Source organism: Scyliorhinus torazame, chromosome 27 (assembly GCF_047496885.1).
Source record: "Scyliorhinus torazame isolate Kashiwa2021f chromosome 27, sScyTor2.1, whole genome shotgun sequence".
In the NCBI taxonomy this organism is placed as follows: Eukaryota; Metazoa; Chordata; class Chondrichthyes; order Carcharhiniformes; family Scyliorhinidae; genus Scyliorhinus; species Scyliorhinus torazame.
The window spans coordinates 16,282,222-16,354,310 of record NC_092733.1 but is presented as its reverse complement, the minus strand read 5'-3'; the positions used below and the strand labels follow the sequence as shown (position 1 = coordinate 16,354,310).

The 72,089-nt window shown below is 51.7% G+C and overlaps 1 protein-coding gene across 1 annotated transcript; it reads left to right on the top strand.

Moving 5' to 3' along the window:
* The first annotated feature begins 20,828 nt into the window (after positions 1-20,828).
* Positions 20,829-70,524, top strand: farsa (phenylalanyl-tRNA synthetase subunit alpha). The gene is made up of 13 exons (XM_072491024.1): positions 20,829-20,998; positions 39,251-39,388; positions 39,559-39,657; positions 41,972-42,090; positions 45,129-45,221; positions 46,741-46,869; positions 49,328-49,443; positions 51,700-51,784; positions 52,986-53,085; positions 54,140-54,308; positions 55,648-55,725; positions 62,573-62,687; positions 69,630-70,524. The coding sequence occupies exons 1-13, from the start codon at positions 20,858-20,860 to the stop codon at positions 69,733-69,735; spliced, it is 1,488 nt and encodes a 495-aa protein (XP_072347125.1). The 5' UTR covers positions 20,829-20,857; the 3' UTR covers positions 69,736-70,524.
* Positions 70,525-72,089: the final 1,565 nt, after the last annotated feature.

Here is a 72,089-nt window from a genome sequence, read left to right as displayed (position 1 = left end):
CCTCGGAATTAGTGCCCTGATCATAACGAAGAAGTCTATCCGGGAGTAGGCTTTATGGACGTGGGAAAAAAAAGAAAATTCCCTGGCCCCCGGCCTGACAAACCTCCATGGATCCACTCCTCCCATCTGGTCCATAAACCCCCTCAGCACCTTGGCCGCCGCCGGCCTCTTACCCATCCTGGACCTGGAGCGGTCCAATGCTGGATCCAGTACCGTGTTGAAGTCCCCCGCATTATCAAGCTCCCTGCCTCCAGGTCCGGAATCCGGCCCAACATGCGCCGCATAAATCCGGCATTGTCCCAATTCGGGGCATATACATTCACTAATGCCACCCGCACCCCCTGTAGCTTACCAATCACCATCACATACCTACCTCCATTGTCTGCCACAATGTTCAGCGCCTCAAACGACACCCGCTTCCCCACAAAAATCGCCACCCCTCGATTCTTTGCGTCCAACCCCGAGTGGAAAACCTGCCCAACCCACCCCTTTCTCAGCCTAACCTGATCTGCCACCCTCAAATGCGTCTCCTGGAGCATAACCACATCTGCCTTCAGTCCCTTCAGGTGCGCGAACACATGGGCCCTCTTGACCGGCCCGTTCAGGCGTCTCACATTCCAAGTTATCAGCCAGATCAGGGGGCTCCCCCCCTTGCCAATTAGCCATCCCCTTTTCTAGACCAGCCACATGCCCGCGCCTCCCGCACTCTCCATTCCCCCCAGCGGCAGACCCCCGCCCCGACTCTCTCTCCGAGCTCCAGCTCACCTTTGGCCAATGCAGCAGCAACCCAGTCCCCCCCCCCCCCTCCCAGCTAGGTCCCCCCCTAGCTGCGTTGCTCCCCCCATAGCACTCCTGTAATTCAGCTGACTCCTGCTGACCCCAGCCACTCCCGCCACTCCATCGACCCCCCAGTGTGGTAGTCTCTCCCCCCTCCCCCCCTCCTGTCCATCAGTGGGCGCTCCTCTCCAACACCACCCTTCCTCCCCGGCCCTGCCCCCTTCCTTCCCTAACGCGGGAAAAAGCCCCCGCTTTCCATCAGACCGGCCCCGCCCTCTCTGGCGCATCTCCCTTTTGCGGCCTAATCCCAGCTCCCCCACCTCGGGCCTCCCATCTTCCCTCCCCGCAACGGGGCCCCGTCCTTCCAACCACCGACGCCCACACTCTCACAAAACCCCCCCTTCGAACCAATTCACCCTACCCCACCCAGCACCCAAGGAAACAGAACAGAACAGAACATCCCCCAAAGCACAGTAGCCTCAGTAGCCCCCCCCGCGACCTCCCCTCACAACCGACCCTCAGTCTGTGTCCAACTTTTCGGCCTGAATAAAGGTCCACGCCTCCTCCGGCGTCTCAAAGTAACTGTGCCGGTCCTTAAACATGACCCACAGTCGCGCCAGCTGCAGCATCCCGAATTTCACCCCCTTCCGATGCAGAACCGCCTTAGCCCGATTGTTCCCGGCCCTCTTCTTGGCCACCTCCGCGCTCCAGTCCTGGTACATACGGACCACTGCATTCTCCCACCTGCTGCTCGCTCCTCTTTTGCCCATCTTAGGACACACTCCCTGTCCACCAAGCGGTGGAACCGCACCAATACCGCCCACGGTGGCTCGTTAGACTCGGGCCTCCTCGCCAGGACTCGGTGGGTCCCATCCAGCTCCAGGGGCCTCGGGAAGGCACCCGCGCCCATCAACGTGTTCAGCATTGTGACCACATATGCTCCAGCATTCGACCCCTCTACTCCCTCCGGGAGACCCAGAATCCGCAGATTCTTCCTCCTCGACCGATTCTCCATGTCCTCGAACTTCTCCTGCCATTTCTTATGCAGCACCTCGTGCGCCTCCACCTTCACCGTCAGGCCCAATATCTCGTCCTCATTCTCCGAGGCCTTCTGCCACACCTCCCGGATCGCCGCCCCTTGGGCCTTCTGGGTCTCGACCAGCTTGTCGGTCGAAGCCTTCATCGGCTACAGCAGCTCTGCTTTCAATTCCGTGAAGCAGCGCTTGAGAAACTCCTGCTGTTCTTGCGCCCACGCTGCCTGGTCTCCACCCGCCGCCATCCTGGCTTTCCTCCCTCGCACTTTTTGCTGCACCAGAATTACTTTTTTCACCGCTCCACTCCTGATCCAATCCATACAGTGCCGGGGAAATCGTACTGTCACCTTCCCACACTGGGAACCGTCGAACAAATGCCGCTGGGGCCCCTCAAAAGAGCCCAAAAGTCCGTTTCTGGCGGGAGCTGCCGAACGTACAACTTAGCTCAGCATAGCCGCAACCAGAAGTCTATTCTGAGACTATTGTTGCTAGTTCTATCGACATTTTAGCCAGGGAATTAGCCTAAGCCTCTATCTTGTCAAGCCCTCTGAGAATTCTATACTTCTATGAGATCAATTCTCATTCTTCTAAAGGCTGGAGGACATTTTTGCCTTTGGTTTTGTCTCTTGGCTGAGGTGTCAGATAGAACAAGAACCTTGCGTGTATAACATCCACAGGAACATGATCAGACATTTCCACACATTTCAATCCACCTATTTCCTATCATGATTCCTTTCATGGGAGTGTACCCACGAGCACAGACTGGGTACCTTAGCGGAACCATAGAATTCCCCCAGCGCAGAAGGAGGCCATTCGGCCCATCAGGTTTGCACCTACCCTCTGAAAGAGCACCCTATCTAGGCTCCATCCCCATAACCGCACCTAACCTACACATCCTTGGATACTAAGGGGCAATTTAGCGTGGCCAATCCGCCCAAACCTGCACATCATTGGACACCAAGCGGCAATTTAGCCTGGCCGATCCACCTAACCTGCACATCTTCTACCTGTGGGAGGAAACCGAATCACCCGGCGGAAACCCACGCAGACACGGGGAGAACGTGCAAACTCCACACAGACAGTCACCCAAGGCCGGAATTGAATCCCGGTCCCTGGTGCTGTGAGGCAGCAGTGCTGACCACCGTGCCGCCAATGTATATTTGTTTTGCGCAAATCATTGACGGCGGAGTTTCTAAAAATATTGCATCACAGTTCAATGTGTGGATCCGAGGAAGGCAGAGGAGCAATGATCCCAGAACGGAAAGTCATTTCAAAGCAATCATCCCATTCCCACCTGGGACAAGAGGGCAGGGAATGGGTGCCAGAAGCAGCCCAAAGGATGGTCTTAAAGGATTCCACAGCAATATTCAAAGAGAAGATTGTTGTAATTCACCAGTCACAAATGGCAATATAAGAAATGCAAGACTTTCCTTTTCTTCATCCCATGTTGCTCACACAGTGAGTGAGTGCATAGACTACCTGAAGCATTGAATTTGCAAGTTCAACGTTTTCAAGATATTAAGGGAAAGAGTTAGGGTAAGTTGAGATAAATTATTGCTGCTGGTTCGAGAGGCTGGGACTCGGGGGCATGTAGCCAAAAATGTAGAGCCAGACATTTCAGGACTGAAATTGGGAAACACCTCGACAACAAAATTAGAAAATGCTGGTAGAAACCTAGCAGGTCTGGCAGTATCATAGATCATAGAATTTACAGTGCAGAAAGAGGCCTTTCGGCCCATCGAGTCTGAACCGGCTCTTTGGAAAGAGCACCCTACCCAAGCCCACACCTCCACCCTATCCCAGTAACCCCACCCGGCAATAAGGGCAATTTTGGACACTAAGGGCAATTTAGCATGGCCAATTCACCTAACCTGCACATCTTTGGACTGTGGGAGGAAACCGGAGCACCCGGAGGAGGAAACCCACGCACACACGGGAGAACGTGCAGACTCCGCACAGACAGTGACCCAAGCCGGGAATCGAACCTGGGACCCTGGAGCTGTGAAGCAATTGTGCTAACCACTATGCTACCGTGCTGCCCCAGTATCAGTGGAGAGAGAAACAGAGTTAGCATTTTGAGTCCGTATGGCCTTTCTTCAGAGCTGAAGAGAGGGAGAAATGTGATGGATTATGGACTGCAAAAAGTGGGTCGGAGCAGAGTAGAGGGTCAGTGGTCGGTGGGAGCAGTGAGAGATGGTGCAAGGGCATCAGTGTTGAGATGTCAGAGGGTCGTCTGACAGAGGATGCGTCAATGGCAGGAGAAGGTAGTGTGGTGATGTGCATCAATGTAAATACATGTAGGCTAGCTAGACACTAGAGGGAGCATCAGAAATATCACACACACACTCAATCAATAGATCAGTTAGATAGGACACGACCAATGGACATTCACGATACCCACAGAGGTGACACGACCACAAGAGGGCATTACACCAACCTATATATAAAGGACACCACATACATGATCAGCCTCAATCCAGTGCAGACAGTCAGTGAGTAGAGACACAGGGTTGATTCAATATCATTCCCACCACGTGGATTGCAGCAACTGGTTAGTCAGTTTGGGTAGCTATAGTAGGATTGGCAGTAGTGTCGAACCCGAGTAATAGAAGTGTAAATAGTTTAATAAACGTGTTGAAGTTATCTCCACGTCTGAACCTTCCTTTGTCAAGTTCACCACAAGAAAGTCGCTTATGTTACACCTGGAACATAACAAATCAGGTAGCAGTTGCATTAAAATACCAGAATGTGTTCATGTCGCGCAGCCTCAAAATGTTAACTCTGTTTCTCTCTCCGCCAATTCTGCCAGACTTGCTGAGCTTTTCCAGCACTATCTGTTTTTTGTTTCAGATTCCAGCATCCGCAGTCATTTGCTTTTATTGCCGTAGGAATTTGGAACTCACTTTTGCAAATGGAAATTCATGCCAGATCAATTTTTACTTCTACATTTGATACTGATACAGATTTTTAAACCTAAAGATATTAATGGATAAGGGGCTGTACATGGGGGTCCACAGATCAACAACAATCTAACAATCTAATGGGTGGCACGGTGGCACAGTGGTTAGCACTGTTGCTTCACAGCACCAAGGTCCCAGGTTTGATTCCCGACTTGGGGCAATGTCTGTGCGGAATGTGCACGTTCTCCCCGTGTCTGCGTGGGTTTCCTCCGGGTGCTCCCAAAATCCCAAAAGACGAGCTTGTCAGGTGAATTGGACATTCTGAATTCTCCCTCCGTGTACCCGAACAGGCGCCGGAGTGTGGCGACTAGGGGATTTTCACAGTAACCTCATTGCAGTGTAAATGTAAGCCTACTTGTGACACTGATAAAGATTATTATTATTAATTGAATGGGGCTGAACAGGCTCAAAGGGCTAACTGGCCTCCTTTTGCTCCTATGATGGTGCAACTGTGCCGAAATAGAACATAGAACATAATATTGTACTTAATTTGCAACACAGGATCTGGTGAATTCTTGACTGGCATTTAAATTCTGAAACACACAAAAGAGGAGTGGCCAGGCCTATCAATCATTTTAACTTGCACATGTGTATGGTGGAGCCATTTGTTCTATTTGCAATATATTTGACTAACCACTGGTGTATTAAAACTCTTCCTCAACGTGTCAGTGGGTTCTGAGAAGCATTCTTACGGAGTGTGGCTTCAGGTGACCTATCAGAGGTTCCCTGCTGCCCTAACAGAAGCAGCCCGAGGCTAATTATAGTTAAAAACAAAAAATACCGCAGATGCTGGAAATCTGAAATAAAAAGCAGAAAATGCCAGACGTTCTCAGCAGGTATCTGGAGAGAGAAACAGAGTTTTGTAAGATAAATTTAGAGTACCCAATTATTTTATTTTAATTAAGGGGCAATTTTATGTGGGCCAATCCACCTTCCCTGCAGTTCTTTTTGGGTTGTGGGGGTGAAACCCACGCAGACACGGGGAGAATGTGCAAACTCCACATGGACAGTGACCCGGGGCCGGGATCGAACCCGGGTCATCAGCGCCGTAGGCAGCAGTGCACTACGCCGCCGTGCCGCCCCAAGAGAGAAACAGATGTAACGTTGCATAAGACACAGGAGCAGAAGAAGGCCATTCAGCCCATTGACTCTGCTCCACCATTCGATGAGATCATGACCGATCTGATATTACCCTCAACTCCACTTTCCCGCCTTATCCCCATAACCCTTACTGATTAAAAATCTGTCTGTTTTTAAAACAGGTGGTGGCATTTCCGTTGCTACCCCCACGTAGGATACAGGATAGGGTGGTCTCTGGCACCTGGGTTGGGGAGGGGAAGGTGTTGGACGTCTACCAAGAACTACAGGAGGCGGAGGAAGCCCCAGTGGTGGAATGTAAGGGCAAGTGGGAGGAGGAGCGAGGCGGGGAGCTGGATGCGGGCCTCTGGGTTGATGCCCTAAGCAGGGTTAATTCCTCCACATCATGAGCCAGGCTTAGCTTAATTCAGTTTAAGGTGGTCCATCGGGCACACATGACGGCAACGAGAATGAGCAAGTTCTTTGGGGTTGAGGATAGATGTGCGAGATGTGCGGGAAGCCCAGCGAACCATGTCCATATGTTCTGGGCATGTCCAGCTCTCAAAGGATTCTGGCAGGGATTCGTTCAGGCAATGTCCAAGATCCTAAACACGCGGGTGGTGCCGGGTCCAGAGATAGTGATCTTTGGTGTGTCAGACGATCCGGGAGTGCAGGAAGCAAAAGAGGCTGAGAGTTTGGCCTTTGCCTCCCTGGTAGCCCGGAGACGGATCCTTTTAATGTGGAGAGACTTGAAACCCCCGAGTATGGAGACCTGGGTTGGTGACATGGCTGGGTTTCTAATAAAGTTTTCCTTGAGAGGGTCCATGATGGGGTTCTCTCGGAGGTGGCAGCCGTTCCTCGACTTTCTAGGAGAGCATTAAAATGTCAGCAGCAGCAGCAATCCGTGGGGAAGATGGGGAAATGATCACTTACTGCATATTCTTTTTCTTTTTATAATGTTAACGTTCACCTTGTTTTGTTAAATGTTGTTAATGGTTATGTAAAAATTTGTTTTGATAAAAACCTGAATAGAAATAATTTGGAAAAAAAAATCTGTATGTCTCAGCCTTGAACATATTTAACCCAGCCTCTACAGCTCTCTGCGGTAAATAATTCCCCCTCGTCAGTCTTAAATAAACAACCCCTTGAACTTTGGTCATGCCCTCTGATCCTAGATTCTCCCACCAGGGGAAACAAGCACTCAGCATTGAGCCGTCAAGCCCCCGGAGATCTCGATAAGGTGGCCTCTCAGTATTCTAAACTCCAATCAGTACAGGCCCAACCTACCCAACCTCTTGTCTTAAGAAAATCCCTCCATACCCGGAATTAACCGAGTGAACATATTGAAAATCCAATATGATCCTTCTTCAGTTTGACTCCAAACATTAACTCTATTTCTCGCTCTCCACAGGTGCTGCCAGCATTTCCAGCATTTTCCCTGGGGTTCATTTCTAGACGAGCAGAATGGAAAAGTAGTGAGATTATAGAAGCATGGTTACATCATATTTAAAATACTGGGCATATTCCTGGTATCAATGTTAAGACGTGAACTGAAGAGGGTGTAAAAAGGATTTTCAAGAACATGACAGGTGACCCTGGAGAGACTAAACAGATTGGGACACATTTTGCCAGAAAACTGGAGGCTTTAGATAAGCCTCTGATATTGCATTTGATAAGGTTCCCCATGGTAGGCTCATTCAGAAAGTTAGGGGGCATGGGATACAGGGAAATTTGGCTGTCTGGATGCAGAATTGGCTGGCCGAAAGAAGACAGCGAGTGGTAGTGGATGGAAAGTATTCCGCCTGGAGGTCGGTGACCAGTGGTGTCCCGCAAGGATCTGTTCTGGGACCTCTGCTCTTTGTGGTTTTTATAAATGACTTGGATGAGGAAGTGGAAGGGTGGGTTAGTAAGTTTGCCGATGACACAAAGGTTGGTGGAAGTTATAGATAGTGTTGAGGGTCGTTGCAGGTTACAAGACATTGACAGGATGCAGAGCTGGGCTGAGAAGTGGCAGATGGAGTTCAACCTTGATAAATGTGAAGTGATTCATTTTGGAAGGTCGAATTTGAATGCTGAATACAGGGTTAAAGGCAGGATTCTTGGAAATGTGGAGGAACAGAGGGATCTTGGGGTCCACGTACATAGATCCCTCAAAGTTGCCACCCAGGTTGATAGGGTTGTTAAGAAGGAGTATGGTGTGTTGGCTTTCATTAACAGGGGGATTGAGTTTAAGAGCCACGAGCTTTTGCTGCAGCTTTATAAAACTCTAGTTGGACCACACTTGGAATATTGTGTCCAGTTTTGGTCTCCTCATTATAGGAAGGATGTGGATACTTTGGAGAGGGTACAGAGGAGATTTACCAGAATGCTGCCTGGACTGGAAGGTATGTCTTATGAAGAAAGATTGAGGGAGCTAGGGCTTTTCTCACTGGAGTGAAGAAGGCAGAGAGGTGACTTGATAGAGGTGTACAAGGTGATGAGAGGCATGGATAGAGTGGATAGGCAGAGACGTTTCCCCAGGGTGGAAATGGCTGTCACGAGGGGACATAATTTTAAGGTGATTGGAGGAAGGTATAGGGGTGATGTCAGAGGTAGGTTCTTTACAGAGAGAGTGGTGGGTGCGTGGAATGCACTGCCAGCAGAGGTGGTGGAGTCAGAGTCATTAGGGACATTTAAGCGACTCTTAGACAGGCACATGGACAACAGTAAATTGAAGGGGTGTAAGTTAGGTTGATCTTAGATTAGGATCAATGGCCGGCACAACATCGTGGGCTGAAGGGCCTGTAATACTGTTCTATGTTTAGCCGGAGGTTTTAAAATCATGAAGGGGTGGATACAGGGAAAATGTTTCCATTCACGAGGGAGCTCAAAACCTCTCCTCAAGGTACCAGGCCCTAGGAGGGCACTGGCAATCATGGATTTCCATTTGATTGGTCCATGCTTGCACTTGGCAAAGCACTGCGGTGGTATGCCGTTGCCTTCTGCAGTCTGGCTGATCAGGAAACTCTCCTGCTCTCACCGCCTGACCTCAGGTGTTTTTGGAAAGACTGACAATCTGTTTGGCCACGTTATGAACACACCTTCCGTGTCCATCAAGTCCTGGAGTTGCACTGGAAGCTAGAACCTCTAGCCCAGAGGTTGGTACACTACTGCAAGACCTCAGTCCAAAGCCTTTTATGTAAGTATGAAAATGAAATGAAAATCACTTATTGCCACAAGTAGGCTTCAAATGAAGTTACTGTGAAAAGCCCCTAGTCGCCACATTCCGGCACCTGTTCGGGGAGGCTGATACAGGAACTGAACTGTGCTGCTGGCCTGCCTTGGTCTGCTTTCAAAGCCAGCTCTTTAGCCCTGTGTGCTAAACAGCCCCTTTAAGTATAAGTAATAAACTAATAGGGAATGCCGGAGGAACATTTTTATCCATATACTGATTAGAATGTGGAACTCGCGACAACATTGGATAATCAAGATAATTAGCATGGTATCTCTGCTGCCTCACGTCACCGAGGTCCCAGGTTCAATCCCTGCTCTGGGTCACTGTCCGTGTGGAGTTTGCACATTCTCCCCGTGTTTGCGTGGGTTTTGCCCCCACAACCCAAAGATGTGCAGCGTAGGTGGATTGGCCACGCTAAATTGCCCCTTAATTGGAAAAAATGAATTGGGTACTCTAAAATGTAAAAAAAAAAGATAATTAGCACGGATGCATTTAGAATCATCGAATCATAGGGCAGCACGGTGGCACAGTGGCTAGCACTGCAGTTTCACAGTGCTGAGGTCTCAGGTTCAATCCCGGCTCTGGGTCACTGTCCGGGTGGAGTTTCCACATTCTCCCCGTGTTTGCATGGGTTTCGCCCCCACAACCGAAAGATGTGCAGGGTAGGTGGATTGGACACTCTTAATTGAGAAAAATTAATTGGGTCCTGTAAATTTAAAAAAAAAGAATCATAGAATCACTACAGTGCAGAAGGAGGCCATGTAGCCCATCGAGTCTGCACTGACCCTCCGAAAGAGCACCCCCCTAAACCCACGCCACCCCCCCCCCCCCCATATCCCAGTAACCCCACTTAAGGGCCAATTGATCATGGCCAATCCACCTAACCTGCATTAACGGAAGCTAGATGTTATAACCTGCCTACTGACGATTGGCTGGGGACTAATGACTATCCCACAATCCTATGGGAGTATGAACTTCCCCAATGAGGGGGGCGGAGAAACTCCTACTATAAATAAGCTGGCCAGTCCAGGAACCAGGAGGAAGGAGAAGGTAGCAAGGGAAGTTACTGCTACTGTTATGTATATATTGTTATAGTAAATAAACGTTATTATTTTGTATCCTTAAAACTCGTGCTGGATTCTTCGGGGCCCTTACAAAACTGGCGACGAAGGTTAAAGTGAATAGTTGTCTACACTGCTGAAGCCACCTCCCTGGATTTTTTTTGGATGCAGGTTGGAAGTTGTTTTCTATTATACCATGCCTCTGTACGGACGTTTGGATGTTTTTGATGCTGCGCTGGAAAGCTGGAACCAGTACACGCAACGGATGCGTTACTATTTCCGGGCAAACAATATCACTGAAAACGAGCGCCAGGTGGTCATATTGCTCACCGCCTGCGGGCCGCATACGTTTGGGGTGATTAGGAGCCTTACGTACCCAGCTGCGCCGGACACCAAAACGTTTGACGAACTTGTGACTATAGTGGGGCAACACTTTAACCCAACCCCGTCCACGATAGTCCAGCGTTACCGGTTTAATACCGCTGAGAGGACCCCTGGAGAATCCCTTGCCGATTTTTTTTATCCAGGCTACGCGGGATTGCGGAATGCTGTGACTATGGTGAGACCTTGTCAGAAATGTTACGCGACCGTTTGGTTTGCGGTATTAACAATGCGGCCACCCAGAGAAAGTTGTTAGCGGAGCCAACATTGACTTTTCAACTGGCAATACAAATAGTCTCGTCCCGAGAGAGCGCAGAGCGAGGAGTACAGGAGCTACAGGGAATGGAAGTGCATGCCTTGGGGCGCAACCCTTTCCGCCCAAAAACGTCCCCCCGCACTTGGGCGAGGCAACGACCAGACCGACGCCAGTGGCCATCGGACATTCCTCCCCGAAGGGAGCCTTCTCTAGAGCCAATGGATGAGGAGCCATGTCCGTGTCAGACTTGTAGGCGCCAACCCCGTCACGGACGGCGGTCCTGGGGACGCCAGAGGCGCCGTCGTTCCGACCGAAACTGGGACCAGCCCAGGGGCCGTAACTGGGACCAGCCCAGAGGCCGTACCTTCCATGTGGATGAACCTGCGGCGACCACTCCTGAGGATGTGGAGACGGAGGATGACTGCCTGCAGCTGCATTGTGTGGCAGCTCCCCGTGTGGCCCCCATTAAGGTGACAGTACGGGTCAATGGCCACCCGCTGGAGATGGAGTTGGATACTGGCGCAGCGGTCTCCGTGATCGCCTAGAGGACATTCGACCGCATCAAGCAGGGTATACAGACCCTTACACTAACTGACTCACAGGCCAGGTTGGCCACCTACACGGGAGAACCACTGGACATTGCAGGAACTACAATGACCCCTGTTGTCTATGGACGCCAGGAGGGGCGTTTCCCACTTATCGTAGTGCGTGGCCATGGGCCCAGCCTGTTGGGTCGGGACTGGTTGCGCCATTTGCGGTTGCAATGGCAGCACATCCTCCAAACAGTTTCTGGAGGGTTGACTGAGGTGCTAGGACGATACCCAGAGGTATTCCAGCCTGGTCTGGGGAAAATAAAAGGGGCCGTAGCCCGTATCCAAGTTGAACCAGGAGCCATGCCGCGCTATTTCCGGGCGCGCCCAGTGCCTTACGCTTTGCTCGAGAAGGTAGAAGGGGAGCTCACTTGTTTGGAGAGTTTGGGTATTATCAGGCCCGTCCGTTTTGCTGACTGGGCAGCACCAATTGTACCAGTAATGAAGCCAGATGCCACAGTTCGCTTGTGTGGCGACTATAAACTTACAGTGAATACAGTTTCCCGACTCGACCGATACCCAATGCCTCGCATAGAGGATCTCTACGCGAAACTTGCAGGCGGACTCTCATTCACAAAATTAGATATGAGTCACGCCTACCTGCAGTTGGAGCTGGACCCTGCCTCCCGACCATATGTAACAATTAACACACACTGGGGCCTGTATGAATATACACGGTTGCCCTTTGGAGTATCCTCTGCCTGCGCAATTTTTCAACGTGTTATGGAGGGCATTTTGAGAGGTTTACCACGTGTGGCTGTCTACCTAGATGACGTGTTGATTACAGGGACGTCGGAGCAAGAGCATTTGGAAAATCTGGAGGCTGTCCTTAAACGCCTTTTCGGAGGCTGGAGTCCGTTTACATCACACAAAGTGCGTATTTCAGGCAAAAGAAGTAGTCTACCTAGGTTATCGGGTGGACCGCGAGGGTCTGCACCCCATCGCAGAGAAGGTGCGTGCAATTCAACATGCCCCCACCCCGACTGACACTTCGCATCTTCGTTCTTTTCTCGGTCTCGTAAACTATTACGGGAAGTTCCTCCCCAATCTGGCAGCTACACTGGCCCCCTTACACCTGCTGCTAAAGAAAAATCACACCTGGGTTTGGGGTCAGCCGCAAGAAACCGCTTTCCGGCGGGTAAAGCAACAATTGTCGTCGTCTGGGTTACTAACCCACTATGATCCGGGAAAGCCTTTGCTCGTCACATGTGATGCATCCCCGTATGGTATTGGGGCTGTCCTGTCCCACAAGATGGAGAACGGGGCCGAGCGACCGATAGCTTTCGCCTCCCGCACATTGATTGCAGCGGAGAAGAAGTACGCGCAGATCGAGAAGGAGGGCCTGGCAGTGGTTTTCGCGGTGAAACGCTTCCACCAGTATGTGTACGGCCGCCATTTCACTATCGTGACTGATCATAAGCCCCTGCTGGGACTCTTCAGAGAGGATAAGCCAATACCGCCCATTGCTTCTGCACGGATCCAGCGCTGGGCTTTGTTGCTTGCTGCATATGAGTATTCTCCATATGAGTATTCTCTGGAGCACAAACCAGGTACGCAGATAGCAAATGCCGACGCACTGAGCCGATTGCCTTTATCGACCGGCCCCATGTCGACCCCCACGACCGGTGAGGTGGTCGCAACCCTAAATTTTATGGACACCTTGCCTGTCACGGCATCACAGATCCGTGAGTGGACCCAGGCGGAGCCAGTCCTGTCAAAGGTTCGGCACATAGTCCTGTATGGTGGGCAGCATAGACAGCTCCCAGGCGAGTTGCGGGCATTTTCCTCCAAGCTGTCAGAGTTCAGCGTGGAAGACGGCATCCTCTTGTGGGGGACACGTGTGATTGTCCCGGAAAAAGGCCAGGAGCTGATATTATCAGACTTGCACAATGGGCATCCGGGCGTGACCAAGATGAAAATGTTGGCCTGGAGTTATGTCTGGTGGCCAGGCCTCGACACCGACATTGAGAAGGTGGCCCAAAACTGCTCCATTTGCCAGGAGCATCAGAAGCTTCCGCCGGCCGCGCCCCTACATCACTGGGAATGGCCAGGGTGGCCTTGGGCACGCTTACATACAGATTTTGCAGGCCCTTTTCAGGGATCCATGTTTCTTCTACTAATTGACGCCCAGTCCAAATGGCTGGAGGTGCATAAGATGCAGGGGACAACGTCCTGCGCAACAATTGAAAAAATGCGTTTATCATTTAGCACGCATGGCCTCCCCGAGGTGCTGGTCACGGATAATGGCACTCCATTCACGAGTGAGGAGTTTGCTAGGTTTACAAAGATGAACGGCATCTGCCATATCCGCACTGCCCCTTACCACCCGGCTTCAAATGGGTTGGCAGAGCGTGCAGTGCAAACATTCAAAAGAGGCCTAAAGAAGCAGTCTTCCGGATCAATGGACACGAGACTTGCTCGGTTTTTGTTTACGCACAGGACCACCCCCCATACAGTGACTGGGGTAGCTCCCGCAGAACTCCTAATGGGCCGGAGACTTTGCACCCGCCTTAATATGGTCTTCCCGGACATTGGCGCAAATGTACGCCGCACACAAGAACGGCAGGGACCGGGATTGTCTCGGCATCGTCCGATTCGGCAGTTTGCGCCCGGTGACCCAGTATTCGTGCGGAATTTTGCTGGTGGTGCCCAATGGGTTCCTGGTGCAATCTTTCGCCAAATGGGCCCTATATCGTACCAAGTGCAAGCCCAGGGTCGTCTCCAGCGAAAACATGTAGACCACGTCCGGTCCAGAAGATCATCCCCGCAAAAGATTCCCCGCCCCCGGTGCTCAGTTCAACAGCCGCAAAGACCAGAAACAAGGGAAGGTAGTCCTCCAAATCTTCCACTGGTGCCTCACTCGAAGCCTGCGCAGGTCATGACGGGACCGAATGGGGACAGAGACGCTGACATGACGGAGGCAGCAGACTCTGACTCCGAGATGGAGACACAGGATGAATCAGAGGGGGAATCCTCGGGTCCACAGGCCGTGGATGTACAACCGCGCCGTTCATCACGGAAGCGCCGGTCTCCGTCTCGTTATACGCCGCCTGATCCAGCGGCGAATGTGCAAATGGCGTCCGGCCTGCGGCCAAACTAGTTTGACGCCTTCCTTCGCCAGGTCCTACGGTGGATTCCTTGGACTTTGGGGGGGAGGGATGTTATAACCTGCCTACTGACGATTGGCTGGGGACTAATGACTATCCCACAATCCTATGGGAGTATGAACTTCCCCAATGAGGGGGGCGGAGAAACTCCTACTATAAATAAGCTGGCCAGTCCAGGAACCAGGAGGAAGGAGAAGGTAGCAAGGGAAGTTACTGCTACTGTTATGTATATATTGTTATAGTAAATAAACGTTATTATTTTGTATCCTTAAAACTCGTGCTGGATTCTTCGAGGCCCTTACAAAACTAGATAAGTACTTAAGGATTAAAGGAATAGAAAAAGGGCTAATAGGGTGAGAGGAAGTAGTGCGGGGAGAGGATTGTGTACAGCATGGAGCAGTTTGAATGGCCTGTTTCCATGCTGTATAAATTCAATGTAAATTTTTACGGTATCAGACCCCAAACCGGGTGAGACACCCCAACAATTTTTCAATCTGTAAACTGTGAGGAAAGGGTACTTAGTTCCAGGAGTGATTCCACTGACAAATAGGGATCATTGATACTTAAACAAACGTTATTATTAACACAGGCATAACCACATTAACATCATAGAAAATAGCTTTTTAGTTATTTAGTTTTTAAAAGTTAATAAATTCTTAAAATAAAAGGAAACCTTTTAACTACTAACTTATACCTTCTCTATCTCCAATTAAGCAAACCCCATTACAGTTCAAAAATCACTTGTAAATAAAGTTAGCAAACACAGGGATACTTGCTGCACTATTGTGCCGAGGTTTTCTTTCAGAAAAGTAAACAGAGAGACCTTTTCTTTTTTTGTTAAATAAATTTAGAGTACCCAATTCATTTATTCCAATTAAGGGGCAATTTAGTGTGTTCAATCCACCTACCTTGCACGTCTTTGGATTGTGGGGGCGAAACCCACGCAAACCGGGGAGAATGTGCAAACTCCACACGGACAGTGACCCAGAGCCGGGATCGAACCTGGGACCTCAGCGGTGTGAGAGTTCAGTGCTACCACTGCGCCACCGTGCTGCCCTAGAGAGGCCTTTTCTGACACAAACTGCAAATCCTTTTGTCTTTGTCAGACTTAAGAATTCCTACTGTCAAAACTGCTTGATACGGACCTGGCTCCTCCCATCAATTACATCATCTCTCTCCCACTCAGATTCCATGATCTGCTTACCTAAGTCTAAACACAATGCCTCAAATTATCTAATCTCCAGGGAATTTCTAGCAATCATATCAAAGTTCCATTAGGCATCTCTTTATACACAAGTGAATAGTTAAAACGAATGATTATCCCACTTTCACAACATCGTAATTGCACTATTTGCAGCCACATCGTCTGCCTGTATATTAAACCAGGATTTCAAAAACGTATTACTGCAACAGATACCTTAACCCAGACTTTTAATAACATTACTGCAAAAGATAGGGTGGCACAGTGGTTAGCACAGTTGCTTCAAAGCGGCAGGGATCCGGCTTGGGTCACTGACTATGCAGTGTCTGCACGTTCTCCCTGTGTCTGCGTGGGTTTCCTCTGGATGCTCCGGTTTCCTCCCACAAGTCCCCAAAGATGTGTTGTTAGGTGAATTGGACAATCTGAATTCTCCCTCTGTGTACCCGAACAGGAGCCGGAATGTGGTGACTAGGGGCTTTTCACGGTAAATTCATTGCATTGTTAATGTAAGCCTACTTGTGACAATAATAAAGATTATTATTATATATAAGACAACCTTTTTAAAAATTTCCTACATTCATCACAAAATACCATATTAATTGTCACCTTGTATCCAGCAACACATAGGGCGGGATTCTGTTACCATGCGCCGGGTCGGAGATTCCTCGATTGCGCTGATTTTTCACGCCACACCGGTCCGACGCCATCCTGCCGTTCTCCCACCCAGCGTGAACAGTGTAATCGTCAATGGTGCCGTGCCGCCCAGAGAATCGGCCGAGGGGGAAAGTCCTGCGATTCTCCAGTGTCCCGTTGATTCTGCGGCCCGGATGGAAGTCCCGACAGCGTGACACACGCCGGCGCCGTTCATACCTGCAAATAAAAATCGGGAGAGGAGGTGAGCGGCCAATGTATTGCGCTCGTGACACTCTCGGGGCGGACAAGGGTGGGGCTGCGGACGAGGGGGGGGCCTCTATGCTGGGATGGGGGGGGCGGGCCTCTACGTTGGCGTGGCAGGGCCTGCATCTTGTGGGAGGGGGGCCAGGCCTCCATGCTGGGGGGGGGGCGTGCCTCTACATTGGTGGGGCGGGGCCTCCATCTCATGGGGGGGGGGCGGGCCTCTATGCTGGGGGGGGGGGGGGGGCGCCGGGCCTCTACGTGGTGGGGCCTCCATCTTGTGGGAAGGCTGGGCCTCTATGCTGGGGGGCGGAGCCTCTACATTGGCAGGGCGGGGCCTCCATGTTCCCGGGGGGGGATGGGCAGCGTGTGGACGACATACCAGCCGCCATGCCAGTGCAAGGCGTTGCCAGAGCCACTGCCGCCAGAACTGCGGCCAGGCTAATGGGCACTGTCCCCGGGCACTGTCCGCCCTCACGGCCCCTGGACTTGCCCATGGGTGAGGACCCCCACAGGGGCAGACCTCCCATCAGCCACCACACATCGGTCCGCACCCTGCCAGGGGTGCCATCCCCTAGTGAGGGCATAGCCATCCAACGATGGCGCTACCACGAGGGACAGGCAGTACTGGGCGGAGGACGGAGGGTGTGGCCAGGGGTCTGGGTGCATGCGTGGATGTGGCACATTCAGCAAGCCGGGGCAGACATGTACCCCTGGGTTAGCCCTGCTGCCTCACGGCGCCGAGGTCCCAGGTTCGATCCCGGCTCTGGGTCACTGTCCGTGTGGAGTTTGCACATTCTCCCCGTGCTTGCGTGGGTTTCGCCCCCACAACCCAAAGATGTGCAGGGTAGGTGGATTGGCCATGCTAAATTGCCCCTTAATTAGAAAAAAAAATTGGGTACTCTAAATTTATAACAAAAAAAAAAGACATGTACCCCATGGCACCTGGCTGTGGAGGGGAGCACGCACCATCCTTAAACATTGTATAGCCCCACCCACTGCAGATCACAAGGTTTGGGCACCAGCCAGCGGCATTGGCCACCGTGGCGGGAGCCGCTGCCCTGCATGTGGCCCTGTTGGAGCATCGGCGCATGCGGCTCAGAGCGGCTGCGGCATTAGCGGCTGCAGCAGAAGGCCAGGCTGCAGCAGAGGGACAGGCTGCAGCAGAGGGACAGGCTGCAGCAGAGGGACAGGCTGCAGCAGAGGGACAGGCTGCAGCAGAGGGACAGGCTGCAGCAGAGGGACAGGCTGCAGCAGGCCTAGGTGGGACCCGCTCAGGCTGCAGAGTCGCCTGCCCGACCGGCGCAGGAGGAGGCCCAGGTGGACGTCAACCAGGTCAACGGCGGCTCTCAGGCGCATGCGCCAATGAGGGTCAAGTGGGGGGTTTGGCAACACTCCTGGGGGGGGGGGGGGGGGGGGGGTGTTGGTCACATGTGTGGCTGGTAGGGGTTGGGTGGTGCCAGGGGCACGTCTCGGTGTACTCACCCTGGCTGCCCTCGTCAGGTCGTGCATCTTCTTGCGGCACTGCTCGGCCGTCTGTGGGGGTTTGCCCCACCACGCTCACCGCAACGCCCATCTCACGCCAATTCCTCAGCACTGTGCTGGCAGGATGCCGGTGGCCACATCTAGTGCACAGGATCGCCCTCTGATCTTCCACTGCATCCAGCAGCGTCTCGAGGTAGTGGTCACAGAAAGTCGGGGCGGCACACATGTTTGGTGGCTCCCCCTCGCGGTGGATTTCTTTAGGTCCTTCCCCACCCGAATTGTGTGGTGTTTGAGGGCAAAAGGTGCACGAGTGCCCAGAGAATGTAATAGTCCTCTGGTGGAGCTGCTGTATGACTCATCGGGCGAGGGGTGCCAAGAGGAAGTGAGCACAGTTGGAGTAGGAACATTTTTGTGGTTGTAGCCATCTGGGATGGCCACTTCCCGATTACAAAATGGACACTTTGCAAAGATTGCAGGGAAAATGGACAATACTGAGAAAGCAAGCAGGTTCAGGGTTTGTCTGCATATTGCAGCCGCAGCTCCCAGACAAGACCAAAACTGCAAACCCATTAGCATACTAATGGCCCATCTCCGGGGACAAAAGAGTAACATTTGAGTAACCGATACTAAGGCAGACAGCCCAGCGCCAGAGGAGACCAGAACAAAGCAGGCCAACGGCCACCTAGGACACGCCCAGCCATCAGGGCACCCACCCCTTTATTGGAGGAAATCGATAGGAACGATCGAGAAACGGCCCAATTAATTGGGGCCAAGTTCAAGGCCCACCCAAAAGTGCGCAAAGCCCCTTTTGGGTATAAGAAGGATCCCCCAAGAGAGAATCGTTCTCTTGGCTCCGGCTCTCACCGAGGAGAGACCTGCCCAACAGCTGCACCAGAACAAGTAAGTCCAAGGTCAACGCACGCTACCAGACAGACGACCTTAGCTGTTATCCCGTACCAGTTCCACCCCAGCAGCCTCAGAGCTGAACAACGGCCATTGTTCCTCTGACTGAGTGGGCGCCCGAAGCTAAGTATAGGCTTTAGCAGTAGTGATAGTTTAGCCTGTAATATTTGTGCATGATTATATTTAACTGTGTGTGTAAATAAATAAGCATTTGACTTTGAACTAATTAACTGGTGTATCGAGTCTTTGATCAGTATTCGGTTTGAATCTTGTGGCGGTATCGAAAGATACCTGGCAACTCTAGAGCAAAACGTAATTAGAATTAAGGAAGGCGACCATATTGACCGCCATATTCAGAGCCAAATAAAGAGAAACACAATTAGCAACATGGTGCGACACAGGTGAAGATGGCGGAGGGCAAGGAGGCAGTGCTGTCCTCCCAGTGGTCGATGGAGCAGTTGGTGGAGTTTCTAAATGGCAAATTCCAGCTGTGGAGGAAAGAGGCCTTCAGGATTTGGGCAAGGTGGTGGAGTGGTTTGGGCAGCGACCGAGTAGGTGGAGCAGAGGCAGGAGGCTAATGGCCTGGCGATTCAGAAGGTGGAGGAGTCAGTGGTGGAGCAGGAGGATCAGCTGACCTCGCTGGAGGCAGAGATGGGGATGGGGATGGGCAGCCAGAAAAGGCTGAGAAAGAAGCTGGAGGACCTTGAGACGTGCTCCAGGAGGCAGAATCAGAGGACTGTTGGGATGCCCGAAGGCATCAAAGGTCTGGCGGCCGCCAAGTCTGTGGCGAGCATGTTGGAGAAGCTGATGGGGGAGGGGACTTTTGACCGGCCCCTTGAGGTGGATCGAGCTCACAGGGCACTTAGGAGGAGGCCGCAGGTGGGGGAAGCTGCCAAGCATGATGGTGGTGAGGCTGCATCGGTTCCTGGATAAAGAGAAGATCTTGAGGTGGCCTCCTGGGAGTGGAGTGAGCATTGGATTTACCAAGACCGGGTGCGGAGCTGGCCAAGTGGAGGGCTGGGTATAATCGGATAAAGGCTGCCCTCTACAAGAAGGGGGGTGAAGTTCAGGGTGTTATACCTTACCTGCTTGTGGGTGACCGGTCAAAAATAAGAATGTGGAGCTGGAGCCGCCGCTAGTGAGGACATACAAGAGGCGAGGGATGGGGGTTGCGGGAGGGGGGGAGCTCCCATAATATAAAATTATGAAGGGAATAGATAGGATAGATGCGGGCAGGTTGTTTCCACTGTCGGGTGAAAGCATAACTAGGGGGCATAGCCTCAAAATAAGAGGAAGTAGATTTAGGACTGAGTTTAGGAGGAACTTCTTCACCCAAAGGGTTGTGAATCTATGGAATTATTTGCCCAGTGAAGCAGTTGAGGCTCCTTCATTAAATGTTTTTAAGATAAAGATAGATAGTTTTTTTGAGGAGCAAAGGGATTAAGGGTTATGGTGTTTGGGCCGGAAAGTGGAGCTGAGTCCACAAAAGATCAGCCATGATCTCATTGAATGGTGGAGCAGGCTCGAGGGGCCAGATGGCCTACTCCTGCTCCTAGTTCTTATGTTCTCCTCCCCTGCCTGTGTGTGCCAGGCTGGGAATGGGAGGATGCTGAATGGCCTCCGCCCCTGCCTGAGTGTGCCAGGCTGGGAATGGGAGGATGTGAAGCTCAGGTGGCTGTTGGTGGGGGGGAGGGGCACAGGTGAGGGCGGTGTCACGTGACGGGGCTGCCAGCCAATGGGAGAGGGAGGGAGGTAAATATATATTTTAAACCGGCGCCTAAATTAGCTCTGAGCGGTGCGGGGGCCGTGCGGCTGCTTCAGGAAGTGTTTATTCGGTGATGGCGCTGCCGGGGCGGGTGTTTTTCTCTCCGGACCTTTCCCCATGCCCGGGCTCGCGCGGCTGGCTGACGACACAAGATGGCGGCCGAGCGCGAGCTGCTGCTGCGGCTGCAGGAGGCGGACGGCGGCGGTCTGGACAGTGGGCAGCTGGCCGCTCGCCTCGGCCTCGACCACCAGCTGCTGGTGGGCGCCGTCAAGAGTCTGCAGACCCTGGGAGACGTGAGTGGGATGGGATGGATCGTTCGTGATGGGGTTGTCCACTGGGAGTGGGTCAGTCATGGAGGGATCTGAGGAATGATTGGGGGGCGTATCTGAGGGATGATGGGGATGGGGGGGGGGATCTGAGGGATGATGGGGATGGGGGGGGGGATCTGAGGGATGATGGATCTGAGTGATGGGTGGTCTGAGGGATGATTGGGGGGGAGGATCTGAGGGATGATGGATCTGAGGGATGATGGATCTGAGGGATGATGGATCTGAGGGATGATGGATCTGAGTGATGGGGGGTGGTCTGAGGGTTGATTGGGGGGGGGATCTGAGGGATGATGGGGGGGTGGATCTGAGGGATGGGGTTGTCCACTGGGAGTGGGTCAGTCATGGAGGGATCTGAGGGATGATTCGGGGGGGGGGATTGGGGGGCGTATCTGAGGGATGATGGATCTGAGGGATGATTCGGGGGGGGGGATTGGGGGGCGTATCTGAGGGATGATGGATCTGAGGGATGATGGTGGGGGGGGGATCTGAGGGATGATTGGGGGGGGAGGATCTGAGGGATGGGGGGGATCTGAGGGATGATGGGGGGGGGAAGGACCTGAGGGATGATTGGGGGGGGGGATCTGAGGGATGATGGATCTGAGGGATGATGGGGGGGATCTGAGGGATGATTGGGGGGGGAGGATCTGAGGGATGATGGGGGGGGGGGCGGATCTGAGGGATGGGGGGGATCTGAGGGATGATGGATCTGAGTGATGGGGGGGGGATCTGGGGGATGATGGGGGGGATCTGAGGGATGATTGGTGGGGGAGGATCTGAGGGATGATGGGGGGGAGGATCTGAGGGATGATTGGGGGGGGGAGGATCTGTGGGATGGGGGGATCTGAGGGACGATGGATCTGAGTGATGGGGGGGGGGTCTGAGGGATGATTGGGGGGGAGGATCTGAAGGATGATGGGGGGGGGAACTGCGGGATGATGGGGGGGGGATCTGAGGGGGGGGGGGAAGGACCTGAGGGGGGAGGGAGGATCTGAGGGATGATGGGGGGGGTGGATCTGAGGGATGGGGGGGATCTGAGGGATGATGGGGGGGGGGGGGGAGGACCTGAGGGATGGGGGGCGGGATCTGAGTGATGGGGGGGGGGATCTGGGGGATGATGGATCTGAGGGATGATGGGGGGATTCTGAGGGATGATTGGGGGGGGGAGGATCTGAGGGATGATGGGGGGGGGGAAGGATCTGAGGGATGATGGGGGGGGGAATCTGAGGGATGATTTGGGGGGGGATCTGAGGAATGATGGGGGGGGAGGATCTGAGGGATGGGGGGGTCTGAGGGATGGGGGGGGGATCTGAGGGATGGGGGGGGGATCTGAGGGATGGGGGGGGGATCTGAGGGATGGGGGGGGGATCTGAGGGATGGGGGGGGATCTGAGGGATGGGGGGGATCTGAGGGATGGGGGGGATCTGACGGATGATGGGGGGAATCTGAGGGATGATTGGGGGGGAGGATCTGAGGGATGGAGGGATCTGAGGGATGGAGGGATCTGAGGGATGGAGGGATCTGAGGGATGGGGGGATCTGAGGGATGATGGATCTGAGGGATGATGGATCTGAGGGATGATGGGGGGGGATCTGAGGGATGATGGATCTGAGGGATGATGGGGGGGGATCTGAGGGATGATTGGGGAGGGAGGATCTGAGGGATGGGGGGATCTGAGGGATGATGTATCTGAGGGATGATGGGGGGGGGATCTGAGGGGTGATGGGGGGGGGGGATCTGAGGGATGATGGGGGGGGGGGATCTGAGGGATGATTGGGGGGGAGGATCTGAGGGATGGGTGGGGATCTGAGCGATGATTGGGGGGGGGATCTGAGGGATGATGGGGGGCGGGAGGATCTGAGGGATGATGGGGGGGGTTCTGAGGGATGATGGGGGGATCTGAGGGATGATGGGGGGGGGGATCTGAGGGATGATGGGGGGGGGGATCTGAGGGATGATGGGGGGGGGGGAGGATCTGAGGGATGATTGGGGGGACGATCTGAGGGATGATTGGGGGGACGATCTGAGGGATGATTGGGGGGACGATCTGAGGGATGATGGGGGGGGGATCTGAGGGATGATGGAGCTGAGGGATGATGGGTGGGGATCTGAGGGATGATGGGGGGGAGGATCTGAGGGATGGGGGGGATCTAAGGGATGGGGGGGGGGAATCTGAGGGATGATGGATCTGAGGGATGATTGGGGGGGAGGATCTGAGGGATGGGAGGGGATCTGAGGGATGATTGGGGGGGGAAGATCTGAGGGATGATGGGGGGGATCTGAGTGATGATGGGGGGGGGTTCTGAGGGATGATGGGGGGGGAATCTGAGGGATGATTGGGGGGGAGGATCTGAGGGATAATTGGGGGTGATCTGAGGGATGATGGGGGGGGGGGATCTGAGGGATGATGGGGGGGGGGTCTGAGGGATGATGGAGCTGAGGGATGATCGGCGGGGATCTGAGGGATGATGGGGGGGGAGGATCTGAGGGATGGGGGGGATCTGAGGGATGATGGAGGATCTGAGGGATGATTGGGGGGGGGGGAGGATCTGAGGGATGGGGGGCGATCTGAGGGATGATGGAGCTGAGGGATGATGGGGGGGATCTGAGGGATGATGGGGGGGGGAATCTGAGGGATGATAGATCTGAGGGATGATTGGGGAGGGATCTGAGGGATGGGGGCGTATCTGAGGGATAGGGGGGGATATGAGGGATGATTGGGGGGGGGAGGACCTGAGGGATGGGGGGGGATCTGAGGGATGATGGATCTGAGGGATGATAGGGAGGGGATCTGAGGGGGGGGGGGGGGAAGGACCTGAGGGGGGGGGGAGGATCTGAGGGATGATGTGGGGGGGGATCTGAGGGATGATGGGGGGGGGGGGAAATCTGAGGGATGATTGGGGGGGGGGAATCTGAGGGATGATTGGGTGGGGATCTGAGGGATGATTGGGGGGGGGATCTGAGGGATGATGGATCTGAGGGATGATGGGGGATCTGAGGGATGATGGGGGGGGGGGGGGGGGGATCTGACGGATGATGGAGCTGAGGGATGATGGGGGGTGGATCTGAGGGATGATGGAGCTGAGGGATGATGGGGGGGGGAATCTGAGGGATGATTGGGGGGGAGGATCTGAGGGATGATGGGGGGGATCTGAGGGATGATTGGGGGGTAGGATCTGAGGGATGGGGGGATCTGAGGGATGACGTATCTGAGGGATGATTGGGGGGGGGATCTGAGGGATTACGGGGGGGGGATCTGAGGGATGATAGATCTGAGGGATGATGGGGGGGGGATCTGAGGGATGATGGATCTGAAGGATGATGGGGTGGGGATCTGAGGGATGATTGGGGGGGGGATCTGAGGGATGATTGGGGGGGGGATCTGAGGGATGATTGGGGGGGGGATCTGAGGGATGATTGGGGGGGGGGATCTGAGGGATGATTGGGGGGGGGATCTGAGGGATGATTGGGGGGGGGATCTGAGGGATGATGGGGGTGGGGGGATCTGAGGGATGATGGATCTGAGGGATGATTGGGGGGGATCTGAGGGATGATGGGGGGATCTGAGGGATGATGGGGGGGGGATCTGAGGGATGATGGGGGGGGGGATCTGAGGGATGATGGGGGGGGGAGGATCTGAGGGATGGGAGGGCATCTGAGGGATGGGGGGTATCTGAGGGATGATGGGGGGGGGATCTGAGGGATGGGGGGATCTGAGGGATGATGGGGGGGTGGATCTGAGGGATGGGGTTGTCCACTGGGAGTGGGTCAGTCATGGAGGGATCTGAGGGATGATTGGGGGGGGGGATTGGGGGGCGTATCTGAGGGATGATTCGGGGGGGGATTGGGGGGCGTATCTGAGGGATGATGGATCTGGGGGATGATGGTGGGGGGGGGATCTGAGGGATGATTGGGCGGGGAGGATCTGAGGGATGGGGGGGATCTGAAGGATGATGGGGGGGGTGGAGGACCTGAGGGGGGGGGGGGGGGGGGAGGACCTGAGGGGGGGGGGGGAAGGATCTGAGGGATGATGGGGGGGTGGATCTGAGGGATGATGGGGGGGCGGGGATCTGAGGGATGATGGGGGGGTGGGGATCTGAGGGATGATGGGGGGGTGGATCTGAGGGATGATGGATCTGAGGGATGATGGGGGGGATCTGAGGGATGATTGGGGGGGGAGGATCTGAGGGATGATGGGGGGGGAGGATCTGAGGGATGATGGGGGGGGAGGATCTGAGGGATGATTGGGGGGGGGAGGATCTGTGGGATGGGGGGATCTGAGGGATGATGGATCTGAGTGATGGGGGGGGGGGTCTGAGGGATGATTGGGGGGGAGGATCTGAGGGATGATGGGGGGGGGATCTGAGGGATGATTTGGGGGGTGTATCTGAGGGATGATGGATCTGAGGGATGATGGGGGGGATCTGAGGGATGATTGGGGGAGGATCTGAGTGATGGGGGGTGGTCTGAGGGATGATTGGGGGGGAGGATCTGAGGGATGGGGGGGATCTGAGGGATGATGGGGGGGGGAGGATCTGAGGGATGATGGGGTGGAGGAGGATCTGAGGGATGATTGGAGGGGAGGATCTGAGGGATGATTGGGGGGGAGGATCTGAGGGATGGGGGGGATCTGAGGGATGATGGGGGGGGGAGGATCTGAGGGATGATTGGGGGGAGGATCTGAGGGATGGGGGGGATCTGAGGGATGATGGGGGGGGGAGGATCTGAGGGATGATGGGGGGGGAGGATCTGAGGGATGGATGGGGAATCAGGGATGATGGATCTGAGTGATGGGGGGGGGGTCGGAGGGATGATGGGGGGGAGGATCTGAGGGATGATGGGGGGGGGATCTGAGGGATGATGGGGGGGACGGAACTGAGGGATGGGGGGGATCTCAGGGATAATGGGGGGTGGGATCTGAGGGATGATTGGGGGGGGGGGGATCTGAGAGATGATGGATCTGAGTGATGGGGGGGGGGATCTGGGGGATGATGGATCTGAGGGATGATGGGGCGGATCTGAGGGATGATTGGGGGGGAGAGGATCTGAGGGATGGGGAGGGGGATCTGAGGGATGATGGGGGGGGAACTGAGGGATGATGGGGAGGGGATCTGAGGGGGGAGGGAGGATCTGAGGGATGATGGGGGGGGTGGATCTGAGGGATGGGGGGGATCTGAGGGATGATGGGGGGGGGGGGAGGACCTGAGGGATGGGGGGTGGGATCTGAGTGATGGGGGGGGGGATCTGGGGGATGATGGATCTGAGGGATGATGGGGGGGATCTGAGGGATGATTGGGGGGGGAGGATCTGAGGGATGATGGGGGGGGGGGGAAGGATCTGAGGGATGATGGGGGGGGGGGAATCTGAGGGATGATTTGGGGGGGGATCTGAGGAATGATGGGGGGGGAGGATCTGAGGGATGGGGGGTCTGAGGGATGGGGGGTGGATCTGAGGGATGGGGGGTGGATCTGAGGGATGGGGGGTGGATCTGAGGGATGGGGGGGGGATCTGAGGGATGGGGGGGGATCTGAGGGATGGGGGGGGGATCTGAGGGATGGGGGGATCTGAGGGATGGGGGGGATCTGAGGGATGGGGGGGATCTGAGGGATGGGGGGGATCTGAGGGATGGGGGGGATCTGAGGGATGGGGGGGATCTGAGGGATGGGGGGGATCTGAGGGATGGGGGGGATCTGAGGGATGGGGGGGATCTGAGGGATGGGGGGGATCTGAGGGATGGGGGGGATCTGAGGGATGATGGGGGGAATCTGAGGGATGATTTGGGGGGGAGGATCTGAGGGATGGGAGGATCTGAGGGATGATGTATCTGAGGGATGATGGGGGGGGGGATCTGAGGGATGATGGGGGGGGGATCTGAGGGATGATTGGGGGGGAGGATCTGAGGGATGGGTGGGGATCTGAGCGATGATTGGGGGGGGGATCTGAGGGATGATGGGGGGCGGGAGGATCTGAGGGATGATGGGGGGGATCTGAGGGATGATGGGGGGGGGTTCTGAGGGATGATGGGGGGATCTGAGGGATGATGGGGGGGGGATCTGAGGGATGATGGGGGGGGAGGATCTGAGGGATGATTGGGGGGACGATCTGAGGGATGATTGGGGGGACGATCTGAGGGATGATTGGGGGTGATCTGAGGGATGATGGGGGGGGGATCTGAGGGATGATGGAGCTGAGGGATGATGGGCGGGGATCTGAGGGATGATGGGGGGGAGGATCTGAGGGATGATGGGGTGGAGGAGGATCTGAGGGATGATTGGGGGGGGGGGGGGATCTGAGGGATGATTGGGGGGGAGGATCTGAGGGATGGGGGGGATCTGAGGGATGATGGGGGGGGGAGGATCTGAGGGATGATGGGGGGGGAGGATCTGAGGGATGGATGGGGAATCTGAGGGATGATGGATCTGAGTGATGGGGGGGGGGTCGGAGGGATGATGGGGGGGAGGATCTGAGGGATGATGGGGGGGGGGATCTGAGGGATGATGGGGGGGACGGATCTGAGGGATGGGGGGGGATCTGAGGGATAATGGGGGGTGGGATCTGAGGGATGATTGGGTGGGGGGGATCTGAGAGATGATGGATCTGAGTGATGGGGGGGGGGATCTGGGGGATGATGGATCTGAGGGATGATGGGGCGGATCTGAGGGATGGGGAGGGGGATCTGAAGGATGATGGGGGGGGGAACTGAGGGATGATGGGGGGGGGATCTGAGGGGGGGGGGGAAGGACCTGAGGGGGGAGGGAGGATCTGAGGGATGATGGGGGGGGTGGATCTGAGGGATGGGGGGGGGGGGGGGGAGGACCTGAGGGATGGGGGGCGGGATCTGAGTGATGGGGGGGGGATCTGGGGGATGATGGATCTGAGGGATGATGGGGGGATTCTGAGGGATGATTGGGGGGGGGAGGATCTGAGGGATGATGGGGGGGGGGAAGGATCTGAGGGATGATGGGGGGGGGAATCTGAGGGATGATTTGGGGGGGGATCTGAGGAATGATGGGGGGGAGGATCTGAGGGATGGGGGGGGGTCTGAGGGATGGGGGGGGGATCTGAGGGTTGGGGGGGGGATCTGAGGGATGGGGGGGGATCTGAGGGATGGGGGGGGATCTGAGGGATGGGGGGGATCTGAGGGATGGGGGGGATCTGACGGATGATGGGGGGAATCTGAGGGATGATTGGGGGGGAGGATCTGAGGGATGGAGGGATCTGAGGGATGGAGGGATCTGAGGGATGGAGGGATCTGAGGGATGGAGGGATCTGAGGGATGGGGGGATCTGAGGGATGATGGATCTGAGGGATGATGGATCTGAGGGATGATGGGGGGGGGGGGGAGGACCTGAGGGATGGGGGGTGGGATCTGAGTGATGGGGGGGGGGGATCTGGGGGATGATGGATCTGAGGGATGATGGGGGGGATCTGAGGGATGATTGGGGGGGGAGGATCTGAGGGATGATGGGGGGGGGGGGGGAAGGATCTGAGGGATGATGGGGGGGGGGAATCTGAGGGATGATTTGGGGGGGGATCTGAGGAATGATGGGGGGGGGAGGATCTGAGGGATGGGGGGTCTGAGGGATGGGGGGTGGATCTGAGGGATGGGGGGTGGATCTGAGGGATGGGGGGTGGATCTGAGGGATGGGGGGTGGATCTGAGGGATGGGGGGTGGATCTGAGGGATGGGGGGTGGATCTGAGGGATGGGGGGTGGATCTGAGGGATGGGGGGGGGATCTGAGGGATGGGGGGGGGATCTGAGGGATGGGGGGGATCTGAGGGATGGGGGGGATCTGAGGGATGGGGGGGATCTGAGGGATGGGGGGGATCTGAGGGATGGGGGGGATCTGAGGGATGGGGGGGATCTGAGGGATGGGGGGGATCTGAGGGATGATGGGGGGAATCTGAGGGATGATTTGGGGGGGAGGATCTGAGGGATGGGAGGATCTGAGGGATGATGTATCTGAGGGATGATGGGGGGGGGGGATCTGAGGGATGATGGGGGGGGATCTGAGGGATGATTGGGGGGGAGGATCTGAGGGATGGGTGGGGATCTGAGCGATGATTGGGGGGGGGATCTGAGGGATGATGGGGGGCGGGAGGATCTGAGGGATGATGGGGGGGATCTGAGGGATGATGGGGGGGGGGGTTCTGAGGGATGATGGGGGGATCTGAGGGATGATGGGGGGGGGATCTGAGGGATGATGGGGGGGGAGGATCTGAGGGATGATTGGGGGGACGATCTGAGGGATGATTGGGGGGACGATCTGAGGGATGATTGGGGGTGATCTGAGGGATGATGGGGGGGGGATCTGAGGGATGATGGAGCTGAGGGATGATGGGCGGGGATCTGAGGGATGATGGGGGGGAGGATCTGAGGGATGATGGGGTGGAGGAGGATCTGAGGGATGATTGGGGGGGGGAGGATCTGAGGGATGATTGGGGGGGAGGATCTGAGGGATGGGGGGGATCTGAGGGATGATGGGGGGGGGAGGATCTGAGGGATGATGGGGGGGGAGGATCTGAGGGATGGATGGGGAATCTGAGGGATGATGGATCTGAGTGATGGGGGGGGGGTCGGAGGGATGATGGGGGGGAGGATCTGAGGGATGATGGGGGGGGGGGATCTGAGGGATGATGGGGGGGACGGATCTGAGGGATGATGGGGGGGACGGATCTGAGGGATGGGGGGGGATCTGAGGGATAATGGGGGGTGGGATCTGAGGGATGATTGGGTGGGGGGGATCTGAGAGATGATGGATCTGAGTGATGGGGGGGGGGATCTGGGGGATGATGGATCTGAGGGATGATGGGGCGGATCTGAGGGATGGGGAGGGGGATCTGAAGGATGATGGGGGGGGGAACTGAGGGATGATGGGGGGGGGATCTGAGGGGGGGGGGAAGGACCTGAGGGGGGAGGGAGGATCTGAGGGATGATGGGGGGGTGGATCTGAGGGATGGGGGGGGGGGGGGGGAGGACCTGAGGGATGGGGGGCGGGATCTGAGTGATGGGGGGGGGGATCTGGGGGATGATGGATCTGAGGGATGATGGGGGGATTCTGAGGGATGATTGGGGGGGGGAGGATCTGAGGGATGATGGGGGGGGGAAGGATCTGAGGGATGATGGGGGGGGGAATCTGAGGGATGATTTGGGGGGGGATCTGAGGAATGATGGGGGGGGAGGATCTGAGGGATGGGGGGGGGGTCTGAGGGATGGGGGGGGGATCTGAGGGATGGGGGGGGGATCTGAGGGTTGGGGGGGGGATCTGAGGGATGGGGGGGGGATCTGAGGGATGGGGGGGGGATCTGAGGGATGGGGGGGATCTGAGGGATGGGGGGGATCTGACGGATGATGGGGGGAATCTGAGGGATGATTGGGGGGGAGGATCTGAGGGATGGAGGGATCTGAGGGATGGAGGGATCTGAGGGATGGAGGGATCTGAGGGATGGAGGGATCTGAGGGATGGGGGGATCTGAGGGATGATGGATCTGAGGGATGATGGATCTGAGGGATGATGGGGGGGGATCTGAGGGATGATTGGGGAGGGAGGATCTGAGGGATGGGGGGATCTGAGGGATGATGTATCTGAGGGATGATGGGGGGGGGGATCTGAGGGATGATGGGGGGGGGGGATCTGAGGGATGATGGGGGGGGGGGGATCTGAGGGATGATTGGGGGGGGAGGATCTGAGGGATGGGTGGGGATCTGAGCGATGATTGGGGGGGGGATCTGAGGGATGATGGGGGGCGGGAGGATCTGAGGGATGATGGGGGGGGTTCTGAGGGATGATGGGGGGATCTGAGGGATGATGGGGGGGGGATCTGAGGGATGATGGGGGGGGGAGGATCTGAGGGATGATTGGGGGGACGATCTGAGGGATGATTGGGGGGACGATCTGAGGGATGATTGGGGGGACGATCTGAGGGATGATTGGGGGGACGATCTGAGGGATGATGGGGGGGGGATCTGAGGGATGATGGAGCTGAGGGATGATGGGTGGGGATCTGAGGGATGATGGGGGGGAGGATCTGAGGGATGGGGGGGATCTAAGGGATGGGGGGGGGGGAATCTGAGGGATGATGGATCTGAGGGATGATTGGGGGGGAGGATCTGAGGGATGGGAGGGGATCTGAGGGATGATTGGGGGGGGAAGATCTGAGGGATGATGGGGGGGATCTGAGTGATGATGGGGGGGGGTTCTGAGGGATGATGGGGGGGGAATCTGAGGGATGATTGGGGGGGAGGATCTGAGGGATAATTGGGGGTGATCTGAGGGATGATGGGGGGGGGGGATCTGAGGGATGATGGGGGGGGGGTCTGAGGGATGATGGAGCTGAGGGATGATCGGCGGGGATCTGAGGGATGATGGGGGGGGGAGGATCTGAGGGATGGGGGGGATCTGAGGGATGATGGAGGATCTGAGGGATGATTGGGGGGGGGGAGGATCTGAGGGATGGGGGGCGATCTGAGGGATGATGGAGCTGAGGGATGATGGGGGGGATCTGAGGGATGATGGGGGGGGGAATCTGAGGGATGATAGATCTGAGGGATGATTGGGGAGGGATCTGAGGGATGGGGGCGTATCTGAGGGATGGGGGGGATATGAGGGATGATTGGGGGGGGGAGGACCTGAGGGATGGGGGGGGATCTGAGGGATGATGGATCTGAGGGATGATAGGGAGGGGATCTGAGGGGGGGGGGGGAAGGACCTGAGGGGGGGGGGAGGATCTGAGGGATGATGTGGGGGGGGATCTGAGGGATGATGGGGGGGGGGGGGAATCTGAGGGATGATTGGGGGGGGGGAATCTGAGGGATGATTGGGTGGGGATCTGAGGGATGATTGGGGGGGGGATCTGAGGGATGATGGATCTGAGGGATGATGGGGGTTCTGAGGGATGATGGGGGGGGGGGGGGATCTGACGGATGATGGAGCTGAGGGATGATGGGGGGTGGATCTGAGGGATGATGGAGCTGAGGGATGATGGGGGGGGGGAATCTGAGGGATGATTGGGGGGGAGGATCTGAGGATGATGGGGGGGATCTGAGGGATGATTGGGGGGTAGGATCTGAGGGATGGGGGGATCTGAGGGATGACGTATCTGAGGGATGATTGGGGGGGGGATCTGAGGGATTACGGGGGGGGGATCTGAGGGATGATAGATCTGAGGGATGATGGGGGGGGGATCTGAGGGATGATGGATCTGAAGGATGATGGGGTGGGGATCTGAGGGATGATTGGGAGGGGGGATCTGAGCGATGATTGGGGGGGGATCTGAGGGATGATTGGGGGGGGATCTGAGGGATGATTGGGGGGGGGATCTGAGGGATGATTGGGGGGGGGATCTGAGGGATGATTGGGGGGGGGATCTGAGGGATGATGGGGGTGGGGGGATCTGAGGGATGATGGATCTGAGGGATGATTGGGGGGGATCTGAGGGATGATGGGGGGATCTGAGGGATGATGGGGGGGGGATCTGAGGGATGATGGGGGGGGGGATCTGAGGGATGATGGGGGGGGGGAGGATCTGAGGGATGGGAGGGCATCTGAGGGATGGGGGGTATCTGAGGGATGATGGGGGGGGATCTGAGGGATGGGGGGATCTGAGGGATGATGGGGGGGTGGATCTGAGGGATGGGGTTGTCCACTGGGAGTGGGTCAGTCATGGAGGGATCTGAGGGATGATTGGGGGGGGGGATTGGGGGGCGTATCTGAGGGATGATTCGGGGGGGGATTGGGGGGCGTATCTGAGGGATGATGGATCTGGGGGATGATGGTGGGGGGGGGATCTGAGGGATGATTGGGCGGGGAGGATCTGAGGGATGGGGGGGATCTGAAGGATGATGGGGGGGGGGAGGACCTGAGGGGGGGGGGGGGGGGGGAGGACCTGAGGGGGGGGGGGGAAGGATCTGAGGGATGATGGGGGGGTGGATCTGAGGGATGATGGGGGGGGGGGATCTGAGGGATGATGGGGGGGTGGGGATCTGAGGGATGATGGGGGGGTGGATCTGAGGGATGATGGATCTGAGGGATGATGGGGGGGATCTGAGGGATGATTGGGGGGGGAGGATCTGAGGGATGATGGGGGGGGGGCGGATCTGAGGGATGATGGATCTGAGTGATGGGGGGGGGGATCTGGGGGATGATGGGGGGGATCTGAGGGATGATTGGTGGGGGAGGATCTGAGGGATGATGGGGGGGAGGATCTGAGGGATGATTGGGGGGGGGAGGATCTGTGGGATGGGGGGATCTGAGGGATGATGGATCTGAGTGATGGGGGGGGGTCTGAGGGATGATTGGGGGGGAGGATCTGAGGGATGATGGGGGGGGGATCTGAGGGATGATTTGGGGGGTGTATCTGAGGGATGATGGATCTGAGGGATGATGGGGGGGATCTGAGGGATGATTGGGGGAGGATCTGAGTGATGGGGGGTGGTCTGAGGGATGATTGGGGGGGAGGATCTGAGGGATGGGGGGGATCTGAGGGATGATGGGGGGGGGAGGATCTGAGGGATGATGGGGTGGAGGAGGATCTGAGGGATGATTGGAGGGGAGGATCTGAGGGATGATTGGGGGGGAGGATCTGAGGGATGGGGGGGATCTGAGGGATGATGGGGGGGGAGGATCTGAGGGATGATTGGGGGGGAGGATCTGAGGGATGGGGGGGATCTGAGGGATGATGGGGGGGGGAGGATCTGAGGGATGATGGGGGGGGAGGATCTGAGGGATGGATGGGGAATCAGGGATGATGGATCTGAGTGATGGGGGGGGGGTCGGAGGGATGATGGGGGGGAGGATCTGAGGGATGATGGGGGGGGGATCTGAGGGATGATGGGGGGGACGGAACTGAGGGATGGGGGGGGATCTCAGGGATAATGGGGGGTGGGATCTGAGGGATGATTGGGGGGGGGGGGGATCTGAGAGATGATGGATCTGAGTGATGGGGGGGGGATCTGGGGGATGATGGATCTGAGGGATGATGGGGCGGATCTGAGGGATGATTGGGGGGGAGAGGATCTGAGGGATGGGGAGGGGGATCTGAGGGATGATGGGGGGGGAACTGAGGGATGATGGGGAGGGGATCTGAGGGGGGGGGGAAGGACCTGAGGGGGGAGGGGGGATCTGAGGGATGATGGGGGGGGTGGATCTGAGGGATGGGGGGGATCTGAGGGATGATGGGGGGGGGGGGGGAGGACCTGAGGGATGGGGGGTGGGATCTGAGTGATGGGGGGGGGGATCTGGGGGATGATGGATCTGAGGGATGTTGGGGGGGATCTGAGGGATGATTGGGGGGGGAGGATCTGAGGGATGATGGGGGGGGGGGAAGGATCTGAGGGATGATGGGGGGGGGGGGAATCTGAGGGATGATTTGGGGGGGGATCTGAGGAATGATGGGGGGGGGAGGATCTGAGGGATGGGGGGTCTGAGGGATGGGGGGTGGATCTGAGGGATGGGGGGTGGATCTGAGGGATGGGGGGTGGATCTGAGGGATGGGGGGGGGATCTGAGGGATGGGGGGGGGATCTGAGGGATGGGGGGGGGATCTGAGGGATGGGGGGGATCTGAGGGATGGGGGGGATCTGAGGGATGGGGGGGATCTGAGGGATGGGGGGGATCTGAGGGATGGGGGGGATCTGAGGGATGGGGGGGATCTGAGGGATGGGGGGGATCTGAGGGATGGGGGGGATCTGAGGGATGGGGGGGATCTGAGGGATGGGGGGGATCTGAGGGATGGGGGGGATCTGAGGGATGGGGGGGATCTGAGGGATGGGGGGGATCTGAGGGATGGGGGGATCTGAGGGATGATGGGGGGAATCTGAGGGATGATTGGGGGGGAGGATCTGAGGGATGGGAGGATCTGAGGGATGATGTATCTGAGGGATGATGGGGGGGGGGGATCTGAGGGATGATGGGGGGGGGATCTGAGGGATGATGGGGGGGGGATCTGAGGGATGATTGGGGGGGAGGATCTGAGGGATGGGTGGGGATCTGAGCGATGATTGGGGGGGGGATCTGAGGGATGATGGGGGGCGGGAGGATCTGAGGGATGATGGGGGGGATCTGAGGGATGATGGGGGGGGGGTTCTGAGGGATGATGGGGGGATCTGAGGGATGATGGGGGGGGGATCTGAGGGATGATGGGGGGGGAGGATCTGAGGGATGATTGGGGGGACGATCTGAGGGATGATTGGGGGGACGATCTGAGGGATGATTGGGGGTGATCTGAGGGATGATGGGGGGGGGATCTGAGGGATGATGGAGCTGAGGGATGATGGGCGGGGATCTGAGGGATGATGGGGGGGAGGATCTGAGGGATGGGGGGGATCTGAGGGATGATGGATCTGAGGGATGATTGGGGGGGAGGATCTGAGGGATGGGAGGGGATCTGAGGGATGATTGGGGGGGGAGGATCTGAGGGATGGGGGGGATCTGAGGGATGATGTATCTGAGGGATGATTGGGGGGGGATCTGAGGGATGGGTGGGGATCTGAGCGATGATTGGGGGGGGGATCTGAGGGATGATGGGGGGGGGAGGATCTGAGGGATGATGGGGGGGATCTGAGTGATGATGGGGGGGGTTCTGAGGGATGATGGGGGGGGAATCTGAGGGATGATTGGGGGGAGGATCTGAGGGATAATTGGGGGTGATCTGAGGGATGATGGGGGGGGGGTATCTGAGGGATGATGGGGGGGGGAGAGGATCTGAGGGATGGGGGGGATCTAAGGGATGGGCGGGATCTAAGGGATGGGGGGGATCTAAGGGATGGGGGGGATCTGAGGGATGATGGATCTGAGGGATGATGGAGGATCTGAGGGATGATTGGGGGGGGGGAGGATCTGAGAGATGGGAGGGGATCTGAGGGATGATGGATCTGAGGGATGATTGGGGGGGGGGGAATTTGAGGGATGATGGATCTGAGGGATGATTGGGGAGGGATCTGAGGGACGGGGGCGTATCTGAGGGATAGGGCGGGATATGAGGGATGATTGGGGGGGGAGGACCTGAGGGATGGGGGGGGATCTGAGGGATGATGGATCTGAGGGATGATAGGGAGGGGATCTGAGGGGGGGGGGAAGGACCTGAGGGGGGGGGGGAGGATCTGAGGGATGATGTGGGGGGGGGAATCTGAGGGATGATGGGGGGGGGGGGGAAATCTGAGGGATGATTGGGGGGGGGGAATCTGAGGGATGATTGGGTGAGGATCTGAGGGATGATTGGGGGGGGGATCTGAGGGATGATGGATCTGAGGGATGATGGGGGATCTGAGGGATGATTGGGGGGGAGGATCTGAGGGATGATTGGGGGGAGGATCTGAGGGATAATTGGGGGGGATCTGAGGGATGATGGGGGGGGGGGATCTGACGGATGATGGAGCTGAGGGATGATGGGGGGTGGATCTGAGGGATGATGGAGCTGAGGGATGATGGGGGGGGGAATCTGAGGGATGATTGGGGAGGAGGATCTGAGGGATGATGGGGGGGATCTGAGGGATGATTGGGGGGTAGGATCTGAGGGATGGGGGGATCTGAGGGATGATTGGGGGGGATCTGAGGGATTACGGGGGGATCTGAGGGATGATAGATCTGAGGGATGATGGGGGGGGGATCTGAGGGATGATGGATCTGAAGGATGATGGGGTGGGGATCTGAGGGATGATTGGGAGGGGGGATCTGAGGGATGATTGGGGGGGGGGATCTGAGGGATGATTGGGGGGGGATCTGAGGGATGATTGGGGGGGGTGGATCTGAGGGATGATTGGGGGGGGATCTGAGGGATGATGGGTGGGGGGATCTGAGGGATGATGGGGGTGGGGGGATCTGAGGGATGATGGATCTGAGGGATGATTGGGGGGGATCTGAGGGATGATGGGGGGGGGTCTGAGGGATGATGGGGGGGGGGAGGATCTGAGGGATGGGAGGGCATCTGAGGGATGGGGGGTATCTGAGGGATGATGGGGGGGATCTGAGGGATGATTAGGGGGGGGAATCTGACGGATGATTGCGGGGGGGAGGGAACTGAGGGATGATGATGGGGGGGTCTGAGGGATGATGGGGGGGTCTGAGGGATGATTGGGGGGGGATCTGTGGGATGATTGGGGGGGGATCTGAGGGATGATGGATCTGAGGGATGATTGGGGGGGGGGATCTGAGGGATGATGGATCTGAGGGATGATTGGGGGGGGATGTGAGGGATGATGGATCTGAGGGATGATGGGGGGGGGATCTGAGGGATTGGGGGGGGATCTGAGGGCTGATGGGGGGGGGGGATCTGAGGGCTGATGGGTGGGGGGAATCTGAGAGCTGGTGTAGGGGAGGTATCTGAGGGATGATGGGGGGGGGGGATCTGAGGGAAATTGTGGGGGGATCTGGGGGCTGATGGGGGGGGGGATCTGAGGGATGGGGGAGTATCGGAGGGATGGGGTGGGGACCTGAGGGTTGGGGGGTCGGAGAGTTGGGAGGTTTGAGGGACGGGGGGCTGTGGGATGGGGGGCTGAGTGAGGAGGGACACGGGGCTGAGGGATGGGGGGGCTGAGGGAGGAGGGATGGGGGGGTCGGAGGGAGGTGGGATGGGGCGTCGGAGGGATGGGGGGTCTGAGGGATGGGGGTTGTGTGTGGGAGGAGGGATGGGGGGTGTGGGAGGAGGGATGGGGTGTGTGAGGGAGGAGGGATGGGGCGGGGATCTGAGGGATGGGAGGGTCTGAGGGAGCAGGGATGGGGGGTCTTGAGGGAGATGGGATGGGGGGGCTGAGGGAGGTGTGATGGGCGGCTGAGGGAGGTGGGATGGGGGCTGAGGGAGGTGGGATGGGGGGCTGAGGGAGGAGGGATGGGGGTGTCGGAGGGATGGGGGTCTGGGGGATGGGGGACGTCGGAGGTATGGGGTCGGTGAGGGATGGGGGGTCGGGGAGGGTTGGGGTTCGGTGAGGGAGGAGGATTGGGGGGGTCAGTGAGGGAGGTGGGATGGGGGTCAGTGAGGGATGGTGGGGGGTCAGTGAGGGAAGGTGGGGGGGGTCAATGAGGGTTGGGGGGTTGGACTGAGGGATGGGGAGGCCAGTGAGCGAGGAGGAACGGGCGGGGGGCGGGGGGGGGCGCGTGAAAGAGAATAATGGAATTTGGATCCTTTCATTATTTATTTGTTCTGAGTTATACTGGAAACTGCGAGAAATCATTCATGCTTCAGTTACACCTACTGATAAGATTTAAAATAAAAAATTGAGTACCCAATTCTTTTTTTCTCAATTTTAAGGGGCAATTTAGCATGGACAATCCACATCTTTGGGTTGTGGGGGTGAGACCCACGCAGACACTGGGAGAATGTACAAACTCCACACGGGCTGGGATCAAACTTGGATCCTTGGTGCCATGAGGCAGCAGTGCTAGCCACTGTATCGCCCCTACCTACTGATAAGATGTGTTATAGAATCATAGGGGTCTGCAGCACAGAAAAGACCCTTTGGCCATAATGTCTTTTTTTAAAGAAAATATTTTATTGAGGCATTTATAATTTTAACATTTTAAACCACAGAGCAGTCCCGCATTCACAAAAAAACCCCACAATAACATACCATACTTCCCACCACCCTAACTCCTAGCTACCTATATATTAGTTTCCCTGCCCTTATTCTTCACTTCCAAGCCTCCTCCTCCTCTCTCTCTTTTCTCTCTCTCTCTCTCTCCTCTTTCCCCCCCCCCCACACGCGCACACACACACACACACACCTTTGGGTTGTGGGGGCGAAACCCACAAAAACACTGGGAGAATGTGCAAACTCCAGACGGACAGTGACCCAGAGCCGAGATCGAACCTGGGATGTCGGCACTGTGAGGCAGCAGTGCTAACCACTGCGCCACCGTGCTGTTCAAAGTATAACATTGTTTATCTGCTTCTCCTACAATGCAGCTTGTTCCTTGTGGCAGCGCATTTCACGTTCTCTGCAACTCATGGGCTGAATCCGTATCGGGTTATTCAACTGCAGTTGGTGTCACGCCACAGCCAACCATGACCTTACCCAAACTCCATACGCACTCTACAACAGGGTCATAGGCTACTTGAGGGCAGGGAACTGGTGAGATTTGAGCTTGTTTCTCCAGCTCATAAACGTCCAGGCCTCTAGGTGACTGGTCCAATCACATACCCACCATGCTATTGTGCCCTTCTACATAATCAAAGGTATTTTCTTGCTGAGCCAAACTCGTGTTCTGATTTTTGTTTTCTTGTGCAGGTGATTGAGGCGGAGCTGCGATCCAGCAAGCACTGGGAGCTGACTGAGGAAGGGAAAGAGATTTTGGAGAAAGGCAGTCATGAAGCGCGTGTCTTTGACTCTATTCCACCGAATGGAATTACTCAGAGTGACCTGATGGTGAGCACATTGCACGGGGTCGCTGTACAGTACAAGAAGACCTGGGCCTGTCTCGACTGCCATCTGATCGCTACGATTCCGTTGTCAAGTGCTGTGTAATGGTGTTACTTGAAAAGGGTTAAATGCTGCCCTCAAAAAAAAAACTGATCTACCTTCTCCCTTTTGCACAGAAACTCCCGAGTGGAAAAGTGGGATTCAACAAGGCCATGTCCAACAAGTGGATCCGCATTGACAAGAGTGCCAAAGGGGGACCACGGATCCATAAGGCTGTAGGTAGATTTGTGTCTGTGCAATTACATTCTCTCGTAAGGGCGTGCAGAGCTATCAGATTTTGCCAGCTAAAGTCAAAGTTCCCCTTGTGAAAATTAGACTACTTCTTTTCCCAACCCCTTCCCCGCTGGCACCAGAAAACAAACCAGACGGGTTAATGGTTTGTTTTCAGGTGACGATGTTTGAGGTGTGTACCTGACAATGACCTGTCTTCCTTATTCATTTAATGTTATCTTCCTCCCCCTACTACCTGCGTTTTTGGCTTGCTTGTATTCTCCAAAGAAGCCACCAAATTTCTTCATTCAAAAATTAGATATCAATTTACCATTTGAAAAGTGTTAGATTCCCAGAGAAATAAGTACTCAATAGTAAAATATCAGTGAAGCTTCTGGTGCTGCATGATGTCATGTAACTACAAATCAGGTTGAAGTGCAACACCAATAATCATCTCATCTGATAAATTAACCAGATTGATATAAATGCTTTATTGTCCTAATCATGTAAACTAGCCTTTCTTATGATGTGTTCTTCCTTTTGATTCATGTTCTATTGCCCAATCCACGACTAGACTCGTGTCGTCACCGCAGTGTCCACTGAGAAAGCCAGTTTCTTTGCTGATGCCACTCTATATATCTATATCTATTTGGAGAGAAGCATCTAGTCAGCACCTACACCCGATGGCACAGTGGAAATCTTAATGCACCTGAGCCTAGCTTGGCAAACATTGCAATGCATGTCTGGGTCCTGTCACTTTGTGTTCCCACCAGGCAGCGTATATTCAATGCCCCTATTCATTGTATATTTTGCCTTTTTAAACTGCTCTCCTGCAGTCCTGCATGGTGATATTTTGTGTGGGATTCCCAGCCTCCCAGCGGCGGGAGGCAGCGCACCCTTCGTTGGTGACAGGAATTGAACCCGCGCTGCTGGCCTTGTTTTGCATCACAAACCAGCTCTCTAGCCCCTGAGCTAATCCATCGTCATGTCAGGAGTCACTGGATGAGTGGTCACAAGCAGGAAGTCTGGTTAACTTTTATTTCTCTTCCCTTAACGTAACTGCACGGATGTGATTTAACCAGGGCCTTGACTGATTCCAAAAAGAAAATGCTGGAAATCTCAGCAGGTTTGGCAGCATCTATAGGGAGAGAAAAGAGCTAATGTTTCGAGTCCAGATAACCCTTTGTCAAAGGGTCACCTGGATTCAAAACGTTAGCTCTTTTCTCTCCCTACAGATGCTGCCATACCTGCTGAGATTTTCCAGCATTTTCGTTTCAGATTCCAGCATCTGCAGTAATTTGCTTTTATCCTTTATTGATTGATTGTCGGTGTCACTGCACTTGACTCTTGCCGATGTGTTATTTGCAGTCTCGCTCAAATTAGTCCCCTCCTGATCACAGGATGACAAACTTAAGGATGGGCAATTGTATTTATTCTGACATTCCAAAGAAAAATCCCTACATCCAAAAAGTTTGTGGTGGAAATACAATGTGCAAATACTAAAATACACGAGCCTGCTGTAGCTTTATCCACTGGTCTAACCTACTAAACATGTTGTTCGACCCCTCCACATTTGAGTGTTTGTATGCCAATATTCGCTGTCATTTCAACATAATCCTCCAGACGTGATTAAAATGCATTGGGTAGTTAAAATCTGTAGCACCAAGCTTGGCAAATAGTGAGTGAACCTGAAACAAAGCTGGTGAGATGAGACCTGCACCGTGAATCCCCCATCTCGCTCACTGCCCATGCCCTCGAGGGGTATGGGGGAAGAGGACAGGCATTTTTTCCATTGGCTGAGAGGGGCAATCGGTAGGTGGCAACTCTCCAGTCATCTGTGTCTTCCCAGCAAGTGGGTTATTAATGCGCCAGTCATTGGGTGAGGCTGACGGGGAGCAAACTCACTCGCTTCCTGTTCACAATCATTTTTTAAAAATAAATTTAGAGTACCCAATTAATTTTCTCCTGTTCACAATCATGTCAGTCGGGGCCTCCTATCCCCTTTTGCCCAAACATAACTTCACATTTACTGTCTAAGCCATACACTGAATGAGTTCAATTCACAGATGACTCCAAAATAATCACCGATCCACTTTCACAACTGCGGTTCATCCAGTTTCTTCTCAAAGGTGTTAATTGAAACGGTGTTAACTGCGCTTTTTCTTCCATCATAGTCCTGGTGTGGAATGATTTATTGAAACAACCAATCTTGTGAATTTTAGATTTTCATTTGTGCAGAGAACCAAATTATAAGATTATTTTTTAAAAAAAAATTGTACTTGAGAAAACACTCTAGCGTAACTTGCTTTCTTCCACTAGACCAATTGTATTGAAGATGCTGTCAAAAATAAGTTGCTGCTGGTCCAGCAGAGGAAGGACAGCAGCCTGGATGACAAGGAGAAGAATGAACTGAAAAAGAGGAAGCTGCTCAGCGAGGTGTAAGTCTTCCAAACACTTTGCCTCCTTGTGCCTTTGTCCTATTCGACTCCCTCCTGTGTTTTTAGGTCATCCTCCCACCGACCGTTTATTACTTAAAAGTGCTGACGAGCTATTTCACCGCAATGTGAGCAAACGTTCCTCGGTTTATCTGGCAGCGAGAAGCAACAACCGCAGAGATCAATGTTGATATGGACTGATGTGTGGTGTGTAGAGCTCCACTTTCACCCACCCCAAGACGGTAAAGTCGGGAGGGAGGGGGCGGAGGCTCTACAGAGCAGTGTTGGGAGGGATGTACTGGCTGCAGTCATGTGCTGCTCAGCCAGGCCAGGGGAACAAATGTGAAGGGCTCAAAAAGAAGCTGTAATTGCAAGTTCTTTTCTGTGGGTGGCAGTAGGTACTGTGTAGCTTTGCACCAATACTCAGGGCTATAAATGATGTGGAGATGCCCGCGTTGGACTGGGGTGAGCACAGTACAAAGTCTTACAACACCAGGTTAAAGTCCAACAGGTTTGTTTTGATGTCACTAGCTTTCGGAGCGCTGCTCCTTCCTCACGTGAATGAAGAGGTCTGTTCCAGAAACACATATATAGACAAATTCAAAGATGCCAAACAGTGCTAGGAATGCGAGCATTAGCAGGTGATTAAATCTTTACAGATCCAGAGGGCTATAAAGACACAGAGAGGCCTTGATTAGCTATTGAGGGAGACCAGGCTAAATCAAACAGTGCTACGAGAGGGAATTCCCTATTAAAATAGCTTATGTGAACTTGGAATAACCTGCTTGGGCTTTATTTGTTCATGGGATGTGATCATCGCTGGCAAGGGAAGCAGCAGCCTGTTCCTAATTGCTCTTGAAAGTAATGGTGAGCTGCTGCCTTGAATTGCTGCAGTCCTGGGCAGCACGGTGGCAGAGTGTTGCCTCGCGGCGCCGAGGACCCGGGTTCGATCCCGACCTCAGGCCACTGTCCGTATGGGGTTTGCACATTCTCCCTGTGTCTGCGGGGATCTTGACCCCACAACTCAAAAGATATGTAGGTAAGTGGATTAGCCACACTAAATTGCCCCTTTTTTTTAAAAAAAAAAAAGGAAATTCAAAAAAGTTTAGTACGCCATTTAAGCACGTTAAAACACAGCTTTACACGAGGAGAGACTTGCATTGTGGGCTGAGACGAGAGTGGATAGCTGCCTGGAGGCACTTGTCTTCAGTGTGGTTACATATCAGATCTGGCGCTCTATTTCAGTGGGTCCCTGAAGCCTCTGCGCATCAACTGCGCAATGTGCTAGTGGATATTTTCCACCACAGCAGTATAACATTTAATGGCATCATAATGACTTACAGCACAGAGGGAGGCCATTCAGCCAATCGTGCCTAGGATAGCAGCTCTTTGAAAGAGCTACCCAATTCACTACTCACACGGACACTGGGAGGATGTGAAAACTCCAAGCGGACAGCGGCCTGGGGCTGGGAGCGAACGCGGGTCCTTTGTGCCGCGAGGCAGCAGTGCTAACCACTGTGCCACCATGCCACCCTTTTTTGAGTTTCTACCTTGTAAAACCTCATGCGGGTACTGTGAAGGTATGCACCCTCACACATCCCAATATTACCGCTTACCTGCTATGGGGAATGGAACTCAACACACATCTGCTCACACTTGAACTCGCATTGCTGCTTCTCGGTGCCGGTTATACTGAGGTGGATCCTTAGATTCCCTAGGACTCGTTATTGGTCATAAAATCATCAATTTTACTAGTGCCTTTTTGTTTTGTTTGGAGGGGTCTCATGCCCTCCCAGTTTGGAAGTGTTCTTTCCGAATATGTTTTTTTTTGTGTGTGCCCATTTTCCTTTTTGATCCAGTTTGAATCTTGTATGGTTTGCACTCCTTTTCTTACTGCCCTTATCAGTGTGGTTCTGAGAATTCTATACCGTTTACAGTTAGCTAATCTTCCTTCGCAGCCTCTCATTTCCTTTCCGAACACAGTTTCATCGTGTTTCCACACTTGTATTCGTCCCGGTGAGCACCCTTTGTTCTCTCTCTCGCTCTCTCTCTCTCTCTCTCTCAACAAATTGTACATGCTGATTTTCTTTTATTTAATTTGTTCATCAATGCAGAGTCACACTTACCAAGTCTGAGCTTGTGGGGTTTCAGGGTGTCTGCTCAATATTCTATAACTTTCTGAACACTTCTGTCACTAGTGCTAAAAGCTATTTGTGGTGATGGATGAATGAAGAGTGTCACACATTGAAACAGCCTTGTGTGATTAATTTTACTTATTGCTGGTCTTGGGAGGCCATGAGTAAAGGTACTTTGTGTTAAACAGATGGGCATCACTGCAACTCCATAATAAGTAGAACTCCAGGCTGTTCAAATGACGGCATTTATTCCCATATGTCCACAGTGTGAACCTTCGTTCAGCCAAGCATAGTGATGTGTGGCAGGCAGTAGCCAGAGGCCTGCCAACCCTACATCCCCAGACTGGGACGGAAAGATGAAATGTCAGGCTGGGCTGCTTTTGAGTCGCAAGATCGTGGGTTCGTGTCCCACGTCAGTGACCTGAACCCATAATGCTGTCTGTCGGATGAGAGTTTAAGCAGAGTCCGTCCCTTGGGTGGAGGGGAAGATCCCACTGCACAATATTCATTGAGCAGAGAGGTTTTCCCCTGGTATCCTGGCTGATGATCTACATCACTAAAAGAGCCAATGACCTGGTCACTATCCCATTGATGTGCATGGGAGCTTGCTGTGTAAACTGGCTGCTGCATTTCCTACATGACTACACTTCAGAAGTTCTTCATTGATTCTAAGTGCATTGTGAAATGCACTGTATAAGCACAAGTTCATTCTTTTGATCTTTATACTGCTATGGGAAGTAGGTTCCGAATGGCATTGGGTAGAGCCAGAATAATGTCATCTGCTTGCCTCTTGGCTCAATCTATGGTCTAGTCAACTGTAGCGTGGATGAGGGCCAGGGAGAATCACAGAAAATCAAAGTTTGTGACATTGAAGCAAGCTAACCATTTCACTCTGCTTTTCTGCAGGACTCTGAAGACCTACTGGATCACTAAAGGAAGCTCATTTAGCACCACTGTGGTTAAACAAGATACTGAGCTCACCCCAGAGATGATAGCCAAGTAAGATGTTGGAACTGGTCAAAGTGCAAGGACTTCACAGTAATTAATGACCACGGTGTTGTGGCTTAAGCACAAACCTGTTCTGTTGAACATTGGGAGCTTGTACCCCAGGCTCACGCGGAGTGAACGTGCTAGCCATGATGGGTCGGTCAGTAATTACCATGCTGTGAAAAGGTTCCAAAGCATTGACACAGCAGCTAATGAACAGGAGACATGGACTAAGGCGTTACACGACTTGCACTTAAACACAAACTTTTGTTCCCGAAGAATACACAGCAATGTCCATTGCTGAAAATCATTCAATGGGTGGGTTGGTGAGTCTTCACTGTGTGATGGGAGTAATGTTTCACTGGGTGGTAATTGATTATCTTTGAGCTATTAGGGTACGAGTGGTTGTATAATTGAGCCTGGTGCTGTTTGCATGACTGCTAAGTAAGAGCAGCATTATTGGGTGGTAATGGGGTGGCACAGTGATTAGCACTGCTGCCTCACAGCGCCAGGGACCCAGGTTCAATTCTGGCCTTGGGTCACTGTGCAGAATTTGCACTTTCTCCCCATGACTGCATGGATTTTCTCCAGATCCTCCAGCTTCTGAAAAATGTGTGGGTTAGGTGGATTGGCCATGATAAATTGCCCCTTTGTGTCCAGAGATGTGCAGGTTAGGTTATGGGGTTACGGGGATAGGATGGGGTGGATTGGTAGAAGGGTCTGCACAGACCTGATGGACCGAATGGTCTCCTTCTGCACTTTCGGGGATTCTGCACTGTCGGGGATTCTGTTCTAATTGGAGAGCAGAATTGTTTTGTTTTATATATGTTCCCCGCCTCTTAGTGCTGAATAATATGCCATTAAATGATCCGGGGAGATCATCCAGCATCACAAAATGGTCATTCGAACTATGAATGTCCTGTTCTGGCTCGTTCCCACAACACCTGGTACACTTAGAAATAGCAGTCTGAATTTGTAAGCTCTTGGCTGTTTTTCTCCTAGTCTGCTGTTCCAGCTTCACCAAATTCCATTCCTGTTCTGAACTAGAAATATTTACTAACCTTTACCTTTACCGTGGGCAGCACGGTAGCCTTGTGGATAGCACAATTGCTTCACAGCTCCAGGGTCCCAGGTTCGATTCCAGCTTGGGTCACTGTCTGTGCGGAGTCTGCACGTCCTCCCCGTGTGTGCGTGGGTTTCCTCCGGGTGCTCCGGTTTCCTCCCACAGTCCAAAGATGTGCAGGTTAGGTGGATTGGCCATGATAAATTGCCCTTAGTGTCCAAAATTGCCCTTAGTGTTGGGTGGGGTAACTGGGTTATGGGGATAGGGTGGAGGTGTGGACCTTGGGTGGGGTGCTCTTTCCAAGAGCCAGTGCAGACTCGATGGGCCGAATGGCCTCCTTCTGCACTGTAAATTCTATGATAATCTATGATTTACCTGTTACAGTGATAACCTGCCCTAAATGAAGTTGAGCCTGATCAACCCTGTAGGTTACCTTTGCTGATAGTTCCATGTGAAATCTGTTGACAGTGGTTCATGGAGAGAGAAGAAGTTCAAGCCATACAACTTTGACGCCATGGGCATCATGCCGGAGTGTGGCCACCTGCATCCCTTGATGAAAGTCCGAACACAGTTCCGACAGATATTCCTGGAAATGGGGTAGGTGAAAGTTTATTTCCTTAAACACCTAAATTGATCCACGACAGCCACTTAGTTGACTGCATTCCTAGGCCACTCGTTGGAAGTTATTCAGTTATAATTCTTCTCCTTGAGTCCTCTGCCTGAAGGCAGGTCCTATCCACAACTCCACAGTCTCTGCCATGGAGAGAGAGCGAGGCTCCTCTAGGAATCAGAGTTGCTGTGGCAATTTGTGTCCTTGGATGCTCCATAATCTTTAACAACCTATCTGCCCTTTCAGATGATCCCAAGACATTAATTAAGAGCAGCAAGGAAGTTGTCCAGAGTGTTTGGGATGTGGATCCTACTACCATTGTCCATGAAACCGTTGTCGATTTTCGTTAAAAACCCAACTGGTTCGCTAATATCCTTTAGGGAAGGATATCTGTCGTCCTTACCCGGTCTGGCCTACATGTGACTCCAGACCCACAGCAATGCGGTTGACTGTTAAATGCCCTCTGGGATGGGCAATAAATACCGGCCCAGCCAACGACACATTTCTTAAAACTACCTACATTTGGTGGTTTGATCTCAACAAAAATAGTGACTATTTTTCCTCCTGGCTACCAACTAACTGTAAGCAGATGATGTCTTTCTAAAGCAGAGTGCCATGCCGTTGCCAGTTTCTTGGATTGTTCATTGTTTGTTGACTAAGTTAAGCCAGCAAGTGTGCGCACAGTTCCACATTGGGATGGGGAGGGGTGCCCTGCGTGGCACGACATGTTGCACCTGGAGGCATGGATAGTGATGGTAGAGGCTTCAGTTTCTTTCCATCCCATGGCAGACCAGGAATCTCCCACTCTTGCCATCTGCCATTGGCATACGTTGGAAGGATTTACAAGCCGATGCTCGACCTTTTTGCCAAGGTTACGAACACCCTTTCCTTGACCAGGGGCTGGTTTAGCATAGTGGGCTAAACAGTTGGCTTGTAATGCAGAACAAGGCCAGCAACGTGGTTTCAATTCCCGTACCGGGCCTCCCCGAACAGGCGCCGGAATGTGGCGACTAGGGGCTTTTCACAGTAACTTCATTGAAGCCTACTTGTGACAATAAGCTTATTATTTTTTATTTTTTTAACATCTTTGGGTTGTCGGGGTGACACCCACGCAAACACGGGGAGAATGTGCAAACTCCACACGGACAGTGACCCAGAGCCAGGATCGAACCTGGGACCTCAGTGCTGTGAGACTGCAGTGCTACCACTGTGCCACTGTGCTGCCCATAAGCTATTATTATTAAGACCTGGAATTGGATTTGAACGGAGAATTTCTGGCCAAGGTGCAGGGATGGCAGCTCCAGTGCTGCAAAGCCTCCAACCTGAATTATAATGAGGGAATGAAGTAGGAAAGAAATTTGTGCCTGTGATTTGTGTCATGGTGATCATAAAATGGTACAGCACAATCTAAGGGGGCAACCCCAGCTTCCTTAACCCCTCCACGTAACATCCTAGATACCATTCTAGTTAACCCCCTCTGCAACATTTTGAAAGCCTTTAATCCTTCCTAAATTCCCAGAGAATGTTGCAGCCAACTAGTGATTTTGCATTCTGCCTCTTCATAAAGCTAAGGATCCCATATGCCTTGTTTTTTCAACATGCATTTGCAACTTGTTCTGCCACTATCAAAGATTTATGTATCTTTTACCCAGGTGTCCCTGCTTCAACAGAGAACATAGTTGCCTTTCTTTTGTACTCATTTTCAGACTGGGCCCTTTTGTCTTCCAACTTTCTATTTTTTGTATCTGTGTGTGTGTGTCTCTCTCTCGTCTTGTTTCGTACCTCTACCTTTGTGATGTTACATTTCTCCACATGAAACAACATCTCTCCCTTGCCCCTATTTTCAAAGCTTCCTAATCCCTCTGAAATCGTCCACTACCACATGGGGTGTCCCTGCCATCCCCACTGTGGAACTGTGCACGCACTTGCGATCAAAGCACTAACCTGCTGGCTTAACTCCAGTCAACAATGAATTAGCTGTCAAGGAAACTGGAAAAAAAACCTGGCATTCCGCTCGAGAAAGTCCGCATCTGCTTACAGTTCGTTGGTAGTGAGGAGGAAAAATAGTGATTACTTCCGTGGTGGCATGTTCCACATCCCAAACACTCTGGCCAACTTCCTTGCTACTCTTGAATAATGCCGTTGGATCACTCCGGACCACTTGAATAGGCAGATCATGTTCTGTTAACACCTATCCTAAAGAATATCGGGCATCAGGCCTAAATGGTTGGAACTGAGAGTCAACGCCTGAAAAATCAATCTGCTCTTTCCTCCTGGCAACTTCTCTTATTTTGGATTCATTTGTTGCTGATTTAGTACAAGACGGGTGACTCCTAGTTCAGTCTTTGGGGAGTGAAATTAGCGCTCCTCTCAACATAACAATGTGGAAGAAAAATTCCTCATGTCTTTCGAGGGAAGGTTTAATAAGCGTTTATGTATCTTCAGTTTCACAGAAATGCCAACCAATAACTTCATCGAGAGCTCATTCTGGAACTTTGACTCTCTCTTTCAACCACAGCAACACCCAGCCCGAGACCAACATGACACATTCTTCTTGTCTGGTATGAAATCTTTCTCACTTTTGGGGTGTTGGGGGGGGTGGTGTTGATTGTGGGTCAATAGTACAGAGAGTCCAAGAAGGTGCTGCAAATACTCAGTGGGTCAGGCAGCATCTGTGGAGTGAGAAACGGAGGTAACACTTCAAATTGACCATGGCCCATTCAGAATTGAGACAAACAGATTGTTTTTAAAAAAAAAAATTCATCGATTTTCCCCCCCACGAGGCAGTGCTTGGTGCTGGTGTACCCAGGAAGGGGAAAGACAGCCAAAGTTTGTCTACTTGATTGCCACTTGTTTGAAAGTACATGCGAGTAGGGTGCGGATGGGTTTTGGCTCGGCTGTATTGTTCAGCATGGCCAAATAGCCTGTTAATAATCATTGGTTCTGTTTATGCACACATGCTAGAAATGAGCATTTCGTTGACGCACGTGCCTGGGCTCCAGGTGAAGAGGAGAAATATTAGTTCGGGGTGCCAAGTAAAGAATATTTGTTTTGCTTCTTGCCATGCAAGTTCACCCGCACCATCTGGCCTATCTTTTAAAATTAATTATTTTTGCATGGGGTGTGGGTGTCACTGGATAGGTCAGCATTTAGTATCTAGTGAGAAGGTGGTGGTGAGACTCCGCCTCGAGCTGCTGGAGGCTATGTAGTTGACTGGCGATTCTTGTTCCTCGTTCACAGCCACGAGGCACAGGGCTGTGACCTATTTTAAAGTACTGATGCTGCCCGGCTCCTCGTGCGGAGGTGCACACCTCTCTTTTGCCCACGTCCTCTAAATTTACACCCCCCCCCCCCCCCCCCCCGCGGTGTCTCTTTGTGTTTTGTGTGTGTCCGCATTGTCTAGTTATTCCGCATATCGATCTGTGTAGAAAAATAGCTGCATATTTAGTTCCTTAACAACAATCACACTTGAAGTAATCTTGATTTTGAGATGTTTGAAATGCAATAGTGTGCTGGTTAAACGGAAGCCTCCTTTAATTGTTTGTTCTAGCCCCATATTTACCATTCTGTAGCTTGATGGAGGAGTGATATAAGCTACTGTTAAGATCTCGGACCAGACCCCAACATCAGTTAAGATACCAGACAAGAACCCCAAACACTTTTTTTTTGTTAATTTGGAAAACTGACAGCAGGATACTTCACCCCCTGAGTGATGACTCTGACCAACGGGTATCTTTTTTATGTTAAAGCAAACTTTGATGTTGATGTGGTCAGTTCTGTGTTTAAATTAAAGAAAATAGCTTTACAATTATCAGTTAAACGATTCTTAAACAGGAAAAATGTGAACTTGCACCGTACACTGTCACTATAAATATTCCAAATAAGCAATCCCAATGCAGTTCAAATGCCACTTCTAAATCTATTCTCTTAACTTTATTTGCTCATCTGTATCGAGACCTTTTGGGGAGAGAACCTTTTCAAGAGCAACCTGAAACAACTTCTGTCTTGTCGGAAGCTCCTGCTTAACTTTATATATAAAAAAAAATTTAGAGTACCCATTTCATTTTTTCCAATTAAGGGGTAATTTAGTGTGGCCAATCCACCTACCCTGCACTGGGTTGTGGGAGCAAAACCCACACAAACACTGGGAGAATGTGTAAACGCCACACGGACCATGAGACACAGAGCTGGGATCGAACCTGGGACCTTGGCGCCGTGAGGCAGCAATGCTAACCACTGCACCACCATGCTGCCAGCTCCTGCTTAACCTGGCCGCATTTGGCGAAACTGCAGTTCAACTTAAAAACTCCGAGCAGATGAGGCGGCACAATGGTTAGCACTGAGGCCTCACGGATCTGAGGTCACTGGTTCGATCCCAGCTCTGGGGTCACTGACCGTGTGGAGTTTGCACATTCTCCCCGTGTTTGCATGGGTTTCGGCCCCACAACCCAAAGATGTGCAGGTTAGGTGGATTGGCCACACTAAATTGCCCCTTAATTGGAACAAAAACTGAGCAGACTGCAAAACCTATCTAACTACCGACCGACCTGGCTGCTCCCATTAATTACTTCATCTTTATCCCACCTGCTTATCTCGGACGGCCTACAATCACTCAAATTATCTACTCTCCAGGCAATCTCCAGCAATCATAACAAAAGTTCCATTAGACATCTCTGTTTAAACAAGTAAGTGGTTAAAATTAACCATGACCTCAAACCTTTATGACCTTGTGCTCTGTGGGATAACAAAAATGTAAATATCCCTTTCCTTCTGCAATTTTAAGTATTCCTGCTTTTCTCCTTTTTAACCACTCCCAGAACCAGCCATTGCAACACAATTTCCAATGGATTACCTTGAGAGGGTAAAGAGAGTCCATTCGGAGGGTGGCTATGGATCCCAGGGGTAAGGCTACACTAATTATTTACATTGCCTGCTGTTGTAAAGAGCTTTTATGTTGCATTTGTATGATTGCCATCCAACACTGCCAATACATTGTCTGGTGAGTGCCCCTGTTCTGTTTGTGGAGGTTTGCAATGCTCAAATGAGCTGCCACGTTTCCGATGGTGCAAGTAAATGCACTTCCAAAGTATTTCATTGGCACTTTGGGATAGTCTGAGGAAAATAAAATGAAATGAAGTTACTGTGAAAAGCTCCTCGACGCCACATTCCGGCACCCGTAAAAGCCAGCTATTTAGCCAAGTGTGCTAAACCAGCCCCTGAAAATAAGTCTGCATCTATGGCGAAGTGGTTACATTTCAGGAACAGCCCTGGCACGGAACTAAACCTGTTTGTTCACCCCACAGGCGCAGACTGTGTTTTTCGCTTTACTTCGGTTTGCTTTAGCACAGGGCTAAATCGCTGGCCTTGAAAGCAGACCAAGGCAGGTCAGCAGCACGGTTCAATTCCTGTACCAGCCTCCCCGAACAGGTACCGGAATGTGGTGACTAGGGGCTTTTCACAGTAACTTCATTTGAAGCCTACTTGTGACAATAAGCGACTTTCATTTTTCATTTCATTTCATTATCTGCAGTGCTTGTGGTGTGAGTACACCCACTGGGCTATCCTGGAAGGATCCCCTTCCCTGTCACCTTGGGTCAAAATCATGGAACAGTGATCTTTTCCCAAGTCGGGATGGCATGTGACTTGGACAGGAGCTTCATACTGATTCCTGTATGCCGATTCCCTTTGTCCTTCCAGACGTTAGACGTCATGGGGTTGGAAGGTGCTGTCGAAAGAGCTGTTTTCATTTTTTTAGCTTTTCCAATTGAGGAGGGGCAATTTAGCGTGGCCAATCCACTTACCCTGCACATCTTTGGGTTGTGGGGTTGAGACCCACGCAGACACGGGGAGAATGTGCAAACTCCACACAGACAGTGACCCAGGGCCGGGATCAAACCCGGGTCCTCAGCGCAGTGAGGCAGCAGTGCTAACCCAAGGAACTGTTTCTGCAGTGCATCTTGTCGGTGGTACACACTGCTGCCACTGTGCATCGGTGATGGAGGAAGGGAATGACTAGGAATTTCTCTGAGTTGAAGAGCAGTGTCCCTCATGTAAATGTTTTCAGTTCCCCATGTTGCCAGTAACTGTTTGTGCCTGCATCCAGGTATAAATATGACTGGAAGATTGAGGAGGCGCAGAAGAATCTCTTGCGAACACATACAACAGCTGTTAGTGCTCGGATGCTGTACAAACTTGCCCAAAATGTGAGTTGATTTTTTTTTTTTTTCTTCCTCTCCTTGGGAGTAAATTCACAGTTGCCAACTGTATCCAGTGCTCACTTTAATGGCTGCTCTTTGGGTGTGAGCCCACTACCTACCTAGTGCTGCGTCTGTGCAATTTACAACAGCAATCAGGATGGAGACTTTTTCTCCTGGATCTCAGGACACTAAACTGCAAACAGGCCTCGCCAGTGAACACACAGGTCAGGGATCAAACCTCTGTCTGCAGTTCAGCCCTTTCGCAAACAACTAAACCATCAGAACAGCACCTCCACGTGTATGTTCATTGCAGCAGTCAAAGAATAGCACAGTAATATAAAAGCGAATTACTGCGGATGCTTGAAACTGAAACAAAACCAGAAAATACTGGACAATCTCAGCAGGCCTAACAGCATCTGTGGAGAGAGGAGAGTGCCAACGTTTTGAGTCTGGACGACTCTTGGACCAAGTGTCTTCCGGGCTTGAAACATTAGCTCCCTTCTCTCTCCACAGATGCTGTCAGACCTGCTGAGACAGTATACCATGATCCTGGTAGTGTTCAAAATCTTTGGTTTTGATCACATGTAAAATTGTTCTTTTTTGGAAATTCTAAATGGGAATGAAGGGAGGGGGAGGGGGGGCCACATATATGAGAAGTAACATTTATAGTCGACTATCCCGTTTTATAAAAAATATCTTTCGGGCAATACGTTAAAATGGGAGTGCATTTTCTAAACCAAAGTGTGATATTGAGTCCTGACGTTCAGAAAGTTTTTCACTTGCAGGGGTAGTGGGGTGCTGTGACCTCTGCTCAACTGCAACCCTAACATTAGTTAATGTGTATTTGGGAGACCTACAAGAAGACCATATTAAATGGATCATTTTTTTAAGGACAGCCATGAATCTTTTGGGTAGGGGAAGAGAATGATACAAAATGCAAATTAAAGCAGCTTTTATCCCGCTTTGCCACGTATCCAAATCAATTATGTGGCTTCCCTGTTCCTATCTTGACTAATACGATGACGTATCACTTTCTGCAACGGTCTTCTTAACTGTACAGGAAGTGTTCGCACCCGTCAAGTATTTCTCCATCGACCGGGTCTTCCGTAATGAAACACTGGACGCCACTCATTTGGCAGAGTTTCACCAGATTGAGGGAGTGGTAGCAGATTATGATCTGACTCTGGGCGATCTGATGGGAGTCCTCCAACAGTTCTTCAACAAACTTGGTGAGACCGTATCTCTGTGTGGTTCTTTGTTCCTTCCTGTAATTGACTTTGATCAGGAAAATAAGTGAGCCTGTTGATACTTTGAGGTGTGCATCCCTTTTTGTAAACTTTGAAGGAATATTGTTATCATCGGAACTTCTTTTTTTTAATATATTGTATTGTTTTGGAAAGGTTATGTATCTATTTAATTTAAAAGTTACATATTTTTACTTCACCATTGTTTTGTTTTTCTCCACTATTGTTCCAGTGCTGAAGACCTTATTGGAAGGAAGGTTGGGGATGGAGAGGCAGGTGGTTGAGGGGAGGATGTTAGAGATTGAAGTGAAGAAGTTGAATTTTAACAGCAATGGAAATAATTCACGGCTGGATGCTTCAGCTGGCTATGCTAACTCCACTCTCACGCCAACCAACACAATCGGTGTCGCCAGTCTCTCTCCTATAATCTGCAGTCTTCTAAAACACAAGTTCATAGAATCCCTACACTGCAGAAGGAGGCCATTTGGCCCATCGAGTCTGCACCAACCCTCTGAAGGAACACTCTACACAGGCCCACCCAACCCGTTGGTAACTTAAGGGGCAAATTTTTTTTTAGCATGGCCAGTCCACCTAACCTGCACATCTTTGGACTGTGGGAGGAAACCGGAGCACCCGGAGGAAACCCACGCACACACGGGAGAAAATGCAAACTCCACACAGGGTCACCCAAGGTCGGAATTGAACTCGGGGGGGGGGGGGGGGGGGGGGGGGGGCCTGGGCGCCCTGGTGCTGTGAGGCAGCAGTGTTAACTGCTGTGCCACCGTACTGCCCATCAGTGACGTGTCACCATTGATTGTTTTTTTTGTTAAGCTGAGTCTTGATTCTCTGGATGTGCTCGTAAGGTTAGAAATTAAAACATTTCCTAGTTGGAAGGTAATGGTGATGGAGCCATGCATGGCTTGTTGAACCTCTTCTGCAGACAGTTGAGCTGACTACATTAGTGTGGGACTGAAGTCACAATATACTGAGGAAGGACAGCAAGTTTCCTTCTCTAAGAGACATTGGTCAGCTTTTTAAAAAAAAAAACACATTTTCAGTTTTCTTTTTAAACTGAATTTTAATTTTCAAAATGCAACGGTGGGATTTGAACACTCAGTCTCTGGATTAATGGCCCTGGCCTTAGATTGCAAGTTCCAGTAACCTAATCGCTATGCGATCGTCTGTCTTGTCTCCTGCCCTATTGTTTCTCACCTTTCTGTCGAAAAATCAGGTTTAATGATTTAAGAAGTGAGCATTAGATTTATTATAATTTTTCCATTTTAAAGATGTTGGGGTTTTTTCAGAGTCTTTCTCCTGTTGACAGGTATAAGCAAACTGCGTTATAAGCCAGCCTTCAACCCCTACACAGAGCCTAGTATGGAGATCTTCAGCTATCATGAAGGTGAGTGTTATGGCTGATCTAGCATGTTCAAGTTTTGTGCGGTGGTAATGCCTCATATAATCTGGGTGCCATTTTATTGTAACCCCCAAGAGTTTTAATGTGAACCTATTGAAGTCTCCCCAGATTTAATTTGCATACATATTTTTTGGTTTTCCCCCTTCTAACATTTGCTGAGGCCAAGTTACGTGTGCGCGCACGCCCCGGTCCGTCTCACCCGAATTCTTGGGGTCCATCGTTGCTAAAGCTGTCTTCCCTCTCACTCTCCCTTCCTGTCACATCTCACTCTCTTGCAGGAGTAGCCATTGATTAATAATAATCTTTATTATCACAAGTAGGCTTACATTAACACTGCAATGAAGTTACTGTGAAAAGCCCCTAGTCGCTACATTCCGGCGCCTGTTCGGATACAGAGGGAGAATTCGGAACTCTCAGCTTGTACGGGAATTGAACCCACGCTGCTGTCCTTGCTCTGCATCACAAACCAGCTCTTTAGCCCACTGAGCTAAACCAGCCCAATAATCAACATCGAGAGGCCCTATCCCTTTAAAAAAAAAAAAAAAAATATATATCTTTTATTAAAGTTTTCAAACACAATTTTTCCACCTTACAAATTAACAAAAAAGATAACACAATAACTAATAGATAACATTATTTAAATAAAATAGTGAACTAACAAAGTAACAAAAAAAATAGTGCTCTCCCCCCCCCCCCCCCTCCACCCCAACCAGAACAAAACAGGTTGCCCCCCCCCCCCCCCCCCTGGGCTGCTGCTGCTGACGATCTATTTTCCCTTAACGTTCCGCGAGATAGTTTTGGGCCATTTCGGAGACATGGATAGAGCAGGGACAGGAATGGTTGTTGCAGGTTCCGGGGTTTAGGTGTTTTAGTAAGCTCAGAGAAGGAGGCAAAAGAGGGGGAGGTGTGGCGCTGCTAGTCAAAAACAGTATTACGGTGGCGGAGAGGATGCTAGATGGGGACTCTTCTTCCGAGGTAGTATGGGCTGAGGTTAGAAACCGGAAAGGAGAGGTCACCCTGTTGGGAGTTTTCTATAGGCCTCCAAATAGTTCTAGGGATGTAGGGGAAAGGATGGCGAAGATGATTCTGGATAAGAGCGAAAGTAACAGGGTAGTTATTATGGGAGACTTTAACTTTCCAAATATTGACTGGAAAAGATATAGTTCGAGTACATTAGATGGGTCGTTTTTTGTACAATGTGTGCAGGAGGGTTTCCTGACACAATATGTTGACAGGCCAACAAGAGGAGAGGCCACATTGGATTTGGTTTTGGGTAATGAACCAGGCCAGGTGTTAGATTTGGAGGTAGGTGAGCACTTTGGGGACAGTGACCACAATTCGGTGACGTTTACATTAGTAATGGAAAGGGATAAGTATACCCCGCAGGGCAAGAGTTATAGCTGGGGGAAGGGCAATTATGATGCCATTAGACATGACTTGGGGGGGATAGGTTGGAGAAGTAGGCTGCAAGTGTTGGGCACACTGAATATGTGGAGCTTGTTCAAGGAACAGCTACTGCGTGTTCTTGATAAGTACGTACCGGTCAGGCAGGGAGGAAGGCGTAGAGCGAGGGAGCCGTGGTTTACCAAAGAAGTGGAATCTCTTGTTAAGAGGAAGAAGGAGGCCTATGTGAAGATGAGGTGTGAAGTTTCAGTTGGGGCGCTTGATAGTTACAAGGTAGCGAGGAAGGATCTAAAGAGAGAGCTAAGACGAGCAAGGAGGGGACATGAGAAGTATTTGGCAGGTAGGATCAAGGAAACCCCAAAAGCTTTCTATAGGTATGTCAGGAATAAAAGAATGACTAGGGTAAGAGTAGGGCCAGTCAAGGACAGGGATGGGAAGTTGTGTGTAGAGTCTGAAGAGATAGGCGAGATACTAAATGAATATCTTTCGTCAGTATTCACTCAGGAAAAAGAGAATGTTGTGGAGGAGAATGCTGAGACCCAGGCTATTAAAATAGATGGCATTGAGGTACGTAGGGAAGAGGTGTTGGCAATTCTGGACAGGCTGAAAATAGATAAATCCCCGGGGCCTGATGGGATTTATCCTAGGATTCTCTGGGAAGCCAGGGAAGAGATTGCTGAGCCTTTGGCTTTGATTTTTATGTCATCGTTGGTTACAGGAATAGTGCCAGAGGACTGGAGGATAGCAAATGTGGTTCCTTTGTTCAAGAAGGGGAGTAGAGACAACCCCGGCAACTATAGACCGGTGAGCCTCACGTCTGTTGTGGGTAAAGTCTTGGAGGGGATTATAAGAGACAAGATTTATAATCATCTAGATAGTAATAATATGATTAGGGATAGTCAGCATGGCTTTGTGAAGGGTAGGTCATGCCTCACAAACCTTATTGAGTTCTTTGAGAAGGTGACTGAACAGGTAGACGAGGGTAGAGCAGTTGATGTGGTGTATATGGTTTTCAGTAAAGCGTTTTGATAAGGTTCCCCACGGTAGACGATTGCAGAAAATACGGAGGCTGGGGATGGAGGGTGATTTAGAGATGTGGATCAGAAATTGGCTAGCTGAAAGAAGACAGAGGGTGGTGGTTGATGGGAAATGTTCAGAATGGAGTTCAGTTACAAGTGGCGTACCACAAGGATCTGTTCTGTTGCTGTTTGTCATTTTTATAAATGACCAAGAGGAGGACGCAGAAGGGTGGGTGAGTAAATTTGCAGACGACACTAAAGTCGGTGGTGTTGTCGACAGTGCGGAAGGATGTTGCAGGTTACAGAGGGACATAGATAAGCTACAGAGCTGGGCTGAGAGGTGGCAAATGGAGTTTAATGTAGAGAAGTGTGAGGTGATTCACTTTGGAAGGAATAACAGGAATGTGGAATATTTGGCTAATGGTAAAGTTCTTGGAAGTGTGGATGAGCAGAGGGATCTCGGTGTCCATGTACATAGATCCCTGAAAGTTGCCACCCAGGTTGATAGGGTTGTGAAGAAGGCCTATGGAGTGTTGGCCTTTATTGGTAAGGGGATTGAGTTCCGGAGTCATGAGGTCATGTTGCAGCTATATAAAACTCTGGTAGGGCCGCATTTGGAGTATTGCGTACAGTTCTGGTCACCTCATTATAGGAAGGACGTGGAAGCTTTGGAGCGGGTGCAGAGGAGATTTACCAGGATGTTGCCTGGTATGGAGTGAAAATCTTATGAGGAAAGGCTGATGGACTTGAGGTTGTTTTCGTTAGAGAGAAGAAGGTTAAGAGGAGACTTAATAGAGGCATACAAAATGATCAGGGGGTTAGATAGGGTGGACAGTGAGAGCCTTCTCCCGCGGATGGAAATGGCTAGCATGAGAGGACATAGCCTTAAACTGAGGGGTAATAGATATAGGACAGAGGTAGGTTCTTTACGCAAAGAGTGGTGAGGCCGTGGAATGCCCTACCTGCAACAGTAGTGAACTCGCCAACATTGAGGACATTTAAAAGTTTATTGGATAAGCATATGGATGATAATGGCATAGTGTAGGTTAGATGGCTTTTGTTTTTTGACTTCCCATGGCGGTGCAACATCGTGGGCCGAAGGGCCTGTACTGCGCTGTATCATTCTATGTTCTATAGTCAAGGAACGGTTGCCACCGCCTGGAGAACCCCTGAACCGATCCTCTCAACACAAACTTCATCCGTTCCAGTTTTATGAACCCTGCCATGTCGTTTATCCAGGCCTCCACGCCGGGGGGGGTTTCGCTTCCTTCCACATAAGTAGGATCCTTCGCCGGGCTACCAGGGACGCAAAGGCCAGAATATCGGCCTCTTTCGCCTCCTGCACTCCCGGCTCATCCGCTACCCCAAGTATAGCTCACCCCCAACCTGGCTTGACCCGGACCTTCACCACCTTTGAAATCACTCTTGCCACTCCCCTCCAGTACTCATCCAGTGCCGGACACGACCAAAACATATGTGTGTGGTTTTCCGGGCTTCCCAAGCACCTCCCGCACCTGTCCTCCACCCCGAAGAACCTGCTCAGCCTCGCTCCCGTCATGTGTGCTCTGTGTAGAACCTTGAATTGTATCAGGCTAAGCCTGGCACACGAGGAAGAGGAATTTACCCTACTTAGGGCATCAGCCCACAGACCCTCCTCAATCTCCTCCCCCAGCTCTTCTTCCCATTTTCCTTTCAGCCCCTTTACCAGCGCCTCCCCCTCGTCTCTCATCTCCTGATATATTTCGGACACTTTGCCCTCCCCGACCCATACCCCTGAAATCACTCTATCCTGGATCCTCTGTGTCGGGAGCAGCGGAAATTCCCTCACCTGTTGCCTCGTAAACGCCCTCACTTGCATGTATCTAAAGATATTCCCCGGGGGCAACTCATACTTTTCCGCCAGCGCTCCCAGGCTCGCAAATGTCCCGTCAATAAACAAATCTCTGAATCTCCTAATTCCTGCTTGATGCCAGCTCTGGAACCCTCCGTCCATCCTTCCTGGGACAAACCTATGGTTGTTCCTGATCGGGGACCACACCGAGGCACCCGTCACACCCCTATGTCGCCTCCATTGCCCCAAGATCCTTAAGGTTGCCGCCACCACTGGGGTCGTGGTATACCTTTTCGGGGAGAGCGGTAGCGGCGCCGTCACCAGCGCCTTTAGGCTCGTTCCTTTACAGGACGCTATCTCCAGCCTCTTCCACGCCGCCCCCTCTCCCTCCCTCATCCACTTGCGAACCATCGCCACATTGGCGGCCCAGTAATAATCGTCCAGATTCGGCAACGCCAGTCCCCCTCTGTCCCTGCTGCGCTGCAGGAACCCCCTCCTTACCCTCAGGGTCTTCCCTGCCCACACAAAACTCATAACACTTAAAAAAGGCCTTCGTGATCAAAATGGGGAGACATTGAAACACAAAAAGAAACCTTGGGAGGACCATCATCTTGACCGCCTGCACTCTGCCCGCCAGTGAGAGCGGCAGCATATCCCACCTCTTGAAATCCTCCTCCATCTGATCCACCAGCCGCATCAGATTGAGTTTGTTTAAAGTTCCCCAGCTCCTGGCTACCTGAATCCCCAAATATCGGAAGCTCCTTTCCGCTCTCCTTAACGGCAGGCCGTCTATCCCTCTTCCCTGATCCCCGGGGTGTACTACGAAAAGCTCACTCTTCCCCATATTAAGCCTATATCCCGAAAAATCTCCAAACTCCCTCAATATCTGCATAACGTCTGTCATCCCCTCCACAGGATCCGCCACATACAGCAGTAGGTCATCTGCGTAGAGTGACACTCGATGTTCCTCTCCCCCTCTAACCACCCCCCTCCATTTCCTAGAGTCTCTCAATGCTATGGCCAGTGGTTCAATTGCCAGCGCGAACAGTAATGGGGACAGAGGGCACCCCTGCCTTGTTCTCCTATGTAACCGAAAATACTCCGATCTCTGCCGATTTGTGACTACACTTGCCACTGGGGCCCCATAGAGGAGTTTAACCCAACTGACAAACCCCTCCCCGAACCCAAACCTCCTCAGCACCTCCCATAAATACTCCCACTCTACCCTATCAAATGCCTTCTCTGCATCCATCGCTGCCACTATCTCTGCCTCCCCCTCCGCTGGGGGCATCATTATCACCCCCAACAGCCGTCGCACGTTAACATTCAGTTGTCTCCCCTTTACAAACCCTGTCTGGTCTTCATGCACCACCCCCGGGACACAATCCTCGATCCTCATCGCCAGCACTTTTGGAGAGGCCCTATCCCACGCACACAGAACCCAATGTAGCACCACTAATGCTACTCTGCCTAAGATCCTGCAGGTGAGCAGGCCGTGGAATGCTTTATGCTTCGTGCAGTAATCCCATGCCTTATGTACAGATTTGAATGGTAGATTGAATGCAAGAATTTGTATTTGTTTGTTGGCTTAACGGGCCAAAGAGCTTTTAGAACTGAACATTTTTTTGACGCACTGATATTGTTACTTGGCAGCCATTGTGTTCACACCAAGAGCCCATAAATAGAAAATGAACGAAAGTCCCACAATCTATTTTTGCTGGTCGAGAGAAGAACAGTGTTCGGACCACTAGGAGAGCTCACCACTCTTGAAGAAGTGCCGTGGGCTCTTTTGCATTCGTCCCGGGAGGCAGACGAGGCCTTTTGAGCCTCAGCACCTTTGACAATGCAGTACTCCCTCAGTATTACATGTTGTTGTAAATTACTGCTAAAGCTTGTAGTGGGGCTTGAACCTACAACCTTCTGACTCCGGATGCGACAGCATTATCGACAGACGAGCTGCTGCTTAGAAACACTGCTGCGCTCAAAAGGTTAATAATTTTATCGTTGTTTCTTTTTTTTAAATTTAGAGTCCCAATTATTTTTTTTTCCAAATTAAGGGACAATTTAGCATGGCAATCCACCTACCCTGCATATCTTTGGGTTGAAACCCACGGGGAGAATGTGCAAACTCCACACGGACAGTGACCCAGGACCGGGATTTAAACCCAGGTCCTCAGCGCCATAGTCCCAGCGCTAACCACTGCGCCACCGTGCTGCCCTTTTTTACTGTTATTTAACTCATTCTGTAGCTTTTTGTTTAACCTGTGCTTGCGTGATCCATTTGTTTGATCGGTGCTCTACATAGGATGTATGCACTTGAGCTCTTTATGATCTTTTGATTGCAAATCCCATTCTAAAAGAAGATTGCACTTTTGTTTTAAAAAAGAGCTACTGTACTTCAGAGACATTTGGGTGTTGTACTAAATCCCACAACTGACGATCAGGATGATATTGGTGTAATCTATTTGGTCCTTATTGAATTCTTGTCTGCTACAGACACTTGAGCTGTTCATTGGGGGGAATGGCTTTGATCAAGGGACCTTGTACTGCATTTAGAGAAATGTTCTTCTTTCCCCAGGATTGAAGAAGTGGGTGGAAGTTGGAAACTCTGGTGTTTTCCGCCCCGAGATGCTGCTTCCTATGGGTCTACCAGAAAATGTGACCGTGATTGCCTGGGGCCTCTCTCTCGAGCGGTAAGTTGCGCCCTGCGCTGGCACAACGAGAAAGGTGATTGTAGACTTTAACGAGAATGGCTTTCAGAGCACCTCCTTCTCTGCCTCACAAATTAATCCTGATTTTAATCCTAAAAGAAAACCTGGAACTTGCATTTCTTTTTTAAAATGTATTCATTCATGAAAAGTTGGCGCCGCTGGCTCGGCTAGCATTTATTGCCCATCGCTAATTACCCTTGAAAAGATGGAGGTGGTCTGCCTTTTTTAACCGCTGCAGTGCATGTGTTGTGGGTATGCTGTTGGGAAAGGAGTTCCAGGAACTTGACCCAGTGACGAAGAAGTTCCATGTCAGGATGGTGTGTGTGAGATGTAATGGGGAACTTGTAGATGGTGGTGATCTGCTACCCTCGTCCTTCTGGTTTGGAGACTGCAGGTTTGGAAATTTCTGTTAAAGGACCCTTGGTGCCTTCTGTAGCACCTTTCACCTCTGGTATTCTAAAGCCAGCGAAGTACTTAAGTGGTGTCAACGTTGTGATTGGTAATGAGAGAATGGGCGTTGGTGGTTTGAAAGAGTGAGGGGTGGGGTGGAGGGAGGTTTGGGCGAAACAACTTTAAAAACAGTTGCTGGGATTTAGCAGCTTTATTTTAGTACTGAACAAAACTGAGACAAATTAACGCTTGGAATAAAGCTGTTGCAGTCAAACAAGCTATACTTTCGCATGCACTTTCATACCCATGAGGGCTGTTAACTAGAGCACTCTCCAGAAGGTCCAGCTGCTTAAGGGATAAGTAACTGAATTCTGCAGGCAAGTTCCGTTCCTGTTTAACTTGGGTAGTTAACTGTGGGAGGCATACACCCGGTCTCTACAAACCCCAGGAAAGAGTGGGAAATTGGCCTGGGCTCTATTGCGATCCCTGATAGAAAGTGTTTGTGTGAACAGGCCCCTCTACTCAGACATAGAAACTAGGAGTAGGCCATTCAGCCCTTTGGACTGGCTCCACCATTCAATATGATCGTCGACAATCCTCTATCTCAATGTCATGTTCCCCGCATTGGCCCTATACCCCTTGATGCCATTAAGATCTTTCTAAAATCCATCTTTCTTGGTGGAGAATTCCACCGATTTCGCTGCCCTTTTGAGTGAAGGGAGAACGTGATGCTCACACTGGATGTCTGAAGCCAAGAAGTGTTCCATTCCCACCCCTGACACCTCTCGCCAGTTTGACAGTCCAAATTACGCCGTGCAAATGAACATGCTTTGGTTTCTATCACTCAATTGACAGAAAAATGGTTTGAAGCTTTTCAATTCCTTTTCGTCCAACACTTCTCACATGAGGAGCTGTTGCAGACCGATTTCATTTGCACTCCCTCAGTCAGCTTCTCACTTCATTGCCAGTTTTGCACTGTATGTTGTTGACTTGGATCTGAAGAGAATAGAAGTAACTTAATCAAGCAGCTCTCCATCCATCTCTTGTCTAAAATGCTCTTGGATGAGGTTTCCAGCATCCAGTCTTCGCTCGTGTAGCTGTACTGCAAATCATCAGTACTCCAGTAATCCTCTTACTGAGTTGCCTTCAGCTGAATTCCCAAAGACTTGAAAGCTATTTATCATCTAAATCCCAGTGATTCACTGACATCGAGTTTGAGCATAAGACACTAATTAGGAATTAGTCTGTGGACATTTGATTTTTTTTTTTATTATGCCGTCTCGATGAGACCACACTACAATCACCTTTTTCAGATTTCCTTCTGAGGTGCATCAAATTCTCTAGTGAGCGCTGAAAGTGACTGAGTAATCTCCAAGCTCCTCCTCATACTTGGTTGTCAGGCATGCTGAATACTGATCTCACCTTTGCTGGGCAGTTAAGACCCTCTCTCGTATTTTTGAGTATTCTTTTTTTTAAAATTTAGAGTACCCAATTAATTTTTTTTCCAATTAAGGAGCAATTTAGCTTGACCAATCCACCTACTCTGCACATCTTTGGGTTGTGGGGACGAAACCCACGCAGACACGGGGAGAATGTGCAAACTCCACACGGATAGGGGTCGGGATCAAACCTGGTTCCTTGGCTGAGAGTGACCATCCCTGAGGGCAGTTGAGAGTCAACCACGTTGCTGTGGGTCTGGAGTCACATGTAGACCAGAACGAATGGGGACAGCAGATTTCCTTCCCTAAAGGACACTATTGAACCAGATGGGTTTTTAACGACAGTGGACAATGGTTTCACGGTCATCGTTAGACATTCAATTCCAGATTTTGCTGAATTCAAATTTCACCATCTGCCATGGTGGGATTCTTACCCGGGTCCCCAGAGTGTTGCCCTGGGTCTTCTGGATTAATTGTCCAGTGACATACTAATACACCACTACCTCCCCTTTGATGGCATTGAGGCCCCAAAGACCTGTATTTAGGCCGTGCTTTTCACCAACCTGGGCTACCCTACATATTTCCCGGGGAAGCAGTGGCCTAGTGGCATTGTCACTGGATCAGTAAACCAGAAACCCAGAGTAATACTCTGGGGATATGGGTTCGAATCCCGCCACTGCAGATGGTGAAATCTGAATTCAATACATAATCTGGAATTAAAGGGTTATTATGATGACCATGAAACCATTGTCGTAAAAACCCACCTTGTTCACTAATGTCCTTTAGGGAAGGAAATCTCCCATCCTTACCTGGTCTGGCCTACATGTGACTCCAGACCCACAGCAATGTGGTTGACTCTTGACTGTCCCCTCCAGGTCAATTAGGGATGGGCTATGCTGGCTCAGCCCATGTCCCATGAACAAATTTTTAAAGAGCCAGTTGAAATACTTTTGGAGCGTAGTCACTATTGTCCCAGAGGAAACACTGCAGCCAAGTTGTGCACTGCAACCGACCAGAAACAGTAATGTCCAGATAACCTGTTTAATGGTATTGGTGGAGGAATAAATATTGGCCAGGCCACTGGGCAGATCTTCCCTCTGCAACTGTTTTGAAAGAGCACCCTGTTTTATGCCCACCCAGGCAGGCAGACCAATCCTTGGTTCGACCAACTGAAAGACGGCCTTCAACAGTGCAGCCTAGGTTACGTGCTCAACTCTTTGGAGTGTGAACCCACCACCTTCAGCGAGTGCTCCCCATTGGAACAGGGGACATCAAATGTCCTCGTATCAGTAAGGGAAATTGCTGGGTTAAATGTCTTGTACACGTGCAAGCAAATGAATCTTGGCCATAATCTCATAACAGTTGAAACTCTAAGCTATAGTGTAACTTACTTGTCAGGCAGACTCTGACGAGGCGATGACCTATCATCAAGGACCAAGACTGGGCAGCTCGAGTGACCATCCCGGGTTTTTTTGTTTTACATAATCGTTCCCTTTATTCCATCTATGTTCCATTTATTCAGTAAGATGTCAGTCGTGCCTGTCTGGCTTTAACTAATTACCAATTCCTGAATCAAGCTGGCGCCATGAGGGCAGAACATGAGATGTCCAAGAGTGAGGAGAAGCTCGGGGATCACTCACAGTCATTTTCAGCGGGCAGTAGGCAGACGGTCCAAATCTAAAGAACGTCCTCTGCACAACTTCGAATGCATTACATCAGTATCCCTCCTGTTCCGTTTATAAATAGTGCAGACGCCTTCACCTGATAGCCCTTCATATAGGGTAAAAAGAAATGCAGCTTTGTCCTGTAACTTTATCAGTGCTAACAGCTTCAAACATGGGCCAGAATCAATTATCTCCCATCACCTGATCAGGAGGATTTGTTTGGACAGTAAATTAAAAACGCTTTGTCCTCTTCTCCTTTTGTAGTTGTCTGAACTCTCATTCTCCTTCAACAAAAATCAACTGAAATGCTGTGTAGTTGCAGGTGAAGTGTTCTGAAATCAATTCAATTTGTCCTTTTAAAAAAAAAAAAGAAAAGTGTTTAATCTTGTTCCCCACACTATCCCTGGGTGACTAGGGAGGCAGATGGGTTGTTACCAAAGAGACAATCCTTGGTAGTTGCATAATGCTGGTTGGAATGTTGGGCAGATTGTAGTGGCCGTGGGCCCACATCCTGTCATGACCGCTAAATCCCAGGAGAGGCCAGAAACACTGGATTCGTGCCAGCGAGATTTCCAACTGCGATCTTCCCGGGAAGTCTGCTGACTGGAGGGGGCGGGGTTGGCACAACTCTGGAGTAGCTGGACATTAGGGGTGTGCGAGTGTCTCTCCCTGCTGTCAGAGCCCCCACTGTTAGAGAGAGTAAAGGAGGGGTGAACCAAACGGGAGCCCATGGATGAGTATAACTGGTCCAGTGACCAGTGACAGTATCACCATGCCACAACATCCCCTTGGGTGTCATGCATCGCCGGCAACATTTCCTGCGACAGAAGGCTTTGGGACTCCTCTGTTTGGCCTTGTAGTCACGTGTGCCACTGGCAAACCCTCATGATATTCCCGGTCTGCCTTTGCATCTCCAGTAGCAGAGGGGCGAATGTGTCCCGCGGCACAGCATCTGGCTGGGGCACAGCCGAGTCCTGGGATACAGCAGGCCTCCAACTGTCTGATCGCTGGGGCGTTCCTGCCTCCTCCTGATGTGCATCAGAAGCTGGGTTGCGCTCACCAGTTAAGTGACCCAGAAGCCTGTCTGCGAAGGTTGCGTACCGAGTTGTATGTCTCTGCGATGGTGGGGGTGATAGGTGTGATGCTTCATCCGTGTCTTCCAAGATCTCCTCTGAAGTGGTGTCGAGGGTAGGCAGTGAGACACTGCTAGTAAGTGAGCCAGGTTCTTCGGTTGATGTTCCTGCAAGGCAAGGGACATGGTTTTATTATATGACCTCGACAAGAGTTTGGACCACACACAACTCACTCGAGACTGGTCATCCGGATGAAGGTGCAGGTGGCTCCTCACCTTTTCTCACAGGCTCTCAGCACAGGCCCACTCTTGCTCCTTCCCTGCCCTCTCCTCGAACGGAGTCTGGATCCTCAGCTCTGATTCCCACCGCCTGTCGTCTTTCATGCGGCAGTTGTTGCCGAGCATCTCCTGCAGGAGAATGGGGGTAATGTGAGCTGGATGCCTGATAGGTCAGGTGTCAATGACATCTGGCATGTGTGGGCACTGTGCGCAAGTGGGGAGTGGTCCTGGGGAACGGTATATTGTAGCCTGATTCCTCCATGGCAGCCAGCATGCAGGTTCGGGGCACCATCCCTAAATCAAGGAGCTGGTTTCCTCGCTGCAATCCTCCTGGCTTGAATGAGAGCCAGTTCTGTGAAGATGTTTAAATGCTCAAAGGCCCCTGGGGTGTGTGAATCGGACGCTTTGGGCCTTGGATGTGGCTTTCTTCACATGGGAGGGGGGGATTTTAAGTGCCTGAAAATTGGAGCCCAGATCGTGCTGCCTGGGACGGCAGGAATCAGAGTAATTTTATCACTGAAAATGAACTTTTCTGTTTAAAGTTCTGTCCATTTTGTCTGTTTGACTCTTTCCTGACTACCAAACAAGCCCACCTAACAAATGTTTCCGTCCGATGCATTTGGCATACAAAGAAGCTGCTGGGTTCCATTCCTGGTCTGAGTTATATTAACCACAACACCAATAGGGGGAAAGAGCCTGGGAGATTTGTTCTTTAATTGTTTTGCATTGCATGAAAGGCTGGTTGAAGCAGGAACTTTCAAAAGGTAATGGGATATAAACTTGGTGTGTGAACTAAATTGGATGAGTCCTACAAAGAGCTGGCGCAGGTATGATGGCCTTTGCAGGCCTCTTAATGGGAACAGCAAGTAGACCATGGGGCCCCCTTGAGCCTGCTCTGTCTTTCAATATGATCATCGCTGATCTTTCATAGATTATCATAGAATTTACAGTGCAGAAGGAGGCCATTCGGCCCATCGAATCTGCAACGGCTCTTGGAAAGAGCACCGTACCCAAGGTCAACACCTCCACCCTATCCCCATAACCCAGTCACCCCACCCAACACTAAGGGCAATTTTGGACACTAAGGGCAATTTATCATGGCCAATCCACCTAACCTGCACATCTTTGGACTGTGGGAGGAAACCGGAGCACCCGGAGGAAACCCACGCACACACTGGGAGGATGTGCAGACTCCGCACAGACAGTAACCCAAGCCGGAATCGAACCTGGGACCCTGGAGCTGTGAAGCAATTGTGCTATCCACAATGCTGCTGTGCTGCCCTTTTGCTTTAACTCTACCGTCCTGCCCTCCCTGAGAGATCAAAAATCTGTGTACTCCAGCTTTAAATATACTCCATAATGAAGTGTCCACTACACTCGGGGCTAGGCAATTCCAAAGATTAACAATCCTCGATGAAGAGGTTGCTACCCATCGCCTACACTGTAAAGATTCTAAAGACATTCTGTTCTTGCACAGTATAACGTCCACTAAAAAACATTCAGCAGCACTAAACTAACACGAGCACCATGCTCCCCTGTCCTGGAATATACTTTTCATAACACCACAAGTCTATGGTGATTAGTTTGGCAACTTCTGATTGATGTTGTATCCACCTTGCTGTTCATTAAAGCATTCGCACGAGCGAATGTCATTGTGTGTTCACCAGTCTGCAGTTGGCACCACGGCTACATGCAGTCCTGGCCTTGCAATGTGCTTTATAAAATTCCTTTTTAAAAAAATAATAAATTTGGAGTACCCCATTCATTTTGTCCATCTAAGGGGCAATTTAACGTGGCCAGTCCGCCTACCCTGCACATCTTTGGGTTGTGGGAGTGAAACCCACGAAGACACAGGAAGAATGTGCAAACTCCACATGGACAGTGACCCAGAGCCGGGATCGAACCTGGGACCTTGGTGCCGTGGGGCTGCATTGCTAACTACTGTGCCACCATGCTGCCCTTTTATAGAATTCCTTTCCCTTCCAGATACCTCCTTGCCTTTGACCCAGCGTCAATCCCAAACAACCAAAAAAAACACATACCCAACTTAATTTTATCATTTTTATTTATTGCTTCCCAGGCCAACCATGATCAAGTACGGAATCAACAACATCCGCGAACTGGTGGGGCACAAGGTGAACCTGCAGATGGTGTACGATAGCCCAGTCTGCCGCCTGGACTCCTAGCATTTGTGCATTGACTCAGCGCAAACGGATTCTTACTGAAGCATGTGCTCGACACTTCTTTAGCCCAAGAAAAAGTTCCGCTGGACTTTAAAATAAATAAATAAATTGGGGGATCGGGGAGAGAAAGAATAAAATAATGTTTTGGGCTTCGTAGTCCCAAGAAATGGTTTACCATCACCCAACTTTGCCATTTAGACTGCCTCTGGAGCTCCTTGTGCACAGTTGTGATGTTCGCATTCCACATCCTATTTTAAATTGATCTTTCGAGGTGTTACAGGGAACTGACATGTTTACAGGGTGGTTGCTGTTGAAATGTATGAGACCTCGACTTTAAATAGAAGTGGAAGCTGGAATTGAACTGCAGGCTAATTGGAGTAAAAGTTATATTTTCTATTGTTTCGGGGTGCGACCCTGAACTGTTCTAATAAATGGGTGGCTACACTGGAATTTTCGATTCCTCCCTGCCTAATTAGCAGTAAATAAAACCCAGTCTGAAGTGACGAGACCAACTACAAGGAAAGGAAGCTGTGCTTTTGGTCATTGTGCAGTCCTCTTTTTTAAATATATATATATATAATTTAATGTGGTCCTGGACTTTTTTTTTTCCCCCTCTCTTTGTTTCATACAGTGGCACCTTGAAAAGCTGTCACTGGCACATACCTCATCACATACTTAAAGCATCTTTATTCCAGAGGAGTAGTGCTTTATGTTTATTATAACAATCTTCTTCCATCAGAAAAGTAAGTGGGAATTGTAGATCTAACGCAATAAAGAAGCAAAGTGTATGAATTGAATTTTATGGTGTTTTTCCTCTTGGCCAACCTGACACAAGGTGATCGTTTTAGCTAATTTATTAATCGATCTGTTGAGCGATTGGAATAGGGTCAGGTTGGCTTGCTGCTCGCTCTGTGTCACTCGAGGGGCTACAATATCCACGGAGCGATTGTTGCTGGAATCCTTGGGCTTCTCAAAAATCTGACATTCTATTTGTTTGGGGAGTGGGTGAGAGAAATAACGTGCGACACTGAGGGAAGCGGGAAACCTTGGGTGGCCATCCGCATGCAAACCTAGATCTTGCTGGCGTGTTCCACCACCGTGAGTATCGCTTTTGAACCTGAGGCCAGGTGTGTGCACCCACTGTTAGTCCATCCTGGGCTAATGCGCGATCAATTCCCACATACCCTGGAGTCACAACACAAGCAAATTAACCAGAATTCTTATTTTAAAATTCCCAAACTCTTTGCCCCCCCCCCCTCTCAGCTGCCCAATAATTACAGTCACCAGGTTTGTCAGTAAAAACAGTTACTGTTTATTTATAAAAAGAATGATGGATAAAATATGCAGTTAACACAACTGGATATCGACAAGCTAATCTGTCCTACCCTCTACCTACACGCACACAAGACAGACAAATTGACGGGGGGGGGGGGGGTAAAAATAATAAGATTGCCAGTTATTAAAGTTTGACCTCGTGGGAGTTTTTGTGTGCTGTCGATGCAGGTGTAGTGAGCTCCCTTTTCAAGTTACTTTATGTTAAGAATAGGGTGAAGGGGCAACACAGTGGCGCAGTGGATCGCATTGCTGCCTCACGGCGCCGAGGTCCCAGGTTCTATCCCGGCTCTGGGCCACTGTCCGTGTGGAGTTTGCACATTCTCCCAGTGTTTGCGTGGGTTTCGCTCCCACAACCCAAAGATGTGCCGGGTAGGTGGATTGGCCACGATAAATCGCCCCTTGATTGGAAAAAAATGAATTGGGTACTCTAAAAATAAAAAATAGGGTGTGAAAGAGTAGCACTGCAGGGGAGACTTGTAGCTGCTTATGGATGTTAATCCTCTGAATGTCTTCCTCTCTTATTCCTTCTAAATTCCAAGTGCGTCATTCTGCATGCTCTTCATTCTTGCTATATTGAAATCAACACTTGCCATGTCATCTCTTCCTCTAATTCTTGCAAGTGACCTCAACTATGTGGGACTCAATTCTTCAACACCCCTTCCACCATTAACCTAGAGACTTTATAAAACTCTATTTTGATATTGCCAGCCTTTACGTCTTGATCAACCTCCTTGTCGCTTTTCGTCTTAACTGTGGTGGTCTGTGAGCCTTGACCTCTGGCTTTTGTTTGTTAATAATTTAAAGGAAAGAAAATCAAATCTGCTGTAAAAGACCACCAAGAAAAAAATGGCCTTTAGCAGGTTAATCTAGAAACAAATTTAAAAAATACAAACTTTTATACATTTAAAAAAACAAAAACATTTTGTGTGGGCGGGAAAAAAAAGTAATAAGATTGAAGGTCAAAAGATCATTCTTTGCTTCAAATGGTGGTTCTTCACGATTTTCTCACAGCACGCTCACTG

Excerpts from the sequence above, each read along its gene's own strand:
- farsa (XM_072491024.1), top strand. The coding sequence starts at position 20,858 with ATGGCGGCCGAGCGCGAGCTGCTGCTGCGGCTGCAGGAGGCGGACGGC. Across the intron at positions 46,870-49,327 it reads CAGATATTCCTGGAAATGGG|TTTCACAGAAATGCCAACCA; the intron begins GTAGGTGAAAGT and ends ATGTATCTTCAG. Across the intron at positions 62,688-69,629 it reads TGGGGCCTCTCTCTCGAGCG|GCCAACCATGATCAAGTACG; the intron begins GTAAGTTGCGCC and ends ATTGCTTCCCAG.